Source organism: Strongylocentrotus purpuratus, unplaced genomic scaffold, assembly GCF_000002235.5.
Source record: "Strongylocentrotus purpuratus isolate Spur 01 unplaced genomic scaffold, Spur_5.0 spur5_scaffold_20, whole genome shotgun sequence".
NCBI classification, from domain to species: Eukaryota; Metazoa; Echinodermata; class Echinoidea; order Camarodonta; family Strongylocentrotidae; genus Strongylocentrotus; species Strongylocentrotus purpuratus.
The window spans coordinates 38,121,613-38,193,701 of record NW_022145606.1 but is presented as its reverse complement, the minus strand read 5'-3'; the positions used below and the strand labels follow the sequence as shown (position 1 = coordinate 38,193,701).

The 72,089-nt window shown below is 38.0% G+C and overlaps 1 protein-coding gene across 1 annotated transcript; it reads right to left on the bottom strand.

The window, feature by feature from the left end:
- Positions 1 to 16,835: 16,835 nt before the first annotated feature.
- Positions 16,836 to 28,030, bottom strand: LOC587405. Its single transcript, XM_030993922.1, has 7 exons — positions 27,490 to 28,030; positions 23,134 to 26,958; positions 21,560 to 22,998; positions 18,720 to 18,932; positions 17,416 to 17,570; positions 16,969 to 17,004; positions 16,836 to 16,860 (listed from the first exon to the last, which is right to left on the bottom strand). Exons 1-7 carry the CDS (start codon positions 28,028 to 28,030, stop codon positions 16,836 to 16,838), a joined length of 6,234 nt encoding a protein of 2,077 aa, XP_030849782.1.
- Between the last annotated feature and the right edge of the window lie 44,059 nt (positions 28,031 to 72,089).

The window sequence follows — 72,089 nt, the reverse complement described above, 5'->3', positions numbered from 1 at the left end:
AATTCGAGGAACATTTGGAGCACTTGGTAAAGTTGCACTTCATTTGTCACTTAATAATTTTAAATGTCCGCCCAGCAAGGTAGCGCATTCAGATCGGACTGGATGATTTGGGTGTCATTTCTCGACTTGGTCGCCCGGTAGAGGATGCAATCATATTCAATTCAATTCAATTCAATTCAATTCAATTTTATTTCGCAATATAAAAATCAAAATATACAAAGTAACAGTAAATTTTAACTATGTTTACAAAGGTTATATGCGGGGCTTTCCATGAAGGTTGCGAAAACCTGTGAAGTTGGATCGCCCATTAAAGAATGAAAAACAAATACAAAAAGAAATATAACATATTATAAGCACACAACAATAAATTAAGTAAAATAAACAAAGTACAAACACTTCAACTATCTATAAGACAAGATAAATTAAAATAGAGAGAAGAAAAACAATATATAAAGGGGGAAAAGAAAGGAAAGGAAAACAAGATAACAATGAAAGAGGGTTCAGATATACAATTTAGAAGAAAGAAAAACTCAACAACTGAGCTGATTAGTAATTATTTAGTAGTAAGATTTTATATTGTTTTCTAAAGGAAGATATGAATTGTGATTTCGTTATTACTTGGGGAATCATATTCCACTGTTTAGGACCTAGATAACTCATTGATTTAGCTTCATAACTAGACTTAACAGACCATAAATGAAATTTGTTGGAAAGCCGTGTATTATAATTATGAATTTGACTATTATATTGAAAGAGGTCTGAAAAGGTGGCAGGTAACAACTTGTTTTTATATTTGTACATGAACGTTGCGATTTCTTGCTTATTTATATCATATATATTTAATAACGAAAGCTTCTTAAACAAAGGTGCTGATGGTGCTAGATAATGAGAATTGGTAGCTATTCTTAAACATTTCTTTTGAACTTTAAATAGTGAGTCTAATTCAGTTTGTGTTGCATTAGTGGCCCATACAATATTACAATATTTCAAGTAAGGGAAAATAATGGAATGATATAAAGTTATCAAATTTTCGGGTAACAAACTATATTTTAGCTTATTTATCAAGCCAGCATTTCTGCTGATCTTATGTAAAACATTTGTGATATGGTCCTTAAATCCCAAGCAATTATCTAATACGACACCCAAGAAGTTAACGGAATTACTTAATTGAATAAGTTTATTATTAATGTAAATGGGAATATTATCGTTATTAATTAAAGGACCGTTATTGCTAGCTATATCGGAAATTTTGGAAATTTTAGATCCTATATTATATTTAGTTTTTCGAAAATAAACACATTTAGTTTTGTCAACATTCAGGGACAATTTATTTGCTTTTAACCAGTCAGATATATTCTTAAGCTCATTATTTAGAACGCGGACAGTATTATTCAAATCTTTAGATGAAAAAAATATACTAGTGTCATCAGCAAATTGATAGAAGGTTAATAAGTTAGATGATTTACAAAGATCATTTATGTATAAAAGAAATAGCAGGGGACCCAGTATTGATCCCTGAGGTACCCCAATAAAGACATTTAACGAAGAAGACAAAACACCGTGGACAAAAGTATGTTGAACTCTGTTTAAAAGATAGTCCCTAAACCAGTCTAATGCAATCCCTCGTATTCCACATTGTTGTAGTTTAAATAAAAGTATCGAGTGATCCATAGAATCGAATGCCTTAGATAAGTCTAAGAAAATCCCTATTATATGTTCGTTAGCTTGAAATGAATCTAATATTTTTTGTTGCACTTTTAAAAGAACATGTTCACAGGAATAGCTGGGTCTAAATCCATATTGAGTGTCACTTAAAATATCGTTGATATTTAAAAATTTATATAACCGATTATAGATTAGTCGTTCAAGTAATTTAGAAAAACATGGTAAGAGGGATATGGGTCTATAGTTTACAAATTTGCCGGGATCGTCTTTCTTAAAAACAGGGATTACTTTAGATTCTTTAAGTTTTAAGGGTACTTTACCAGATACAATGGAAAGATTAAATACATGAACTAACGGCAATACAATGGCATGGATAACCCGCTTAACAACTTTACAGCTTACATTATCGATTCCACAACTTGCATTACTTCTAAGGTATTTACTGACATCAATTAATTCACTCGTATGTACAGGTGATAAAAAGATTGAATCAACAACACTTGTTCGACAATAAAAATGAGAAGAATGAATAGATTGTGGTACCGCGTCACTAACAGTTTTTCCAATGTTAATAAAATAATTATTGAATTGATTTGTTATTTCAATAGGCTCAGTAAATAATTTTCCGTTACATTGAAATGTTTTTGGAATTTGACTTTTCTTTTTGCCCAATAATTCATTAATTGTTTTCCAGGTCTTTTTAATACTATTTCGATTCAATTGTAACAAGTTCTTATAATATTCTTGACGAGCTCTACGAAGGGCATTAATAACTTTATTTCTAATTTTTTTAAATTTTCTCTCATCACTTGTACGTCTTGTTTGACAAAATGTTTTAAAACTTTTATTTTTTTTCTTAATCAATTTCAATATTTTATTGGTAACCCACGGTTTCCTATTTTTTCTTCTCTTTTTTGTTGATGAAAGAGGAAAATGTTTATCATACAATTTGAGGAATATATTCATAAATAAAGTATAAGCTTTATCAGCATCCATACACCTTAGTACGTCACCCCAATCAATGTAACTTAATTCAACAAAAAAACTATTAATCGTTAAATCATTGATTTTCCTGTAAGTATAGGACTGTTCTGAAACATTTTTATAAACACCTCTCTTGTAGCAGAAAATTGGCATATGATCAGTAATTGAGGAATAAAAAATACCTGGAGTAACATCATTGTCATTCGTTAATATGTTATCAATAATAGAAAGGGATGAGTTGGTTACACGGGTTGGAAGGTTAATTTGAATGTAAAAGCCGTGTGACGCAATTATGTTCATTAGAGTAATAATACTATTTGAAGTAATTTTCAATAAATCAATATTATAGTCTCCAAGGAGATAGATTTGTTTATTTTCCTTGGAGAGTTCTTGCAATAGTTTATCAAAATATGTCATATATTTATATAAATTGGACTTCGGGGGTCTGTAGATTACACCAATTACTATACTTTTTAATCGAGGTATATTAATTTCAACAAATACAGTTTCACATGAAGAACACGTGGGATTCAAGTCATCCCGTAATCGATAACACAACTTTTCATCTAAAAATATTCCAACGCCTCCTCCTCTACCAACTTTTCTGTTATTATTAATAAAGTTATATCCATCCAACGTGTAACAATTTTCGTTTTCTGAATTCAGCCACGTCTCTGTAATACCAATAGCCGTAAAATTTAAAGAAAGGTTGCTAAGGTAGGCAGAAATTTGATCAAAGTTTTTGGCCATACTCCTCGAGTTAAAGTGTATAACACTAAATTGTACTAAATTTGGATCTATAGACTCTTTGAATTCATCTTCCAAATAATATTTGCAATCACTTACATATTGTTGATCAAAGTCAGAATCAAGAATTGGAATAGAATCGTTTAATCTTACATCTTCACTCATGTCATTTAAATCATCGTAAGTTATACGTATTTTGTTTACTTGTGCAACACAGTTAAGGTATTCATCATTGTTGACAGAAAAGAATGGAAAGACAGAACACAAATTCATAGACATGCAAAATACGGGAACAAAATATTCATACAAAAACTACGTAAACTACAAAATTAAACAGGTCTATTGAGTAGTCCAAATTAATATATGTATATCTATATATATATATATATATAATATATCGGGCAAAAACAAAACAGAAAATATAAAATTGAATGCATATGGAAATGCATCAGTGAAAATGATTGTATACTAGTATTTGTTCATTAATTTGTCTCTTCCCCAGTGTCAAAATTGTTCATTAACTATTTTCATTGTCCATAACATTCGCTGTCCATTTTATTTTCATCAGTTTCTCTCATTCGGTCATTCATTGTCTTTCTTTATAACCACTTTAATTCTTCTTTGCTACGAATCACTCGCTTGATGGTGTTTCCTCTGGTTGCCGGCAGTAACACGATTACGCGCCCATCTGAGGTCCATGCCTCTTTCACCTTCTCATGCTGCTTAGCGGCATAGAGAAGGTCCTGATTGGTCTTTGTCAATGCCTCGTCGATTCCGATACCACTTCCCTTTAGCTTCCTGCGCACTTTCAGGATTTCAGTTCTCATGCGATAATATACAAATAGCATCGTACGAGATGTCTACATTGATTATGTTGATATGAGGAGCAAGAGTAGTATGCCTAAAGTAGACCCCTCCGGGATGCCTGACAATATTATGGCCGAGTGTGAAGCATTCTACATTAACTAAGTTTTGTGATCTTGAAGTCGGCATGTTCTCGATCCACTGCAAAAGTTGTATAGCCAGATTTTCATATCTTTTGGATTTGTCTCTACGAGTTCTATCGATAATACAGTATTGTATTATGAATTTATCTCGTGTAATGACGTTCATTTTGTCCGACACAATCGACACGATATTGTTTCCATCTTTTTTCCATAATTCATTAAATACAATAATAACTAGACTTGATTTCGTCACTTTGTTTTACATAATGAAGAATTCATTTTTCACGATTTCATATTAATTCATGAAATATTCCCATTATGGTCTTTCTATGTTGAATTCGATGTAGGGGCGGGGTGAAAGCTGCCTAATTCCCCTGTAGTTTTGCCACTGAGTAAAGAAAATAAAATTCATTTCTTAGAAATTTAACAATATATTGCGCGCAGATGAGTACGCGTAACAGCCTCACTCACCAACAACGCCACAACAATGAAATTAGGATGTAAAATTTCATTTATTTATGCATCCTCTGTAACTTTTTTAATCAGCTGATCATGTATTTGTTTTTCTATGTATAATGGGCCCTCATCCATGATCCAAAATTGAGGTTTTCTTCACGTTATCTATATATTTCTGTTGTCATTCTGAAGTATAATATGTTTTCTTGTACGGTAAATTATTTTGAAATAGAAATTGCCTTCAAGTTATATGTACAATACCATGTTAATAGAAAAAAAGATCCGCTCTCTGGTAGGGTAATTCATTTCATTTGATTTTGTAACTCCAGCGCAGCGTTTTTCAACCGGGGTGCCGCAAAAAAAATGTTAGTTAAATATGGTAAACGTTGATTTTGTGAAAAACAAATATCAGAACGTTTAGAGTATCGTTCGTTCGTTCATACATAGAATATCAGGGGGTACATCATCTAGATAAGGAGATCCTTATTAAGCCAACTGATTGTCTCATCATCGAGCTCACGAAGTCCAGTTAGAGTATGTAATTTCATGAGAAAATTAAATTAAAACAAAAAATAAAGTGTCTTTCTTTCTCACTCGCTGACAATATTTTGACAGCAAGGCGCCCGAATATATATTAAATCTTTTATTTCGAGATTACATTGTAATGCTACGTTTACACTATGTACCCGGCGGCCACGGAAGCGCCGTTTGCCCGGAACGTAGTGCGCCGTGTGATTTTGGCCATTTTTTCTTCGTATTCAAGTTTTGTTAGGTCTTGCCAAGTTTTCTCACGGTCTACCACGATATCCTTGATTGGGGGGGGGGGGGGGGGGGGGGGGGGGGGGCAGTGGCGGATCCTGGGGGGATAAAAAAATCATGTAAAATCACGTGATTTTTACCTTTTTAGGGGGTTGCCCCCCCCCCTGGCGCTCAGGGGAGGGGGGGTGCAAATAAAAAAAAAAGAACTGAGGACCAAAAAAAAAATAATGTGCTCACTACCCCCCCCCCCCCCCCCCCCCCCCCCCCCCCCCCCCACTGAGCGACTTTTCGGCCGGCTCGATTTTCGACATTTTCGGGAGCAAAAAAAAAAAAAAAAATAGTGCTCACCACCACCACCCCCCCCCCCCCCCTTTCGGCCGGCGCGATTTTTAAATTTTCAGGAGCAAAAAAAAAAAAATTGGGCCCCCTCCCCTAAGAAATCCTGGATCCGCGCCTGAGGGGGGGGGGTGGGGATGCTGAGTCCCGGAGGCTTCAAGGCGCACTACGGTTCGTCCCGTGGTCTACTTAGGATGCCAGTATGTTCCCTCTCGGCCCGTCACGTTTTGACGAGGTCCCTCGCGTTTATCACGTTATAATCGATCAAGGTCTGACACGTTTTTCATGTTCTTTCAAGGCTTTCTACGGATAAAACATGAATGTAGCACGTCGGGCCGTAAATCGTCTCACGCCAAGACGCGGCGTGATTAAACGCGACAAAATGGATCCCATACACCCTTGACTTTGAAAACCCTGGAAAAACCCTGGAAAAACGTGGCAAAACGGGACAAAACGCGCATCAGCCGACTACGGACCGCCTCCAAGTTTTGTTACGGCCTATTACATACTGTCACATTTTGTTGCGTTCACCCCGTTTAATTACGGCCTATTAGGTTTCTCATTGTACCGTGACTTCCGTGGCAAATTTGTTGACAGTTTAAAAATCTGGCCCAGCATCCACGGCAATCACGGCCTGTTACGTTTGCCCGACCCGTCCCTCCTAATGTCTCACGTCCATCCCGTTTCGTCCACGGTGGCTGAGGCGTGGTTGCCGTGGCCGCCGGGAACATAGTGTAAACGTAGCCTTACCAGTTTGAAAATATCTTCTCCTTTTTCATTCTTAAATGTGCCCATACTTGTGTACATAGCCCTTAACGAGTGCCAGAGTCATGCAAAATAAATAGTATGTGAAGTCTTTTTGGATTCGGGAGAAACTTTTTATCTCTTAAGAGGGTACCGTGACTAACAAAAAATTGAAATAACGCTGCTCCAGATAAATGTATTTATATGCATTTTGAGAAGCGCTGGACAATTATCCTAAGACTTACATCCTTCGTGAAAGTCAGCAACCGCACTGGCGTACTTGCATCAATTAAAATCAAAGGGAAATGTGTAGAAATGAGGAAGATAACGTGCTATAGTATTTAAACGAATATGGGTTCATATGGGCACGTAGCCATCTCTCAATGTGTCAGATCGTCTTTTGCTAATGAATCCTGATTGTCAACGGGGGGTAGCTGTCCTAGGGGGTAGTTGTCCTCGGATGGGTAATTGTCCTCGGGGGGGGGGGGGTAATTCTCCGGGGAGTAATTTTCCCGGGGGTAATTGTCCTTGGGGTAGTTGTCCGGGGGTGATTGCCCAGGGGGTAATTGTCCTACAACCGTTTAAATATTTTTTTTCTAAGAAAGATTTTACCTGATGTCAACATTTGATCCAGGGACCATCTCATCCAGGGTCGAGTTTATTTCGGCGGAGAATCCTTGGTGGAAAATAAAATGTTTTTTTAATAAACCCACTTTCTCATTGGAACAACAGTAGTTTCGATTGATAATGACTGGGGAAGACAATTGCGTTGAAAGAAAAAGAAATTACATAGTTTTCACGAATCTCTTTAATTCTTTGTTCTTAAAGGGATCAGAAAAATCAGAACTGATTTTATTATTTACTATATAAATCTATGTATCTACCTATTATTTGCTAGTTTATCCAAACTACGCCACCCTCGAAAACACTCTAAAAAGTCACAATCGCGCATGCGCCCACCCCCATACATCGCCTTCACGTGCGCATCGCACGCTCGCCATTCATCCTCTTTCACGAGCCTCCAAAGACATAGCTTCGGACATGTTGCCCGCAAGGAGAGGGGACGAGGGAGGGACATAGGTAGATACATAGATTTATATAGTAAATAATAAAATCAGTTCTGATTTTTCTGATTTACCACAATAAATCAATGTATCTACCTATTATTTGCTAGACCAGCACACAAATGGACCGGGAGGCATGTCCCGAACAAGAAGGAGATTACTGGGGAACAAAGGGAACAAAGACAGCCAAAACCGCACGCAGGGACGCAGTTGCAAACAACACCACGACACCTCCCCAGAGGTGACGTCCCCGAAGATAACAAGATGTAAAGGAATTGGGAGACCGCCAAAACACGGCCTTCAAAAAGTCAACCAAACCCACTCCCAGGAACAATGCCCAGGAATTACCACTACATCTAGAATTATGGGCACTGGCCCTGCCCCCTGCGAACAGGGCTTCAGGATCCGCGGCCTGAATAGTGTCCACTATCCATCTGGAGATGGATTCACGAGACGCAGAAGAAAGGAGCTCCTGCGAAATGAGGAACAACTGGACATCCTTTCGATGAACCTTAGTCCTATTTAAGAACCTTAGTCCTAACTAAAAACCACATGAGTGCCCTAATGGGGCACAGTCGGAGACTTGACATTAGAAGGCCACAATAAACATCATAACAATCCAACCACAACTTTGTGCCCCTTGCCAAAGCGTCGAGTGACGAAGCTTGTTCTAGGGCCTTGCTAAACTGGAAGGGTCAGCGAAATAGGCCCAGCATGGCCACCACGCCTCACGGCATCAGAGGCCGCAAGAGCATGGTGCGAAAGGCTTACGTGTGGTTGACAACCTCCTGTCGTGTGGCCGACAACCTTATGTCGAGTGGCGAACTCAACTGAAACCCCGCTGCAGATGCCGAAGACAACCGCTAGGGCAGGAACTACAGGCCTAACTCCCACCAACCAGCCGACGGCCCATGGTGGAAGGCCAACAGCACCAGGCAACCCGGACCTAAAAGTGTCTCGGATGCTGGAGTAACAACACCCGCGACGGCAGCTGGACGTTAGAACGCTTGCGCTTCTTACCCGCAGGTACGGGAGAAGAAGCGAGTATAGCGGCCATACTAGACTTCGTAAACCCCAAAATAATTTCAGTGTGACCGGGACCAACCCGCTCCACTGCGCCATAGGCTCATCAATCAAGACCCGAGAGCCTCCGTGAGACCGGGATCTTTGCGTTTCACGACTGGATGAAACCATGACGTGGGTGAATCCGGGGCCACACCAACGAAACATTGGCGAGTCGTTGCATCGCAACAAAGCCCTAAGACACAAAGCTTGACCCAAAGGAGGAGCTAAGTGCGATTACTTCTACATAACTGACCCACCCTAGGGCCGCGCCCTGTTGAAACTAGAACGGGAGGAGATCACCGGGGAAGGGAAACCCTCTTTACGCACAAGATACCTGTCACCGGACTGGCAAACCCCCAGGAGCGGTATTCCCGCGGCAGGAAATGGGAAGCCTTGGCCGCACCTGGCACAGCCAGAGTGAAGGCCTCCGGTAATGACGACTCAAAGAGAGTCTGTACGTCGGCTGCCAAACCACGAGAGCTTGTGAGCCTCGCTGACTAGTGAATGAGAGTCACCCATCTGACCTTCAAACTCAACGACATCTAGAACCTGGCCCCGAGGGGGCGGGCGCAACCACAAACATTAATCTCCTCACCGGGCGGCGACTGAGATGGAGGGGCAGCTCCGGGAACCAAACCCGTACGAGAACAGGATCCTGAGAAACAAAAACATGTAAACAAGTTTGGGTACCAGAAGGGGCTATCCAAAATATCTGACACTATCCAGGCAACTGGTACCAGATCAAGCCACCGAGGTAAAACCGGACCTAGGCCCTGGACGCCCGTGTCCAAAGACATGACAGAGCCGACCACGAAAAAGGAAGGCCTGTACCACTAGAGGTCGGCCGAGAGGGCTGGGTTACTACCCCGCTAACTTCTCTCAGCAAAGAGCTCCAAAAAATCGAGAAGGCTCAGCCTGATCGATGGCAACGGATAAGGGTAGGCGTCTAAACGAGGCCGAACCTCTCCTCCCAGCCGTAGCCTAATGTGTGCCCAAGGCAGACATCGACTCAGAAGAGACATGACCGAGACATGGCCGGGACATGGCTATACTCCATGCCTAAAGACTGGAGCAAAAGAGCTAGCAAGAGCATATATTTGCGTAATTTACCGAACCGGTAAACTGATACAGCTATATCGGGCGACGGATATAAATATATTTAGCTCGTCTCATAGCACCCGACTGTGACGGGAGCGAGAGAGCTAGCAAGAGTGTACTACTATTGAGTGATCAAGGCGGCACGGGGTGCTGCGGAATCATTCAAGTAAACACTCGAGACTGACGGACAGTACCATAGTGGGCCGGTCGGAAAGTCTCTTACGACTTGCACCCGACGGGGGGAAGCCGGCCTCTGAGGATTCAAGCAAGTCCCGAGGACGCGGAATCGCTCAAGTTGTTGCACGTGTACTCCTGAGTTATCATGGCGACACGGGGTGCGGCGGATTCACTCGAGTAGACACTCGAGACCGACAGACAGTACCGTAGCGGGCCGGTCGTAAAGTCTCTAACGACTTCCACCCGACGGGAGGAAGCCGGCCCCTGAGGATTCAAGCTAGTCTCGAGGACTGCGGAATCGCTCAAGTTGTTGCACGTGTCACTAGCGGGAGCAAAGCCAGTGATCGGGTTCCGAGCGTCAGTGGCCGCAATGGCGACACTCATCCCCAGAGCATGAACGTCAGAGGCCGGCTGACCAATGACGCCCTTCTCTATCGTGCGTTGGGGGCTAACGATCGGTAAACCGATCGCCCCCTTGCTGGGACCCCGGGTCCCAACAATGGCTGTCTTACCGAGCCCGACAGAGTCGAGCTGGTAATTATAAACGAGCCTGTCCGAGAGAGGCTAGCAGCGCTCTCTAACTTACCTGCCGCCACATTGAATAAACGCGTGCTCGGCTTGACAAACACCCCTCCCGTAGCTGCACCAACTGGAGGAGAAACAAGAGTACCAGGCTCCGACACATCCATCACGAACCTGAATACACAAAAAGTAATCAAAGAGAAACACCAGACAAAAGGAGCGAGCGAGATTAACAAACTCCCCGCTCACCAAATTATCCAGCCAACAGTTTCAAATAAAATGCAAGTAACAAAGAGAAACGCCAGACAAAAGGAGCGAGCGAGCATAACAAACTCCCCGCTCACCAAATTATCCAGCCAACAGTTTCAAATAAAATGTTTTTATATCAAACTAAACCCAACGCATGCACGAAAAATAAATCCAACAATCACGAACACAACAAAAGGCCGCACCGCTGAAGCAGTGAACCACGAAGCGAAACGAACCAAGTTGGAACAAAGGGCGATGAATAAATTACTCGCCAACCCAACCAACGTCCGTATAACGCCAAGACCCAACGCCTTAACCAGCGGCGTAACGAAGTCAGAATTTACGATCACGAAAAGGGAAATATGCGGTGCAGAAATGAAACTCAAGTTTCCGCAAAAATAAAAATGTGACTAGGGAAGCCGCCCCATAATATAACAGCATTTATTATGAGAACGGAATTCAATACGTAAAAAGAGCTAAGCCCAACGAAAAAAGGACAAAATCCTTGATTTTAATGTGACTCAGCTGTATACGATGTCTGTCTTGGTACTTGGTTGGGTAATCCCTTTGGCAGCTCACTCAGGAAGCTATACTGGGATGGTAGGTGAGGCAAGTGACTACAAGGAGTGTCATGAATTGCTGGAATGGTGTGTGGACAAAGCACTTGTCAATTTACAGTAAAATATGCTAAGTCCAGTGCAAGTAAAAACCAAGCTAGTAAGCTTATATGATGTGAGAACCAACGGGGGGCTGCATCATTCTGATGGAGGGTAGAGCAGCCTCCTTGAAGTTGGTTATTCCTGTTGCATTGACTGCTGAGCCTGGCAGATGGTTCCAGATCCTTATTGCTCTTGGGTAGTATGAGAACTTGAAGGAGTCGATAGTTGCAACAGGAATTACATACTTCAGGTTGTGGTCATGTCTTCCGAAGTATGTAGCAGGGATAACAATAGTTGGTGCAGGTATGGAGACAAGTCGGTGATGGATCTTGTAGAGAAGGGTGCATTGGTCGAGGATTCGACGTGTGTGAAGCGTGTCCCACCCTAGAGCTGCCACAAGAGCTGATGGTGATGTGGTGGGCGAGAATCGAAAGAGGATGAATGGCGGGCGTGCGATGCGCACGTGAAGGCGATGTATGGGGGTGGGCGCATGCGCGATTGTGACTTTTTAGAGTGTTCTCGAAGGTGGCGTAGTTTGGATAAACTAGCAAATAATAGGTAGATACATTGATTTATTGTGGTAAATCCGGTAACTTTGTCTCAGATTCTAAAACAAATTCCTTCATGTAGCTCATGTTGCAATGGTAATAATAAACCTTTAGGCCAGTCAGGAACCCCATGAATTTTACAAGCCGATCGCCTGGCTGATATGTTTAGGGCTTCAATATTACACTGATAACACATAAGGCCGTGGATCTCAGATTTAACATTGTTGAACGATGCCTTTAAAGAAACCATCCAATATTTGTTTGTACTACTTATATCATCACCTCCGGATACATTTTCTTCTGATTACAAAAAAAGAGATATCTTAAAATCTAAGCATAATGGCAAACATGCAGTGAGCTTAGATTCAAAACCTGAATGCTGTTGTTTATTATACCTTTTGAAAAGGAGGAGGAAAAGAGGAGAAGAATTAAGATAAGAAGAAGTATAGGAGAAATAGTAAATGAAGAAGAGGAAAAAGACCAAGAAGGGGAACGTGGAAAAAGAAGAGAAGAAGAAGAAGATTGACAAACCAGTCTGTATAATAGCCATGAACGCCATGCCCGTCTTGGGTTGGTTGGTAATTGTTGCTGAAATTGAAATCTTCATCATCTGCATTCTGGCATTGGTTTCCGTCGTAATGGGCATCAAAACTAGTGTCTTCTGCCGGTCGAATAATTCTGTTGCAGAGATGATCTGATAAAATATCACATTTACAATATTTAGTCTTTATTTATCCCAAACAGAATTGGGTCAATGTTGAAGACGCTGTGGATGGATTTACGACACATGCTCCTGCGCCAAATGCTCCACGATAATTTCGAACACTAATCGAATTCAGCCACGTGCCAAACACAAAATGCAGACCTAATCATAACACTACCTTAGACCTAACCTAAAACAAACAAAAAAACATCTGGCACTTACCATATACTTTTTACGAAATGGAACCACTAGCGAGTGCAACGCGAAATTAACACTTTAATTGTGACACACACGCATATGTATATATGTGTGTATCTTTACATAACTCAATTATCAATACTTCTTATAAAACAAAAAAATCTTCATAACTTAGGAATGAAAGGGGGACCGGTTGAATTAATTAGGGCCTTAGTTGAATAATTTGGGATGTCAACCTTAATATTTCACATTTTCACGATATATATAACTAAAATAAATCGGGAAGTTCCAGTTGCTCACACTTAAAAAATTACAAAATGTAGTTGTTAACTATATATAAATATACGTGTATATACACACTATTACAAATCCCAGATTAGAGGCATATTCTATATAAACTGTAATATCATACGATCATTAGCAGGCCGTTTATAGTTTGAACAAGAAAAATCGCTTTGCATCTTATGACTTGTATCAAGCACATCTTTTAAAAAAATAGAGAATGCACAGACAATCAAACCTAACAAGAAAAGGAATAATTATTACCCTTCTTTCCCCATTGCATTCCAGCTCTAGATCACTTGACTCAGGTTCGAGACTAAAACATCTCCCAGGATGTACCTGATGGTATAGCAGATTTTCCTCTTCTTCCTGAATTTCCTATTTTATATTAAGAACATTCACAAAACAGTGACAGCAGATCTTATAAATGTAGTGATTGGAATTATAGTAATAATGATGATCACTTTACTTGTATTGATCTGCCAAAGTTGGTTAAAGAGAAGGTCGAGTTCTGGGGAGAGGTGAAAACTAATTTGTGAGCGTTATTATTGTTATTATGCAGTTTTGAAAGAACCAAAAAAAATGTTCCCTGAAAAGCATGGCTCTTCAAATGCCTTCATATTCTAAATATGACGAGTAGCAGCTTTAAAATGAGGCCCGGTTTTTATGCCACATGTTTGTGTAGTCCCATATACATCTTTCTGTGTACAGTGCTTGTTACTTTTACCAAGACTGGGCCAAATTTTGTATGATTTTGATAACTCCACAACCTTGCCGTACACACCAATACTTATATACTACATGATCAACTTTTTCTGATTTATTCCACACGGTTCTTTCATAATTCAATCGCAAGACCAGAACTCAAATTTATCTTTAACAGGTCATTGCATTCAATACAAATCTGTTCGATATTTCTATGGTATATCAAGCATTTTTTTCCCCCATTCACCACCACAATATTGCATGAATCGGGAAAAACTATTTACATGTCAAAAAATGTCTTTCTTTAGCTTTGTATTTTTCTTTTACAATGTATCATGAATGTAATCAAAAGAATAACAGAGATGGTCACTTCAGTTTCTATGATCTGCCGGATTAGATTAATAGTGTGTTGCATTTTAATGCAAATCTGTTTAACAGTTGTAAAGTAATTTCCTCTAAAGATTTTACATGTTTAATTTGATGAAAAAATCTTCCTTGAAATAACTATCTACATCAATAATTGTTTAAAGAATGTTTTTCGTGATGTATCATGCATGTGGTCAAAGGGATTTTGAAAGGATATGGAATATGTCTTTTTAACACCATGAACAAGGTGATGTCATTCATCATTATTAGGAAAGGCTACTCATGAATCAGGAGATGAAATAGAAAGAGAGTATGTATTAACATTTCTAATTATACACTGATAATAATTTAAGGGATAAAACTTTGTGAGAGAGAAGATTGTACAATAAAAGTCAAACATTAGACTTTTTCAGATACTGACTTTAAAAAAACAAAAATCGAAAGATATATGTAACCATTTGCAGCTAAGCCATGCCCTTTCTTCAGAAGTATACAAGGTGATAATTTCTTATTAAGTCATTATATTATCAATCAAAAGCATTTAAAGCATCGAACACATCTGGCTATAGACCCGTCTCAAAAATTTGAATATCTTTATGAAGTAATTTACAAAGTGAAAAAAGTCTTCGATTTAATGATAGACTTGGTACTTTGCGATAGGTAAAACATACTGTTCTGATAACCGTGAAAACAATGTAGCGCAATAAGCGGTTTCATTGGAATAGTAAAGGTGTTTGAAAAGGGTGCATTCAATTTTGTTCCATTTTGGGCTGTTACGATTTAGATATAATGAATAAATGTATGTGAAAGTCTAGAGTTCTGTTTTAAATTCGAGCAAATACACAAAAGTACAATAAATAATGACGAACTGTTCACAAAGAAATTAAATGGGGATAGGATGCGCAAATTGTTTCCGCACAGCAATAATATTTTTCAGAGCTAAATACAATCATTACTGGACAAAGCGCAAAGTGCCAAATTTCTAAATTGCTCTCCATTATTTCCTGGAATTTATATACATATATACATAAATAAATTACCTGAACTATGTAAGGTAAGTCTTCGTGTATGAACATCCGGAGTGTGATGTCTTCCCCACGTGCCATGTCAATGGGAAGGAAAGGGGTACACACCATTCGTTTACCACGACTATGACAATGAAGCTTTATCGGTATCCAGAGCTGTACATTGTCCTGAATGAGAGATGTGGCTTCTACGACGAGCTTGATGTCCCTTTTCTTAAGGATACATTGTGTATAACCATCAAGGGACCGTTCACGATGAACTGTAAACAGATGTTTATTGACAGGGAAAGAGTTAGAACACAAACATGTTTTTAAATATGTTTGCTTTCTTTTGTATACCCCTATTTGCTGTGATGACTTTGATTTTTATACAAACATGTTGTTAAACATGTTTGCTTTCTTTTGTATAATCCTATTTGCTCTGATGACTTAGATTTTTTTTTTCTTCAATTTTTTGCTAAGTACTTCGTTTACAACATTTGCGTTAGGTAAGCTAATTTTAGTTTGAAGAACTGAAAAGAAACCGTCATTATTTTGATGGGAAAAAAGGTGAGTGAGGAATGTATGAAAAATAATCTTTCAAAGTACAGCGCATTTTTACTTGAAATAAAAACATTAAAGGTAATACAAAGTTTTGGGAAATTTTAATAATTGGCTGGATTGTGATTCTTTACAATGTTGATATATTTGGATGCCCCTATGGATAAGCACCGGAGAAGTTAGCCCTAAAACCCTTCTGCTTTCGAGATAAATTGAATATAAACACTTACTAGTACTCCCGGTAAATCTTGATGAATTTCAAGTAGCGTCTATACGGCCATACAATGGTAGCTGCGGCCTTGAAAATCTCACAATATGTAGTTGTGATATATAATTTCCAAACGGGAAATTGGTCGAGTTTAGTCAAGAAACATTGTTTATAGCTAAATTAATATATTGACCTTGAAAGGCAGCTATACAACATAAACAGTTTATTATTCCCATTTCATCACTTTAGACTCGATTTCAACCGCGACATCGATCACTGAATATTGTATGATCGCATAATTATGCTTCCAAGATGTTAATTTGAACCGAATTCATGACCCCGTACCAAAACTTTGTAATACTTTTAACACTTTCACTGCGCCAAGTAAGATAGCCATTTGAATTAAACGTGGCAAATCCTGAAAATATTCTGTTGTCTTTACAACTCCCTTGCATCCTCCTGTTGACAACTAACCTGAATTAGATTCAGTGTGCTTCCAGATAATGTCAGCATGAACATCGTTTGACTTCAGCAATGTTGCGGCATGAGGGAGACTTAACGTTATAGGCTGGTTGTTAGAATAGTACCACTGTGCAGGCAATGTGATAGCAATGCCATGGCCTGTAAGAAACTCCCCCTCTAGATTAGGTGGGGGATCATCAGTAACTAGAGCTAAAGATACATCGTGGCTAGAGCCAGCCTGCACTCTCCTTGGTGGAATCGACATTGTCACGTCACAGCTATCCAAATGTAGAATTCCTCCTTCACAGCCAATAATGCGATGACTCTCAGTAGATCTTGCAATTGGTAGATCTAAAATTTGTTCATACAAAAAAGGGACAAGGTAACCAGACAGGGGAGACCAGTGGATTTAATGAAATATTAGTGAGAAGTAAAGCTACTGAAAATAGTATATTATACATACCGCGGAATTCATGAACATCATCTTCGGATAAGCTGCAAAAAGAACAACACAAAAAAAAGTTGTACGAGTATATCTATAATTAGGATGTATTACTTATCATACATCCATGTTTTACGTCATAGAATATCCTGTTTTATATTACAGTGATGTCTCCACTTTGTGTTGACTTTTAGGCATTTAGTACCATCAATTGATAAACAATAAGAATTGCTTTCTTCGAGGAGTGACGTTTGCAGAAAAATAAAATAGGCAATCGACAAATCACTTGAAAAATCCATCAATCTATCAGCAGGGCTATACAATAACTGTAGGAACTTTGTACCTAAATGATGTGGTCATATTTCTTAGATTTTATTTCCTTGAGTTGATGTATCTTTTTGTGATGAATGTTAAGCAAAATGTTTTAAGGAGGCTGGTTAACGAATTCTTTATAATTTTCTCACCTCCGTAATACCATTTGCCTAATGCGCTCATCTCTGGCATACTGTACCGGTGTAAAGCCTTCGTTGTCCTTGATGTCAACCTTGGATCCTTGATTTATAAGGAATTGTATCAGAGCCTCCGCGGAGGATATGTCATCATCACTCTCTTGTTGTATCTGTTTGGGGGTTAAAGAATGAAAAGGTAAAGGTCTTATGATTTCGTAATTGCGGGAAGTAGATTATGGTGAAACACACCAATATATACAGAATGTCTACATTTAGTGTTTTTATTACATTCCTACAGGTTTTCTTGATGACTGCCTTGTATTAAGTTCATACTTGCAGCAATTCATTCACATGCCATTATGTACTTATACCATGAAATGATGATGACAATGACAATGATGATGAAAACAGTAGCAAATATAATAGGAATATTACTACGACTAATGCCACTATTATAATTAATAGTAATAATAAATCTACATGTCCATATAAATAAGCACGTATTCTCTCCATCGTCATTCGAAGGCTTCGCCCCAACATCTACGAACACGCACGACACGCACGACACACACCTTGTGAGTCAGTGGAACGATTGTAAAAAACAACAACATAACATCAAACAAACGGAGAAATTAAGCATGTTTAATACTAAGCCCTTTTAAAGAGTTATGGTTTAACAATGGGAAACTAACACGCACACACGCAATCACACACAAACATGCCAACGAGTATATATATATATAATGTACATAATCAAGTTTTTCCATTTCCTTCCTATTTCCTGAACGGTCAGGTATTTAGAGAATCAGTTTCATTAAAAGGTCTTTGTAAAGATAAAACTAAAATAGAAGAAACTATCAACAACAAAAATACAAAAACCTTGCGAGTCTTCTCATTCTATAATATATCCCAAGTTGGCCACCCAATATTCAAATGTGCATCTTCTTTGTTTTATCTTTATATATCAAATTGAAATCCAACTACTACATACATCTGTAAAATTTTATTTACACCCCCTGTTTCTGTTTTCTTCTTTTCTTCTCTTTCTCTCTCTCTCTCTTTTCCCCCTTTACCAATATTTTTTCCCTCCATATTTGTATTATTATTGTTCATGCTTTCAAGCTATGCTTATTTTGTGAACCGTCTTGTTTGATATTTTCGACTAGTTACAGCCTGTCTTACTTAATTTTACATATTTATTCTTTTGTCATGATTGTGTAAAATTTGCAATGTTTTGTTTGTTAAATATTTGTAAAACTGCAAGAGAAAAAGAAAATCAAACAGAAATAAATAAATCAAATCAAATCAAATCAAATAACCTGCTGCAAAGCTGTCGTCACTTCAACCTGTCTTTTCTTACAGTGGCATAGTCTGATGGCAACATGCAAGGGTGTCTGGCCATCGTGTGACTGAGAATTCACACCAGCACCTAGTGATACCAACTCCTCAACTATTGATGACAACCCGCTTACAGTAGCAAGGTGAATGGGTGTTAGACCAGCACTGTCGCTGTGATGTATAGATGTTGCATCCTGTGACAAAAAAACCCCCCAAAAAACAAACAATAAATGATGGAATTGAAATATTGTCATACAATGATGGTGATACCTTTCATAAATTTTGATTTCGGTAATATATATAGGCCTACAAATAAAACACACTATCCATAATATAGAGTAGAAGTCATACAAAATTATGACACTTGGAGGTAGATAAGGCATTATTGTCTATCATTACTATTATTATCATAATTATAATAATGAAATATATACATATACTATTAGCTTAACACCATCAAAACAAAGGAAGATACTATTCCCGAGTACTATCAGGATGCAGGAGGCATAGCAGCAAAACTAAGGGGGATGGTAGCTGTAGATGAGTTGTAAATAGTAGATGTAGTGGGAGAGAATGTATAGTATGAGTAATGGTGGTACTGATGGTATTTAATCAGATGTCATACTAATTAACATAATAAACTGAATAAGTTACAGCTACGTGTACCTCATGAAGAAGAATCCGTGCAGCATCAGCTTTGCCAGAGCTTAGTGCAATACTTATTGGTAACTGGCCTCTTCTAGAAAGTCTCGTGCTCATACATGCTTTCCGATCCAGCAGATTCTTCATTATTGTTTCATTCCCACTTTATTTAAAGCAATGTAGCATAACATGCATTTATGTATATATTTTACTAACTTTATGTTAAAACTATTTATGAACACTGTCAATGTTTTTCACTTTAATACTATGGGTAATAGCATTACTAAAGATTAAATAATGGAGATTCTGTTTCTTTGAGATTTACTTAAAATTATTATTAATTGGGCCTCATCCCCCCCAAAAAAAAACAATAATAATAATAATAATAATCATGCTACAGGTGTACACACAGAGAAATAAAAGGTGTTCTTGGGGAGTAAAACGAAAATGGAGAAACTATTACACCTTTTATGGAGTACAACACGGAAATACGCAAGGGTGTATATTTGAGGGATGTAATTTTACACCCTATTTTAGTCAGACGAGCTCTGATTGGTCAGTGCATATGCGCATGCGCTACAGCAATGGCGCATCGTGTCAATATAGGTACTGCCAAATGAAGAAAAATTAGCATAATTCACATATTTTAGTCATGTTAGGGGAATTATCATGTTTTATTTGGGCATATTATTTGTGTGAAAGTTATTCGATTAAGAATAAGGGGTTGTACCGAAGGTTATATTTGATAATTTAATGAAATTAGCAGAAGTGTTGTTTTACTAACTAGTACATAATTGTCTTCTTATAGGTGTAAGTAAAGGGAAGATATTCGGTAAGGCAGGATTGTGTATTAAGGTAATACTCCCTATAGGGAGTCAATTTACACCTACTTTTCTCTGTGTGTACATACATTTTCTTAAATAACAGGCGACATGTAATTGTAGCGGAACTTTTAGTTGTTTCTCATTCATTTTGAAATCTAATCGTCCTATGTAAAAAAAAAAAAAAGAGATATGTTATTTTGCTTCGATGATAAAAATAATGAATGTTTTTGTTAAATGCATCAACTATACAGTTGAATCATATTTTTGTATACAGTCATAGAGAAAATTAATAAAAATATTTAAGTTTAAAAAATGTTGTCTAAACAGTTCACCTTGCTGCAGCATAATGAAGGGCTGTCCATCCTTCTCCATCTGTCTCAATATCTACATTGTTTTCCAGCAACAGACGTACGCAGTCCGAATGTCCCCCCCTTGCGGCAGCCATAAGTGGCGTGACACCTTTGAAGGTCTGTAAGATAAATCATATCTGTAAACTGCCTACCTTTTTTAATTAGGCATAACAAAACATACAGGTAGCCCTACTTTATATTCTCATCGATGAATACAGTTTGCCCTACATAAAAGACAATCAGGGAGAATAAATAATGCTTACTCACTTGAATGGTTATTGTGTTGACATAATAATGTCTTTTACTTTTTCGAATTTATTTATATGACAATTAAGATTTAAATGTTATCATAAGTATTCAATTAAGGTATTTTTGTTTGCGCATATCTTTAGCACTGCTAGAAATCAATCTTATTTCAGGAACATTAGATTTCAAAAGCACTGTGCTGAATAAGGTGATACCTCACTTGTGGGATCCTATCAGCCAGCTCAAATCCCAATTTCTTTGCTAAATACGCACAACTTAGAACATTGTATAATGCGTGTCCTCTCCGGTATAGGATTTAGTGTTTCCTTATTTTGTATTTTGCTTTCGTCCAGAGCAGGGATTTACAACTGCTTGCAGTCAGTCGGAGTGGCGCGCGGCTGTTGCAAATAAAATTAATTTTAAAAATGAAAAAAATCTGCAAAATCAAGTAGTTGCAGTCGAAGTTGAGCCCAATTAAAGTGTCTGCTTAACAAACGGGAAGAAAGGGGAATTTAACGGGTTTTTTAAACAATTTCATAGGACTCTAAAGTGTAATTGTAAAAAGGAATTGTACTTCACATCAATTTTAAATCATGATTGATATACCTTTAACAAAAAAGGTGTTAACATGCAACATCTTGGCCTTTAAAAAGCCACTTTTTCCCTCTGAGACACCATACAACAATTAAATTGATAGTTAATTTTCGGCCAGCGCGCTGCCGACTGTTAGGTAAAACCAGTTTGATTTTAGCACAATACCTGAAGTCCCACTTGAAGAGCGGTGTAACTCTTTCCCGATGTACCGCTAGTGTCGTTTCTCATGAAATATTCCAAAGATTCCAAATGACCATTATCTGCTGCAAAATGAAAAACTGTCCAACCAGAATTATTACGTGCCTCGATATCTGCTCCTTTCGTAATGAGATATTTTATAATGTCCAGGTAGCCACCCCGAAAGGCAGCATGAAGTGGTAGATCACCATCAACTGCTGGTTTGTTTACATCTCCTCCTGCACTCACTAGACATTTAACGACATCGCCATGACCCAATTGTGAAGCAACATGTAGAGGTGAAAAGCCGTCGTTATCTACCGAATTCGGGTTCGCGCCTTGAGAAATTAAGTATTCTACAATGTTTCCATGACCTTCACATGACGCGGCACTAAGAGGTGTCGCACCATTCTCTGCTGCTTTCTTCACATCAGCTCCTGCATTCACTAGAAATTTAATAACATGAAGATGACCATCTTGTGAGGCACTGTACAGTGGTGTATAACCATCGTTATCAACCGAATTCGGATTCGCGCCTTGAGAAATTAAATATTCTACAATGTCTCCATGTCCATCATGTGACGCCGTGTCGAGCGATGTCACGCCATTATTTGATGATTTATTCACATCAGCTCCTCCATTCACTATACATTCAACAACACCAAGGTGACCCTTTCTTGAGGCAATGCACAGGGGAGTATAACCATTGTTATCAACCGAATTCGAGTTCGCTCCTTGAGAAATAATATATTTCACAATTGCTACATGACCTCTCTCTGATGCCGCATGAAGAGGTGTGAGGCCATTGTTTGCTGCCTTCTTCACATCTGCTCCTGCATTCAGTAGACATTCAACAACATCAAGATGACCCTCTTGTGAGGCACTGTACAGGGGTGTATAACCATCGTTATCAACCGAATTCGGGTTCGCGCCTTGAGAAATGAGATATTCTAGAATGTCTACATGACCATCACGTGACGCCGTATAAAGAGATGTCCATCCTTTCTCCATGGCTTTCTCCAAATCAGCTCCTGCATTCACTAGACATTCAACAACATCAAGTTGACCCTCTTGTGAGGCACTGTACAGGGGTGTATAACCATCGTGATCAAACGTATTAGGGTTAGCTCCTTGAGAAATTAGATATTTCACGATTGCTACATGACCTTTCTCTGATGCCGCATGAAGAGGTGTCAGGCCATTCTTTGCTGCTTTCCTCACATCAGCACCTGCATTCACTAGACATTCAACAACATCAAGTTGACCCTCTTGTGAGGCGTTGTACAGGGGTGTATAACCATCGTGATCAACCGTATGAGTTTTAGCTCCTTGGTAAATTAGGTATTTCGCGATTGCTACATGACCTTTCTCTGATGCCACATGAAGAGGTGTCAGGCCATTCTTTGCTGCTTTCCTCACACCAGCACCTGCATTCACTAGACATTCAACAACATCAAGATGACCCTCTTGTGAGGCGTTGTACAGGGGTTTATAACCATCGTGATCAACCGAATTCGGGTTCGCGCCTTGAGAAATGAGATATTTTACGATTGCTACATGACCTTTCTCTGATGCCGCATGAAGAGGTTTCAGGCCATTCTTTGCTGCTTTCTTCACACCAGCACCTGCATTCAGTAGACATTCAACAACATCAAGATGACCCTCTTGTGAGGCACTGTACAGGGGTGTATAACCATCGTGATCAACCGTATGAGTTTTAGCTCCGTGGTAAATTAGATATTTCACGATTGCTACATGACCTTTCTCTGATGCCACATGAAGAGGTGTCAGGCCATTCTTTGCTGCTTTCCTCACACCAGCACCTGCAATCACTAGACATTCAACAACATCAAGATGACCCTCTTGTGAGGCGTTGTACAGGGGTGTATAACCATCGTGATCAACCGAATTCGGGTTCGCGCCTTGAGAAATGAGATATTTTACGATTGCTACATGACCTTTCTCTGATGCCGCATGAAGAGGTGTCAGGCCATTCTTTGCTGCTTTCCTCACACCAGTACCTGCATTCAGTAGACATTCAACAACATCAAGATGACCCTCTTGTGAGGCACTGTACAGTGGTGTAAAACCATCGTTATCAACCGAATTCGGGTTCGCGCCTTGAGAAATGAGATATTTTACAATGTCTACATGACCATCACGTGACGCCGTGTCGAGAGATGTCACGCCATTGTTTGCTGCTTTCTTCACATCAGCTCCTGCATTCACTAGACATTCAACAACCTCGAAATGACCCTCATGTGAGGCAATGCGTAGTGGTGTAGAACCATCATTTGAACCTTTGTTTATATCTGCTCCAGAATTCACTAGACATTCAACAACACCAAGATGTCCCTTTCTTGAGGCAATAAACAAGGGAGTATAACCATTGTTACCAACCGAATTTGAGTTCGCTCCTTCAGAAATAAGATATTTCACAATTGCTACATGACCTCTAACTGACGCAGCATGAAGAGGTGTCGGGTCATTCTTTGCTGCTTTTTTCACATCTGCCCCTGCATTCACTAGACATTCAACAACATCAAGATGACCCTCTTGTGAGGCACTGCACAGTGGTGTAGAAACATCATATGAACCTTTCTTCACATCGGCACCTGTATTCACTAGACATTTAACAACGTCAAGTTGACCCTCTTGTGAGGCACTGAACAGGGGTGCATAACCATCGTGATCAACCGTATGAGGGTTAGCTCCTTGAGAAATTAGATATTTCACGATTGCTACATGACCTCTCGCTGATGCCGCATGAAGAGGTGTCAGGCCATTCTTTGCTGCTTTCTTCACATCTGCTCCTACATTCACTAGACATTCAACAACATCAAGATGACCCTCTTGTGAGGCACTGGACAGTGGTGTAAAACCATAGTTATTAACCGAATTCAGGTTCGCGCCTTGAGAAATGAGATATTCTACAATGTCTACATGACCATTACGTGACGCCGTGTCGAGAGATGTCACGCCATTATTTGCTGCTTTATTCAAATCCGTTCCTTCATTGACTAGATAATTAACAACATCAAGATAACCCTTTTGTGAGGCACTGTATAGGGATGTATAACCATCGTTATCAACCGAATTCAGGTTCGCTCCTTGAGAAATAAGATATTTCACAATTGCTACATGACCTCTCTCTGACGCCGCATGAAGAGGTGTGAGGCCATTGTTTGCTGCCTTCTTCACATCTGCTCCTGCATTCACTAGACATTCAACAACATCAAGATGACCCTCTTGTGAGGCACTGTACAGGGGTGTATAACCATCGTTATCAACCGAATTCGGGTTCGCGCCTTGAGAAATGAGATATTCTAGAATGTCTACATGACCATCACGTGACGCCGTATAAAGAGATGTCCATCCTTTCTCCATGGCTTTCTCCAAATCAGCTCCTGCATTGACTAGACATTCAACAACATCAAGTTGACCCTCTTGTGAGGCACTGTACAGGGGTGTATAACCATCGTGATCAAACGTATTAGGGTTAGCTCCTTGAGAAATTAGATATTTCACGATTGCTACATGACCTTTCTCTGATGCCGCATGAAGAGGTGTCAGGCCATTCTTTGCTGCTTTCCTCACATCAGCACCTGCATTCACTAGACATTCAACAACATCAAGTTGACCCTCTTGTGAGGCGTTGTACAGGAATGTATAACCATCGTGATCAAACGTATTAGGGTTAGCTCCTTGAGAAATTAGATATTTCACGATTTCTACATGACCTTTCTCTGATGCCGCATGAAGAGGTGTCAGGCCATTCTTTGCTGCTTTCCTCATATCAGCACCTGCATTCACTAGACATTCAACAACATCAAGTTGACCCTCTTGTGAGGCGTTGTACAGGGGTGTATAACCATCGTGATCAACCGTATGAGTTTTAGCTCCTTGGTAAATGAGATATTCTACAATGTCTACATGACCATTACGTGACGCCGTGTCGAGAGATGTCACGCCATTATTTGCTGCTTTATTCAAATCCGTTCCTTCATTGACTAGATATTTAACAACATCAAGATAACCCTTTTGTGAGGCACTGTATAGGGATGTATAACCATCGTTATCAACCGAATTCAGGTTCGCTCCTTGAGAAATAAGATATTTCACAATTGCTACATGACCTCTCTCTGACGCCGCATGAAGAGGTGTGAGGCCATTCTTTGCTGCTTTCCTCACACCAGCACCTGCATTCAGTAGACATTCAACAACATCAAGATGACCCTCTTGTGAGGCACTGTACAGTGGTGTAAAACCATCGTTATCAACCGAATTCGGGTTCGCGCCTTGAGAAATGAGATATTTTACAATGTCTACATGACCATCACGTGACGCCGTGTCGAGAGATGTCACGCCATTATTTGCTGCTTTATTCAAATCCGTTCCTTCATTGACTAGATATTTAACAACATCAAGATAACCCTCTTGTGAGGCACTGTATAGGGATGTATAACCATCGTTATCAACCGAATTCAGGTTCGCTCCTTGAGAAATTAGATATTCCACAATTGCTACATGACCTCTCTCTGACGCCGCATGAAGAGGTGTGAGGCCATTGTTTGCTGCCTTCTTCACATCTGCTCCTGCATTCACTAGACATTCAACAACATCAAGATGACCCTCTTGTGAGGCACTGTACAGGGGTGTATAACCATCGTTATCAACCGAATTCGGGTTCGCGCCTTGAGAAATGAGATATTCTAGAATGTCTACATGACCATCACGTGACGCCGTATAAAGAGATGTCCATCCTTTCTCCATGGCTTTCTCCAAATCAGCTCCTGCATTCACTAGACATTCAACAACATCAAGTTGACCCTCTTGTGAGGCACTGTACAGGGGTGTATAACCATCGTGATCAAACGTATTAGGGTTAGCTCCTTGAGAAATTAGATATTTCACGATTGCTACATGACCTTTCTCTGATGCCGCATGAAGAGGTGTCAGGCCATTCTTTGCTGCTTTCCTCACATCAGCACCTGCATTCACTAGACATTCAACAACATCAAGTTGACCCTCTTGTGAGGCGTTGTACAGGAATGTATAACCATCGTGATCAAACGTATTAGGGTTAGCTCCTTGAGAAATTAGATATTTCACGATTTCTACATGACCTTTCTCTGATGCCGCATGAAGAGGTGTCAGGCCATTCTTTGCTGCTTTCCTCACATCAGCACCTGCATTCACTAGACATTCAACAACATCAAGTTGACCCTCTTGTGAGGCGTTGTACAGGGGTGTATAACCATCGTGATCAACCGTATGAGTTTTAGCTCCTTGGTAAATTAGATATTTCACGTTTGCTACATGACCTTTCTCTGATGCCACATGAAGAGGTGTCAGGCCATTCTTTGCTGCTTTCCTCACACCAGCACCTGCATTCACTAGACATTCAACAACATCAAGATGACCCTCTTGTGAGGCGTTGTACAGGGGTTTATAACCATCGTGATCAACCGAATTCGGGTTCGCGCCTTGAGAAATGAGATATTTTACGATTGCTACATGACCTTTCTCTGATGCCGCATGAAGAGGTGTCAGGCCATTCTTTGCTGCTTTCCTCACACCAGCACCTGCATTCACTAGACATTCAACAACATCAAGATGACCCTCTTGTGAGGCACTGTATAGGGATGTAAAACCATCGTTATCAACCGAATTCAGGTTCGCTCCTTGAGAAATTAGATATTTCACAATTGCTACATGACCTCTCTCTGACGTCGCATGAAGAGGTGTGAGGCCATTCTTTGCTGCTTTCTTCACATCAGCACCTGTATTCACTAGATATTTAACAACATCAAAATAACCCTCTCGTGAGGCACTGTATAGGGATGTATAACCATCGTTATCATCCGAATTCAGGTTCGCTCCTTGAGAAATTAGATATTTCACAATTGCTACATGACCTTTCTCTGACGCCGCATGAAGAGGTGTTAGGCCATTCTTTGCTGCTTTCTTCACATCAGCTCCTGCATTCACTAGACATTCAACAACATCGAGATCACCCTCATGTGAGGCAATGCGTAGTGGTGTAGAACCATCATATGAACCTTTGTTTACATCTGCGCCAGAATTCACTAAACATTCAACAACACCAAGATGACCCTCCTCTGAAGCAAGATAGAGAGCGGTATAGCCATTGCTATCACCAATATTGGTATCTGCTCCTTCACCAATTAGATATTGAGCAATATTCTGGCGACCACTCCGAGACGCATAGTGAAGAGGGGTGTCGCCGCTTCTACTTCGTTTTCCTTGATCCGCCCCCAAATCAGTCATATATTTTACTAGGTCGACATGCCCTTCTTCTGAAGCGATATGGAGAGGTGTCTTTCCATCAGGATCCACACTGCGTAGCATGACCAGCTTGGCATCACCTGTCTCATTTTCTAGAATAGACCTTGTCTTTACAAGATCGCCTTCCTTTACCGCTGTAGAAAGCGACATGTTCCTTCTGTCTTCTCTGTCGGTATGTGTTTTTCTCCGGCTATGTATTTAATAAATAAGAACAAAAAAAGGGCAAAAAAGTTGGCATTAGAATTTAACGCTCTAAATTTATTCAGTATTTTATTTTGAATGAACCCAGTCAATACAGGTTTAGAAAGATGTATAAAACATATTACTGCAGATTGATGAAATGATTGGTACATGAGGTACAACGTCACAGATTAGCATTGGATACAGATGTAATAAAGATTTTTGTTTTGCGCTTTCCTATTGCTAATTGACGTGATTAACCCATTTTTAAATCGCTGAAGACATGAAAAAGATTAAGATGGTAGATCTGAATGTTATTATTTTCAATATTCTTCTGATGAAATTTGTAGATTTTATGAAGACAATATGAGCAATTTATGTGACGGTTATGATATCCCTAATGTTAATTGTAATTATCATACAGAAGATCAATTTTTTGAAACGGCATCTAAATATAATCATGCGAACAGTGGCTTAACTCTTCTTCATATAAATATGCGTAGTGTTTGTAAGAATTTTGACAAAATGTTAAGATTCATTGATAATATCAATCTAGGACGTGTAATACTTGGTGTCACTGAGACATGGTTTACGAATGAAGCCGATAGGAGCCTTTTTTCTATTTCTGGTTTTAATCTTGTGAACAACAATAGACAAAGTAGACGTAGAGGAGGTGTTGCTTTGTATATTCCTTCCCAATTAGAATACCAGATACATCACGATCTTGATATAATGTCAGATCATATAGAAACTATCTTTGTTGAGATTGATAACCCTGGTCAAAAGAATCATTTTATAGGAGTTGTATATAGGCCCCTAAATGGTAACTTTAATGATTTTGTAAATGAAATTCAGTCAATTTTAGACAATCCACTTTTAGTTGGAATGTCACTCTTATGGGAGACTTTAATTTGAATTTATTACTTTGTAATAACGATAATCGAATTGATGTTTTTCTAAACATGTTAATGTCTTTCTCATTATTGCCCCTAATCACTAAGCCAACAAGAATAACAGAAGTTTCCAGTACTTTAATTGACAATAATTGTTGTAATGTACAACCATATCCACCCTCTGGAATTATAGTATCTGACATGTCTGATCATTTTCCTGTATACTGTATGTTGTCTTCGGTGAAATTGAATTGTGAGCCTAGAGGCCGCACGTCTGTCCGTAAAGGAACTCCTGAAAATATTGCCAAATTGAGAGAGGCATTAATTGCAACTGATTGGAATGATGTTCTTTCAGACCAAAATGTTGAAAGTGCTTTTGATAATTTCTTTATTAAATTCATGTTGTTGTATGGTGAGAATGTTCCTCTGGTTGAATATAAAAAGAAGAATTATAATAAAGTTCCTCGTATGCCATGGATAACTAAATCAATATTAAGGTCAACTAGACTTTAATTCGTCACTTTGACGAATTAGGTGATACGTAAGCTATTTTTGTATCATGAAAGTGTGCCGATGATGATCTAATGATAATATTCATAAATACGATAATGACGATATTGATGATCATTTTTTGGTAAACTGAAAATGGAATTCTCAAATCCCACTTTGCCAGTGAAATATGAGTATGATCCAGGCATATGATCGAAAAATAAAGGGCACACTTGTGATAGCTCATTGTCTCAGCTACAACATATCCGAAGCTCAGCGAAAACGAAGCTAAAACAACGGAGATTTTGCTCGCGAAAGACAGGAGTGTAGAATCCAGTTTTGAGAAAAAGTCATGTCCCATAAAGAATACACGCAAAATGCGAAAAATTGACATGCCTCCTTTAATCGCAAAAATACACCATGATACTTTTGTCAAAAATAAAAATTGTGAACATTACATTTGTAGAAAATTGTCTCAGCTAGAACATATCAAAATTAAAAAGAAAATTGATCCATATTTACAGAGATACAATCAATTTTCCAAAAATATGCTGACGTCATAATATGCAAATTAAAATTAAGAGTGATGATCATGATGATGATCTTGATAGTAATGGTGATGACGATGATGATGATCATGGTGATGTTGATGATCATCAACAGACCATGATGACATCTGATCAAAAAATGAGGGGACGTTGAGAAAGCGTATAGTCTCAGCTACAACATACTCAAAAATCAACAAAAATCAAGCCGAAATAATGGCGATATTGCTCGTAAAAGACAAGAATGTAGAATCAAGATTTGAGAAAAAGTCATTTCCCATAAGGATTACATGCAAAAAGTAATGGATCAAGTGATAATAGGGTAATAATAAAGTAAATATGGTTGTCTATTACATTATTTGCGATTGTACGTGTTTTAATATTTAAAGGAGATGGTAAATTAAAAGGTCAAAAAGAAAAAAAAGTGGAAAAAAATTGTTGGAGACGCCCGGACTCGAACCAGGGACCTCGAGGATGGAAGTCAAGTGAGTTACCGATATACCAAAACATTTCCCATAGAGATTACACGTAAACGGAAAATGGTATGATCAAATCCCACTTTGCAAGTGAGATATGAGCATGATCCCGGCATCTGATCGAAAAATAAAGGTCACACTTGTGATAGCTTATTGTCTCAGCTACAACATACTCGAAGCTCAGCGAAAACAAAGCTAAAACGACGGAGATATTGCTCGCAAAAGACAGGATGTAGAATCCAGTTTTGAGGAAAAGTCATGTCCCTTAGAGAATACACGCAAAATGTGAAAAATTGACATGCCACCTTTAATCGCAAAAATACGCCATGATACCTTTGTCAAAATGAAAAATTGTGGTGACTGCATTTGTAGAGAATTGTCTCAGCTAGATCATATCAAAATTTGAAAGAAAATCGATCAATATTGACAGAGATACAATCAATTTTCCAGAAATCTGCTGACGTCATAATATGCAAATTGAAATTTTGAGTTGGGAGGCCATTAGGATGACGTCATGAGTTAATCGAGGGTCAAATGAGACATGAAATCATATCTCCAACTCATGTTTTTTCTAACCATGATATAAAAGTTGGGGTCATTAGACTATCTGAAGAGCTATTTTGATTTTTAAAATGGCATGTTTTTGATCAAATTTGCATTATATTGCCCATAGCAGCACGCGCGGATTTTGAACTTTGACGCGCGCTCACGGCCTTATGAAAGGTCAAGAGTGACTGAAATTAATGTAAATTGTCATTTACGGTAAGAGGAATCTAAATCATGTAAACATTTTGAATTTGACCTTTTTGCGCGCGCTGTGAGCGCGCGCAACGCGCGCGGGGACACGTACGGACGGAAAATTTTGAAATGCTTAAAATGACCTGGTTCGTACTCTCGTTTAATAGTAAGATGATTTTGAGCATTTTGAAATTTTGACGCACGCGTACGCGCGCGTCATGACCTTTATGTGACCTTTGATGACATGACCTGTTGACCCTTGACCTGAAGTATATGTGACATGAATATGAATGACCTTTGCTTATGCATCATGAAGATATGATGGATAACGTGATTTCACAAAATGGCGCCTGGATGACGTCACGATAACCTAATGACCTTGAAAATGTTCCTGTCACGTCTCATGACAATGACCTATGACTGTGCCAAAATTAAAAGAAATTGATTAAACTGATCTTCAGTTATCGTCTGAACAAAAAAGGGGGAGAAATAAAAATAAAGAATAAATAAATAATAAAGAAGAAAGAAAATTCTGACGAAAACAATAGGTGATCTGTTTTCAACAGACCACCTAATAATAATAATAAAAATCTTGACGAAATAAAAAGGTGATACGTCTACGTACGTATCACCTAATTACTAAGAAAAATAAGTTGTATTATCAATATAAAAGGAGAAGCTCTGATTTTTTGTGGAGAAAGTATTCTAATTATAGAAATACTCTTACTTCTGTATTGCGTGTTGCTAAGAAAAAATATTACTCTGCTCAATTTCAAATGACATTTAATAATATTAAGAATACATGGAAAGTAATTAGAAGTTTTTTTAAGCCATCAGTAAAAACTACAAATATCAAATGTATAAATGTGAATGGTTGTTCCGTAGAAGATAGACAAATTATTGTGGACAATTTTAATGATTATTTTTGTAATGTCGGGCTGAAACTTCAGGACTCTATTCCTAGATGTCAGAAAAGTTTTATTGAGTTTATGCAAGAACCCAATATAGATAGCCTATTTTTAATGCCCACAAATGAAATAGAATTGTTTAAACTGGTGAGTTCGCTTAAAAGTAATAAGATTCCTGGCTTTGATGGCATGAAAAAATGAATTAATTAAGGATATTATACATGGAATTGTGATACCACTTGTTCATATTTATAATTTGTCTTTCTTATCTGGTATTGTACCAGGACAAATGAAAATTGCTAAGGTAGTGCCAATATTTAAAAAGGGTGATCCTCAAACATTAAGTAATTATAGACCCATTTCATTATTGACATCCTTTTCAAAGCTTTTAGAAAAACTTATATATGATAGAACAGTGATATTTTAAAAAAAGACTGAAATATTTTCAAAATTCCAATTTGGCTTTCGTGAAAAGCACACCACTATACATGCAATTTTACACTTTGTTGATAAAATTGCTCAAGCACTAGATGATCACCTTCATACAATTGGTATATTTTTGGATTTCTCTAAGGCGTTTGATACGGTTGATCATGAAATTTTAATAAGTAAATTGTCATATTATGGAGTGAGGGGCATCGCTCTTAGCTGGTTCAGGAGCTATTTAACAGGCAGAAAACAATATGTATCATTAAATGGAACTGACTCAAGTCATCAAACTATATCTTGTGGGGTCCCTCAGGGGTCCCTTCTTGGCCCCCTTCTTTTTATATTATATATTAATGATTTTTATCTTTTATCTGATGTACTATCTTTCATATTTTTTGCAGATGATTCAAGTGTATTTTTTTCTCATAAAAACCCTGAAGTTTTATTAGATAGAGTTAATATTGAATTAAAGAAAGTTATTTTGTGGATTCATGCAAATAAGTTGTCCTTGAATCTTCAAAAGACAAACTATATGTTTTTTAGTAACTCCCTAAAGGATGTACCTGGAAATGTATTTTTTGATGATGTTAATGTTGTGAGAGTAACTTCCACCAAGTTTCTTGGGCTACATATTGATGAGAAGCTGTCTTGGGCATCTCATTGTACTAATATTTGTTAAGTCGTGTCTAGAAATACTGGTGTAATTTATAAATTAAGTTCTTTTGTCCCACAAGAAATTTTGCTTATTTTGTATTCTACTTTAATTTTGCCTTATCTCAATTATGGAGTGCAGGCATGGGGGAAGTCATTGAAAACACAATTAGATAAGATTTGTGTTGCCCAAAAGAGGGTGGTTAGAGTTGTTTTTAATGCGAGCTATCGTGCTCATACTAATGTTTTGTTCTACAGTAATAAGCTATTGAAGGTTGGAGACATTTACTTTATACAGTTAGGCGCAATTATGTATGGTTTTGAAAATGGTACTCTCCCAAATGTGTTAATACAAATATTTCGAAAGAACAATCAAATTCATAGCTATAATACAAGGCAGGCAACTGCACTTCATATTCCACGTGTAAGAACTGCTTTTGCTCTGAAGACGCTGGCTTGTACTGGTCCCAAGTTTTGGAACTCACTTCCTATCAATGTAACTAGATCTGTCAGTGTCTTTGGTTTTAAACGCAAATTGAAATTACATTTATTGAGTAACTATGTCGACAATTAACGTAAAAATTATATCACCAGAAATGATATTAGGAAATAATTAGGTGATACGTAACGAAGTCTACGTATCACCTTTTGATTTCGTCAAGATTTTTATTATTATTTATTTATTAGGTGATACGTATGAAATATACGTATCACCTTTTGATTTCGTCAAGATTTTTCTTTATTATTATTAGGTGATACGTAACGAAGTCAACGTATCACCTTTTGATTTCGTCAAGATTTTTCTTTATTATTATTATTATTATTATTATTTATTTTTATTATTCTTCCTCGAATTTGTTCGCAGGATATCTCAAGACTGAATAAAGCCATTATCATGAAACTTTCAATGATGATAGATCTTAGTCTAACTTAGAACTGTGTGACTTTTCAGACAGTCAAGGTCATCGTGACGTCATCCAGGCGCCATTTTGTGAAAATCAACTTATGATCATATCTTCATAAAGGAAAGCCATTTTTCATTCATATTTATCATGATTAAACTCAATATCCGTCCGGTCAATTTCAAGTCAATAAATGCGCGCAAAAATGCGCGTACGCTTATGTCCGCGCGTTTACGCGCGCGAAAAAAATTAAAATGCTCCAAATCATCCCAATTTTTTTTTACATCCGTTTCAGGCCATATGGAGCATTTGATAAAAAATTACGCACACGCGCATGCGCGCGCGTTTTCGCGCGTACTGGCATTTTGCAATATAGAATCGCCGATTTTTTTCTGTCATTATATTTGGTACATTTTTCCAAGCATTTTGATAACTTGTTCACCTTTTATTAACGCAATGAGCGTCCGTCAAAGTTGACAGCACGCGTGGATTTGCGTTATCTTTATCTACAATACATGGGCAAAAACATGCCTATATAAAAGTCATTGTAACTCTTTAGAATAGATAGAAACTCCTAATATTTTTTCATATTTGGATAGATTATGAGTCGGAGATATGATTTCATGTCTCATTTGATCCTCAATTAACTCATGACGTCATCATAATGGCCTCCAAACTCAAATTTTTAATTTGCATATTATGACGTCAGCATATTTTTGGAAAATTGATTGTATCTCTGTAAATATGGATTAATTTTCTTTTTTTAATTTTGATAAGTTCTAGCTGAGACAATTTTCTACAAATGTAATATTCACAATTTTTATTTTTGACAAAAGTATCATGGTGTATTTTTGCAATTAAAGGAGGCATGTCAATTGTTCGCATTTTGCGTGTATTCTCTATGGGACATGACTTTTTCTCAAAACTGGATTCTACACTCCTGTCTTTCGCGATCAAAATCTCCGTTGTTTTAGCTTCGTCTTCGCTGAGCTTCGGATATGTTGTAGCTGAGACAATGAGCTATCAAAAGTGTGCCCTTTATTTTTCGATTAGATGCCGGGATCATGCTCATATTTCACTTGCAAAGTGGGATTTCTGAATTCCATTTTCCGTTTACGTGTAATCGCTATGGGAGATGTTTTGGTATATCGGTAACGCACTTGACTTCCAACCTCGAGATCCCTGGTTCGAGTCCGGGTGTCTCCAACACTTTTTTTTCACTTTTTTTTCCTTTTGACCTTCACTGTACCATCTCCTTTGATTATTTAAACACGTAGATTCGCAGATAATGTCATAAATAACCCTTTTTACTTTATTATTACCCTATTTTCACTTAATCCATTACTTTTTGCGTGTAATCCCTATGGGAAATGACTTTTTCTCAAATCTGGAGTCTACATTCCTGTCTTTGGCGAGCAATATCGCCGTTATTTCGGCTTGGATTTTGTTGATTTTTGAGTATGTTGTAGCTGAGACTATATGCTATCTAAATCAACCCTCATTTGTTCAATAAGATGTCATGATCGTGCTCATGATCATGATCATGATCATCACGATCATCATTATCATAATGATGCTAATCATTTATCAATTACATTTTCATTTCTTTGAATAAGATAAAATCGTCAAAAGGTGTTCTTCATGATGTAAATTAGAGTCAAATGTGTAACTGGTTACTGCACAGGGTCAAAGGTCATATATTGTTTCAATCTATCTTCCCTAGATCCATGATGATCAAGGAGACACAATTTAATCTTGACATATGAATAGATCATAATGGGAGAAGCATATGAATGGGAGAAGCAAAATAATATATCGTGTAATGCATTATTCGTTATGTAAACCATTATCATACGTATCACCTAATTCGTCTAAGTGACGAATTAAAGTCTAGTATTTATTTTGTGTCTGTATAGAAGAAAATATTATTATTCTTCCTCAATTTTGTTCGCAGGATATCTCAAGAATGGCAAAAGCCATTGTCATGAAACTTTCAATGATGATAGATCTTAGTCTAACTTAGAACTGCGTGACTTTTCAAAGACTCAAAGTCATCGTGACGTCATCCAGGCGCCATTTTGTGAAAATCAACTAATGATCATATCTTCATAACGGATAGTAATTTTTCATTCATATTTATCATGATTAAGATCAATATCCGTCCGGTCAATTTTAGGTCAATAAACGTGCGTAAATGCTCGCGTGCGCGCCCGTCCGCGCGTTTACGCGCTCGCAAAAATTTAAAATGCTCTAAATCATCCCAAATTTTTTTTGCATACGTTTCAGGCCATAACGAGCATTTGACAAAAAATTATGCTCACGCGCATGCGCGCGCGTTTTTTGCGCGTATTAGCATTTTGCAACATAGAATCGCCGATTTTTCTCTGTCATCATATTTGGCACATTTTTCCAAGCATTTTGATAACTTGTTAACCTTTTATTAACGCAATGAGCGTCCGTCAAAGTTGACAGCGCGCGCGGATTTGCGTTATCTTTATCCACAATACATGGGCAAAAACATGCCTATATAAAATTCATTGTAACTCTTTAGAATAGATAGAAACTCCTAATATTTTTTCATATTTGGATAGATTATGAGTCGGAGATATGATTTCATGTCTCATGTTATCCTCAATTAACTCATGACGTCATCATAATGGCCTCCAAACTCAAAATTTTAATTTTCATATTTTGACGTCAGCATATTTTGGAAAAATTGATTGTATCTCTGTAAATATGGATCAATTTTCTTTTTAATTTTAATATGTTCTAGCTGAGACAATTTTCTACAAATGTAGTATTCACAATTTTTATTTTTGACAAAAGTATCATGGTGTATTTTTGCTATTAAAGGAGGCATGTCAATTTTTCGCATTTTGCGTGTATTCTCTATGGGACATGACTTTTTCTCAAAACTGGATTCTACACTCCTGTCTTTCGCGAGCAAAATCTCCGTTGTTTTAGCTTCGTTTTCGCTGAGCTTTGGATATGTTGTAGCTGAGACAATGACCTATCAAAAGTGTGCCCTTTATTTTTCGATTAGATGCCGGGATCATGCTCATATTTCACTTGCAAAATAGGATTTCTGAATTCCATTTCCTGTTTACGTGTAAATAAATAACCCTTTTAACTTTATTATTACCCTATTTTCACTTAATCCATTACTTTTTGCGTGTAATCCCTATGGGAAATGACTTTTTCTCAAATCTGGAGTCTACATTCCTGTCTTTTGCGAGCAATATCGCCGTTATTTCGGCTTGGATTTTGTTGATTTTTGAGTATGTTGTAGCTGAGCCTATATGCTATCTAAATCAACCCTCATTTTTTCAATAAGATGTCATGATCGCGCTCATGATCATGATCATGATCATCATGATCATCATTATCATAATGATGATAATCATTTATCAATTACATTTTCATTTCTTAGAATAAGATAAAAATCGTCAAAAGGTGTTCTTCATGATGTAAATTAGAGTCAAATGTGTAACTGGTTACTGCACAGGTTCAAAGGTCATATATTGTTTCAATCTATCTTCCCTAGATCCCTGATGATCAAGCAGACACAATTTAATCTTGACATATGAATAGATCATAATGGGAGAAGCATATGAATGGGAGAAGCATTTTACAAAATAATATATCGTGTAATGCATTATTTGTTATGTAAACCATTATCATACGTATCACCTAATTCGTCTAAGTGACGAATTAAAGTCTAGTATTTATTTTGTGTCTGTATAGAAGAAATTATTATTATTCTTCCTCAATTTTGTTCGCAGGATATCTCAAGAATGGCTAAAGCCATTATCATGAAACTTGCCATGATGATAGATCTTAGCCTAACTTAGAACTGCGTGACTTTTCAAAAACTCAAAATCATCGTGACGTCATCCAGGCGCCATTTTGTGAAAATCAACTTATGATCATATCTTCATAACGGAAAGGAAATTCTCATTTCTAATTATCAGGATTAAGATCAGTATCCGTCCGGTTAATTTCAGGTTAATAAATGCACGCAAAAATGCGCGTACGCGTTTGTGCGCGCGTTAACGCGCGCGTAAAATTTTAAATTGCTCAAAATCGTCTTAAATTTTTTTTGCATACGTTTCAGGTAATATGGAGCATTTGATAAAAAAATTACGCACACGCGCATGCGCGCGCGTTTTCGCGCGTACTGGTATTTCGCAACATAGAATCGCCGATTTTTTTCTGTCATCATATTCGGTACATTTTTCCAAGCATTTTGATAATTTTTTCACCTTTTATTAACGCAATGAGCATCCGTCAAAGTTGACAGCACGCGCGGATTTGCGTTATCTTTATCCACAATACATGGGCAAAAACATGCCTATATAAAATTCATTGTAACTCTTTAGAATAGATCGAAACTCCTAATATTTTTTCATATTTGGATAGATTATGAGTCGGAGATATGTTTTCATGTCTCATTTTATCCTCGATTAACTCATGACGTCATCATAATGGCCTCCAAACTCAAAATTTCAATTTGCATATTATGACGTCAGCATATTTTTGGAAAATTGATTGTATCTCTGTAAATATGGATCAATTTTCTTTTTAATTTTGATATGTTCTAGCTGAGACAATTTTCTACAAATGTAGTATTCACAATTTTTATTTTTGACAAAAGTACCATGGTGTATTTTTGCGATTAAAGGAGGCATGTCAATGTTTCGCATTTTGCATGTATTCTCTATAGGACATGACTTTTTCTCAAAACTGGATTCTACACTCCTGTCTTTCGCGAGCAAGATCTCCGTTGTTTTAGCTTTGTTTTCGCTGAGCTTTGGATATGTTGTAGCTGAGACAATGAGCTATCAAAAGTGTGCCTTTTATTTTTCGATTAGATGCCGGGATCATGCTCATATTTCACTTGCAAAGTATGATTTCTGAATTCCATTTCCCGTTTACGTGTAATCGTTATGGGAGATGTTTTGGTATATCGGTAACGCACTCGACTTCCAACCTCGAGATCCCTGGTTCGAGTCCGGGTGTCTCCAACACTTTTTTTTTCACTTTTTTTTCCTTTTGACCTTCACTGTACCATCTCCTTTGATTATTTAAACACGTAGATTCGCAAATAATGTCATAAATAACCCTTTTTACTTTATTATTACCCTATTTTCACTTAATCCATTATTTTTTGCGTGTAATCCGTATGGGAGATGACTTTTTCTAAAATCTGGAGTCTACATTCCTGTCTTTTGCGAGCAATATCGCCATTATTTCTGCTTGGATTTTGTTGATTTTTGAGTATGTTGTAGCTGAGACTATATGCTATCTAAATCAACCCTCATTTTTTCAATAAGATGTCATGATCGCGCTAATAATCATGATCATGATCATCATGATCATCATTATCATAATGATGATAATCATTTATCAATTACATTTTCATTTCTTTGAATAAGATAAAAATCGTCAGAAGGTGTTCTTCATGATGTAAATTAGAGTCAAATGTGTAACTGGTTACTGCACAAGGTGAAAGGTCATATATTGTTTCAATCTATCTTCCCTAGATCCACGATGATCAAGGAGACACAATTTAATCTTGACATATGAATAGATCACAATGGGAGAAGTATATGAAAGGGAGAAGCATTTTACAAAATAATATATCGTGTAATGCATTATTCGTTATGTAAACCATTATCATACGTATCACCTAATTCGTCTAAGTGACGAATTAAAGTCTAGTATTTATTTTGTGTCTGTATAGAAGAAATTATTATTATTATTCCTCAATTTTGTTCGCAGGATATCTCAAGAATGGCAAAAGCCATTATCATGAAACTTGCCATGATGATAGATTTTAGCCTAACTTAGAACTGCGTGACTTTTCAAAAACTCAAAGTCATCGTGACGTCATCCAGGCGCCATTTTGTGAAAATCAACTTATGATCATATCTTCATAACGGAAAAGTATTTCTCATTCATAATTATTACGATTAAGATCAATATCCGTCCGGTCAATTTCAGGTCAATAAACGTGCGCAAATGCGCGCGTGCGCGTTCGTTCAGGCGTTTACGCGGGCGCAAAAAATTAAAATGCTCTAAATCATCCCAAAATTTTTTGGCATACGTTTTAGGCCATATGGAGCATTTGACAAAAAATTATGCTCACGCGCATGTGCGCGCGTTTTTTGCGCGTACTAGCATTTTGCAACATAAAATCGCCGAATTTTGTCTATCATCATATTTGGCACATTTTTCCAAGCATTTTGATAACTTGTTAACCTTTTAATAACGCAATGAGCGTCCGTCAAAGTTGACAGCGCGCGCGTACCTGCGTTATCTTTATCCACAATACATGAGCAAAAACATGCCTATACAAAATTCTTTGTAACTCTTCAGAATAGACAGGAACTCCCAATATTTTTTCATATTTAGATAGATTATGAGTCTAAGATATGATTTTATGTCTCATTTGACCCTCAATTAACTCATGACGTCATCATAATGGCCTCCAAACTCAAAATGTCAATTTGCATATTATGACGTCAGCATATTCATGGAAAATTTAGTGTATTTCTCGTTATATTTATTGATTTTCTTCCAAATTTGGCTATGTTCTAGCTGTGACAATTTTCTACAAACATAGTTATCACGATTTCCATTTTGACAAAGGCATCATGGCGTATTTTTGCGATTAAAGGAGGCATGTCTATTTTTCACATTTTGCGTGTATTCTCTATGGGACATGACTTTTTCTCAAAACTGGATTCTACACTCCTGTCTTTCGCGAGCGAAATCTCCGTTGTTTTAGCTTAGTTTTCGCTGAGCTTCGAATATGTTGTAGCTGAGACCATAAGCTATCACAATTTTGCTTTTTATTTTTCGATTAGATATCGGGATCATGCTCAAATTTCACTTGCAAAGTAGGATGTGAGAATTCCATTTCCCGTTTACGTGTAATCGCTATGGGAGATGTTTTGGTGTATCGGTAACGCACTTGACTTCCAACCTCGAGATCCCTGGTTCGAGTCCGGGTGTCTCCTACAATATTTTTTACACTTTTTTTTCCTTTTGACCTTTCACTGTACCATCTCCTTTGATTATTAAAACACGTAGATTCGCAAATAATGTAATAAACAACCCTTTTTACTTTATTATTACCCTATTTTCACTTGATCCATTACTTTTTGCGTGTAATCCCTATGGGAGATGACTTTTTCTCAAATTTGGATTCTACATTCCTGTCTTTTGCAAGCAATATCGCCGTTATTTCTGCTTGGACTTTGTTGACTTTTGAGTATGTTGTAGCTGAGACTATATGCTATCTAAATCAACCCTCATTTTTTAAATTAGATATCAGGATCACGCTCATGATCATGCTCATTATCATCATGATCATCATTATCATAATGATGATAATCATTTATCAATTACATTTTCATTTCTTTGAATAAGATAAAATCGTCAAAATGTGTTCTTCATGATGTAAATTAGAGTCAAAGGTGTAACTGGTTACTGCACAAGGTGAAAGGTCATATATTGTTTCAATCTATCTTCCCTAGATCCACGATGATCAAGGAGACACAATTTAATCTTGACATATGAATAGATCACAATGGGAGAAGTATATGAAAGGGAGAAGCATTTTACAAAATAATATATCGTGTAATGCATTATTCGTTATGTAAACCATTATCATACGTATCACCTAATTCGTCTAAGTGACGAATTAAAGTCTAGTATTTATTTTGTGTCTGTATAGAAGAAATTATTATTATTCTTCCTCAATTTTGTTCGCAGGATATCTCAAGAATGGCAAAAGCCATTATCATGAAACTTGCCATGATGATAGATTTTAGCCTAACTTAGAACTGCGTGACTTTTCAAAAACTCAAAGTCATCGTGACGTCATCCAGGCGCCATTTTGTGAAAATCAACTTATGATCATATCTTCATAACGGAAAAGTATTTCTCATTCATAATTATTACGATTAAGATCAATATCCGTCCGGTCAATTTCAGGTCAATAAACGTGCGCAAATGCGCGCGTGCGCGTTCGTTCAGGCGTTTACGCGGGCGCAAAAAATTAAAATGCTCTAAATCATCCCAAAATTTTTTGGCATACGTTTTAGGCCATATGGAGCATTTGACAAAAAATTATGCTCACGCGCATGTGCGCGCGTTTTTTGCGCGTACTAGCATTTTGCAACATAAAATCGCCGAATTTTGTCTATCATCATATTTGGCACATTTTTCCAAGCATTTTGATAACTTGTTAACCTTTTAATAACGCAATGAGCGTCCGTCAAAGTTGACAGCGCGCGCGTACCTGCGTTATCTTTATCCACAATACATGAGCAAAAACATGCCTATACAAAATTCTTTGTAACTCTTCAGAATAGACAGGAACTCCCAATATTTTTTCATATTTAGATAGATTATGAGTCTAAGATATGATTTTATGTCTCATTTGACCCTCAATTAACTCATGACGTCATCATAATGGCCTCCAAACTCAAAATGTCAATTTGCATATTATGACGTCAGCATATTCATGGAAAATTTAGTGTATTTCTCGTTATATTTATTGATTTTCTTCCAAATTTGGCTATGTTCTAGCTGTGACAATTTTCTACAAACATAGTTATCACGATTTCCATTTTGACAAAGGCATCATGGCGTATTTTTGCGATTAAAGGAGGCATGTCTATTTTTCACATTTTGCGTGTATTCTCTATGGGACATGACTTTTTCTCAAAACTGGATTCTACACTCCTGTCTTTCGCGAGCGAAATCTCCGTTGTTTTAGCTTAGTTTTCGCTGAGCTTCGAATATGTTGTAGCTGAGACAATAAGCTATCACAAGTGTGCCCTTTATTTTTCGATTAGATATCGGGATCATGCTCAAATTTCACTTGCAAAGTAGGATGTGAGAATTCCATTTCCCGTTTACGTGTAATCGCTATGGGAGATGTTTTGGTGTATCGGTAACGCACTTGACTTCCAACCTCGAGATCCCTGGTTCGAGTCCGGGTGTCTCCTACAATATTTTTTACACTTTTTTTTCCTTTTGACCTTTCACTGTACCATCTCCTTTGATTATTAAAACACGTAGATTCGCAAATAATGTAATAAACAACCCTTTTTACTTTATTATTACCCTATTTTCACTTGATCCATTACTTTTTGCGTGTAATCCCTATGGGAGATGACTTTTTCTCAAATTTGGATTCTACATTCCTGTCTTTTGCAAGCAATATCGCCGTTATTTCTGCTTGGACTTTGTTGACTTTTGAGTATGTTGTAGCTGAGACTATATGCTATCTAAATCAACCCTCATTTTTTAAATTAGATATCAGGATCACGCTCATGATCATGCTCATTATCATCATGATCATCATTATCATAATGATGATAATCATTTATCAATTACATTTTCATTTCTTTGAATAAGATAAAATCGTCAAAATGTGTTCTTCATGATGTAAATTAGAGTCAAAGGTGTAACTGGTTACTGCACAGGGTCAACGGTCATATATTGTTTCAATCTATCTTCCCGAGATCCATGATGATCAAGGGGACACAATTTAATCTTGACATATGAATAGATCATAATGGGAGAAGCATATAAATGGGAGAAGCATTTTATAAAATAATATATATCGTGTAATGCATTATTCGTTATGTAAACCATTATCATACGTATCACCTAATTCGTCTAAGTGACGAATTAAAGTCTAGTATTTATTTTGTGTCTGTATAGAAGAAATTATTATTATTCTTCCTCAATTTTGTTCGCAGGATATCTCAAGAATGGCTAAAGCCATTATCATGAAACTTGCCATGATGATAGATCTTAGCCTAACTTAGAACTGCGTGACTTTTCAAAAACTCAAAATTATCGTGACGTCATCCAGGCGCCATTTTGTGAAAATAAACTTATGATCATATCTTCATAACGGAAAAGTATTTCTCATTCATAATTATCATGATTAAGATCAATATCCTTCCGGTCAGTTTGAGGTCAATAAACGTGCGCTAATGCGCGCGTGCTTGCTCGTCTGCGCGTTTACGCGCGCGCAAAAAATTAAAATGCCCTAAATTATCCCTAATTTTTTTTGCATACGTTTCAGGCCATATGGAGCATTTGTTAAAAAAATTACGCACACGCGCATGCGCGCGCGTTTTCGCGCGTACTGGCATTTTGCAACATAGAATCGTCGAATTTTTTCTGTCATCATATTTGGTACATTTTTCCAAGCATTTTGATAATTTGTTCACCTTTTATTAACGCAATGAGCGTCCGTCAAAGTTGACAGCACGCGCAGATTTGCGTTATCTTTATCCACAATACATGGGCAAAAACATGCCTATATAAAATTAATTGTAACTCTTTCGAATAGATAGAAACTCCTAATATTTTTTCATTTTTGGATAGATTATGAGTCGGAGATATGATTTCATGTCTCATTTTATCCTCAATTAACTCATGACGTCATCATAATGGCCTCCAAACTCAAAATTTTAATTTGCATATTATGACGTCAGCATATTTTTGGAAAATTGATTGTATCTCTGTAAATATAGATTGTTTTTCTTCCAAATTTTGATATGTTCTAGCTGAGATAATTTTCTACAAATGCAGTGCCTATAATTTTCCAGTTTGACAAAGGTATCATGGCGTATTTTTGCGATTAAAGGAGGCATGTCAATTTTTCACATTTTGCGTGTATTGTCTATGGGACATAACTATTTCTCAAAACTGCATTCTACATTTCCGTCTTTCGCGAGCAACATCGCCGTTGTTTTAACTTTGTTTTCAGTGAGCTTCGAGTATGATGTAGCTGAGACAATGAGCTATCTCCAAAGTGTATTTCATTTTTCGATCATATGCCGGGATCATGCTCATATTTTACTTGCAAAGTGGGATTTTAGAATTCCACTTCGTTTACGTGTAATTTCTATGGGAAATGTTTTGGTATATCGGTAACGCACTGGACTTCCAACCTCGAGATGCCTGGTTCGAGTCCGGGTGTCTCCAACAATATTTTTCTTCACTTTTTTTCCTTTTTGACCTTTCACTGTTCCATCTCCTTCGATTATTAAAACACGTAGAATCGCAAGTAATGTAATAAACAACCCTATCTACTTCACTTTATTACCCTATTTTCACTTAATCCATTACTTTTTGCATGTAATCCTTATGGGAGATGACTTTTTCTCAAATCTGGATTCTACATTCCTGTGTTTTGAGCAATATCGCAGATATTTCTGCTTGGATTTTTTTTTTTTTGAGTACGTTTTAGCTGAGACAAGTTTCCACAAGATTTATGCAGACTATCTAACATTATCATGACGTTATCATAGTTAAAAATTCAATCATAGGTGACTTGTCAATTATCATATATAACACTCCTCAATCGGATACCTGAAGGGGGCGCTATACCACTTTCAATCATGGTCATCTGGAAGGCATTGTTCTCAATTGCATCTCTCTCTCTCCTCTCTCTTGCTCTTTTACTTCTCCTCTCATGTTCTGCCCCTCTCCTTTTTTGGTCTGTCTCTGCATCTATCTATCTCACTTCTCTTTCACCCTCTCCCTCTCTCTTGCCTCTCCTCCCTCTTATTCTCTTGGTCTGTCTCCCTCTGCCCTACAGTTGAAACTTGACTCATGGATAGACCATAATGGGAGTAGAAAATGAAACATGAAATCGTGAAAATGCGTTCTTCATTATGTTACACATGAGCATACGTATCACCTAATTCGTCAAAGTGACGAATTAAAGTCTAGTTAGGTGATACGTAACGAAGTCTACGTATCACCTATTGATTTCGTCAAGATTGTTATTTATTATTATTAGGTGATACGTAACGAAGTCTACGTATCACCTATTGATTTCGTCAAGATTTTTATTTATTTTTTTTTTTATTTATTATTCTTCCTCAAATTTGTTCGCAGGATATCTCAAGACTGAATGAAGCCATTGTTATGAATCTTTCAATGATGATAGATCTTAGTCTAACTTAGAACTGCGTGACTTTTCAAAGACTCAAAGTCATCATGACGTCATCCAGGCGCCATTTTGTGAAAATCAACTAATGATCATATCTTCATAACGGATAGTAATTTTTCATTCATATTTATCATGAATAAGATCAATATCCGTCCGGTCAATTTTAGGTCAATAAACGTGCGTAAACGCGCGCGTACGCGTTCGTGCGCGCGTTAATGCGCGCGCAAAAATTAAAAATGCTCTAAATCGTCTTAAAAATTTTTTGCATACGTTTCAGGCCATTTAAAGCATTTCGCAAAAAAATCGCGCACACGCGCATGCGTGCGCGTTTCCGCGCGTACTGGCATTTTGCAACATAGAATCGCCAAATTTTCTCTGTCATCATATTTGGCACATTTTTTCAAGCATTTTGATAATTTGTTCACCTTTTATTAACGCAATGAGCGTCCGTCAAAGTTGACAGCACGCGCGGATTTGCGTTATCTTTATCCACAATACATGGGCAAAAACATGCCTATATAAAATTCATTGTAACTCTTTAGAATAGGTAGAAACTCGTAATATTTTTTTCATATTTGGATAGATTATGAAATGGAAATATGATTTCATGTCTCATTTGACCCTCAATTAAGTCATAATGTCATCATAATGGCCTCCAAACTCAAAATTTCAATTTGCATATTATGACGTTTGCATATTTTTGGAAAATTGATTGTATCTCTGTAAATATGGATCAATTTTCTTTTTAATTTTGATATGTTCTAGCTGAGACAATTTTCTACAAATGTAGTATTCACAATTTTTATTTTTGACAAAAGTATTATGGTGTATTTTTGCGATTAAAGGAGGCATGTCAATTTTTCGCATTTTGCGTGTATTCTCTATGGGACATGACTTTTTCTCAAAACTGGATTCTACACTCCTGTCTTTCGCGAGCAAAATCTCCGTTGTTTTAGCTTCGTTTTCGCTGAGCTTCGGATATGTTGTAGCTGAGACAATAAGCTATCACAAGTGTGCCCTTTATTTTTTCGATTAGATGCCGGGATCATGCTGATATTTCACTTGCAAAGTAGGATTTCTGAATTCCATTTCCCGTTTACGTGTAATCGCTATGGGAGATGTTTTGGTATATCGGTAACGCACTTGACTTCCAACCTCGAGATCCCTGGTTCGAGTCCGGGTGTCTCAAACAATTTTTTGCTCCACTTTTTTTTCCTTTTGACCTTCACTGTACCATCTCCTTTGATTGTTTAAACACGTAGATTCGCAAATAATGTCATAAATAACCCTTTTTACTTTATTATTACCCTATTTTCACTTAATCCATTAATTTCTGGGTGTAATCCCTATGGGAAATGACTTTTTCTCAAATCTGGAGTCTACATTCCTGTCTTTTGCGAGCAATATCGCCGTTATTTCTGCTTGGATTTTGTTGATTTTTGAATATGTTGTAGCTGAGACTATATGCTATCTAAATCAACCCTCATTTTTTTCAATAAGATGTCATGATCGCGCTCATGATCATGATCATGATCATCATTATCATAATGATGATAATCATTTATCAATTACATTTTCATTTCTTTGAATAAGATAAAATCGTCAAAAGGTGTTCTTCATGATGTATTTTAGAGTCAAATGTGTAACTGGTTACTGCACAGGGTCAAAGGTCATATATTGTTTCAATCTATCTTTCCTAGATCCATGATGATCAAGGAGACACAATCTAATCTTGACATTTGAATAGATCATAATGGGAGAAGCATATAAATGGGAGAAGCATTTTACAAAATAATATATCGTGTAATGCATTATTCGTTATGTAAACCATTATCATACGTATCACCTAATTCGTCTAAGTGACGAATTAAAGTCTAGTTTATTATTATTATTATTTATTTTTATTATTATTCTTCCTCGAATTTGTTCGCAAGATATCTCAAGAATGAATGAAGCTATTATCATGAAACTTGTAATGATGATAGATATTAGTCTAACTTAGAACTGCGTGACTTTTCAAAGACTCAAGATCACCGTGACGTCATCTAGGCGCCATTTTGTGAAAATCTACTCATGATCATATCTTCATAACAGAAAGTCTTTCCTCATTCATATTTGTTATGTTGAAGGTCAATATCCGTCCAATCAATATCAGTTAAACAAAAACGCGCATGCGCGTATGTCCGCGCGCAAAATTTTGAATTGCTCCAAATCATCTCAAATTCATTTTGCTTACGTTTCATGCCATTATATGCATTTTATTAAAAAAAATCGCGCAAACGCGCATTTTCGCGCGTTTTCGTCTGTCACAGTCGAACTCAAAATAATTACCAGTCAATTTTTTTGGACAGGATATTTCTCATATTTGTCCGAACAAATTGATACCATGTTTATCTCTTTATCACTATAAATAACGGAATGAGCGTCTGTTCAAGGCGTATGCGCTAGTTTTGTAATACATAGCATATACTGGCAAAAACATATGCCTATAAAAAGTCCATTATAGCTCTTTGGGATGCCTAGAGACTCCCCATTCCTTTTTCATATTTGGATAGAGTATGAGTAGGGGATATGATTTCATGTCTCATTTGGCCATTAAGTACATCGTGACGTCATTATAATAGCCTTGGAAGCCGAAATACGAATACTCACATTATGACGTCAGCATATTTATGGGAAATCGAATGTATCTCTGTAAATATTGATCGATTTACTTCTAAATTTTGATATGTTGTAGCTGAGACAATCCACAAGATCATTTCTAATATTTATTCATTTTGATGACGTCATTATGGTGAAAATTGCGATTAAAGGCGACATATGTCAAATTTTTGCTAAATATGCGTGTTATGCCTGTGGGAGGTGATTGATACTACATTCCAGTCTAGACTTGTTCATTATGTTGCGTATGTAGTGCGTCGAAATATCAGTTCAATGATTGGTAGGCTCTGCAATCAGACGAAAATTTGAGCTTGTTTAGTAAATTAATAGTTTAATCATATAACAATTCTCTATCAAATACCTGAAGGGGCGCTATACCACTTTTAATCATGGTCATCGTCATTTAAAACCAAAAAATCTTCATCATCAATATCGTCATTATCGTATTTATGAATATTATCATTAGATCATCATCGGTACACATTCATAATGCAAAAATAGCTTCGTATCACCTAATTCGTCGAAGTGACGAATTAAAGTCTAGTTTATTTATTATTATTCTTCCTCGAATTTGTTCGCAGGATATCTCAAGACTGAATGAAGCCATTATCATGAAACTTGCCATGATGATAGATCTTAGTCTAACTTAGAACTGCGTGACTTTTCAAAGACTCAAAGTCATTATGACGTCATCTAGGCGCCATTTTGTGAAAATCAACTTATGATCATATCTTCATAAGGGAAAGTAATTTTTCATTCATATTTATCATGAATAAGATCAATATTCGTCCGGTCAATTTCAGGTCAATAAACGCGCGCATTTGGGCGCGTTCGTCCGCGCGTTTACGCGCGCGCAAAAATTAAAAATGCTCTAAATCATCTCAAAATTTTTTTGCATACGTTTCAGGCCATATGGAGCATTTGACAAAAAAATCATGCACACGCGCATGCGCGCGCGTTTTTTGTGCGCACTAGCATTTTGTAACATAGAATTGCCAAATTTTCTATTTCAGCGTATTTGGCACATTTTTCCAAGCATTTTGATAATTTGTTCACCTTTTAATAACGCAATGAGCGTCCGTCAAAGTTGACAGCGCGCGCGGATCTGCGTTTTCCTGTTTGACAAAGGTATCATGGCGTACTTTGGCAATTAAAGGAGGCATGTCAATTTTTCACATTTTGCGTGTATTGTCTATGGGACATGACTATTTCTCAAAACTGCATTCTACATTTCCGTCTTTCGCGAGCAACATCTCCGTTGTTTTGACTGTTTTTTCGGTGAGCTTCGAGTATGTTGTAGCTGAGACAATGAGCTATCTCCAATGTGTACTTCATTTTTCGATCATATGCCGGGATCATGCTCATATTTTACTTGCAAAGTGGGATTTTAGAATTCCATTTTCGTTTACGTGTAATCGCTATGGGAAATGTTTTGGTATATCGGTAACGCACTTGACTTCCGACCTTGAGATCCCGGGTTCGAGTCCGGGTGTCTCCCAAAACAAAATTCTGAACTTTTTTTTTCTTGTTGACCTTTCACTGTACCATCTCCTTTAATTATTCGAACACGTAGAATCGCAAATAATGTAATAAACAACCCTATTTACTTTATTGTTTCCCTATTTTCACTTAATCCATTACTTTTTGCGTGTAATCCCTGTGGGAGATAATTTTTCTCAAATCTGGATTTTACATTCCTGTCTTTTGCGAGCAATATCGCCGTTATTTCTGCTTGGATTTTGTTGATTTTTGAGTATGCTGTAGCTAAGACTATGTGCTATCTAAATCACCCCTCATTTTGTCAATGAGATGTCAGGATCCCGCTCATGATTATGATCTTCATCATGATCATCATGATCATCATTATCATAATGATGATAATCATTTATCAATTACATTTTCATTTCTTTGAATAAGATAAAATCGTCAAAATGTTATCTTCATGATGTAAATTAGAGTCAAAGGTGTAACTGGTTACTGCGCAGGGTCAATGGTCATATTTTTTCAATCTATCTTCCCTAGATCCATAATGATCAAGGGGACACAATTTAAACTTGACATATGGATAGATCTTAATGGATGAAGCATTTCATGAAATAATATGATATCGTGTAATGCATTCTTTATTATGTAAACCATTAGCATACGTATCACCTAATTCGTCAAAGTGACGAATTAAAGTCTAGTTTATCAATTGTTATTGATAACGTGCATTATCTTGTTGTTTTTGTTATGTTTGATTATTCAATATAAATGTCAGCATTTCACATTCTCTCACCCCCCCCCCTCCTCTCTTCTATTTTTCTTTTTCTTTACACCAAATACCATTTTCCCCTATATACATATAACTTTCTTCTTTCTCTGTTTTTCTCTGTTTTGTTGTTTTTCTCGTTCCAGTTTGCTTTTTTCCTCTTGATCCCTTTGTATATATTTTCATCCTCTCCTTTTCACATTTCAAGCTATCCCTTTTGTAAATATTTCCCCCATATTTAATCATGTGTAGTTTTTGATAACTTTGAAACATTTTTAAAAGTGAAACATTGATGGATTATGTTATATGGGGACCTTGCTCTTACAAGCCCAGCTTTTCTAAGGTCTCCACTTTCTTTCATTTGGATTATATATTGACTTAAAATTGCACTTAAATTGTTTTTTCTTATGCTGTTTTTTGTTCTATTATTATATGTAAAAATGTTGTGAAAGAAAGAAATAAAATGAACCTTGAACCTTCTTGCTTTTGTTTTATTTAATGAAGTTTAATAAAAGGCGTTTATCCTATCGGCTAAATTGATGGATTTCTTTATTCGAATTTATTCCATTTCATATATCTATTGGTTTGACAACGTAACTTCAAAATTATGAAATGAAACAGGAATCTACTGGAAAGCATAGCTTGTTTTTGTAGGTTTCCAAGATAAATATAATATGAACATTATTTTCATAAATCATTTTAAAGTGTCTGAACAATACCAGTAAAATAGATATAATATAATAACATATTTTTATAAACCCTTTTAAAGTGTCTAAATAATCTAAATATATAAAAAGAACAGAATTGCAAAACGGGACACAAAGGACATGAAACTGACATAATAAGATAAAACTGGACATGACAAAACAATTCATAACATGACAAGATATACAAGACATGACAGGACAAAACAAGACAAAAACAAAGCTGCACACTGCGGAAATTAGAAGAATAGAGAGAGTGTGTGTGCGTGTGTGTGTGTGTGCGTGCGCGTATGTGTGTGTGTGTGTGTTTGTGTGTGAAGCAGGGGAGATGTGAGAGGTCTACCCATATCCTAGAAGTTTAAACTGAGGGAGACATGTATTTTTGTATAAAACTCTCTTTGAAGCCTCTACTAAAAATATAATATATGGGTTTATCTCTAACTGGATCTGAAGGAGAGTTCCAAAGTATTGAGCCTAAAAATACAAATGATTTATTTGAGAGCAAAGTTCTTGTTTTTGGTAGATGAAATAGCCCGGCAGACCGAGTAGGATAATGATGAATATTGACATTCAGTTTGTAAACATTGAATACAAAATATTCGGCAGTTCATTTCTATTTAAATTATACATAAATATTCCCAGATTATAACTGTTTAAATCTGTCTTTAAAATATAATGTGTGTGAAAAAGTGCATCCGTGTGCGCTCGAAAATCTGAACGACATATAACATGAAGCGCTTTTTTCTGCAAGTAATAAAATTCCATTTAAATGATAGTCAGCACAATTGCCCCACGCTATAATTCCGTAGTTTAAGTGTGGGAGGATCAACGTTGAATACAGGTTTAATAATATACGTGTTGGAAATTAAAATTTGACATTGTTTATAATGCCAATATTTCTGAAAATAACTTTACAAATATTATCTACGTGTTCCTTCAAAGAAAGCTTTTCATTTACAGTTATTCCCAGAAATTTAGTATTTAAAACTCTTTGAGTACAATCAAAAACAACATTGCTTGGGAGTTCATTTAGTATACTGAAGAGCATGTGTGATGGGTGTATAGACTAATGTATATTACACTGTACATACTCGTCCTGTGGACGAGTTGAGTTAGTTTTAGTTTTAGAAGAGAGCTCGAAACGGAGATTGAATAGTGCTGGTTCCTGAATCCTAACCACTCTGTGTGTTGTGTGATCTGTTCTTAGTTAGAAAAGGACCTGGGAAGACGGGTGGAGTAAGCAGTCCGTTACACATGTAGTTCGTCTTTTGCAGATTGAGAGATAATTTATTGGCTTTGATCCATTCTGAAACACGTTTTATTTCCTGGTTAATGGTGGCAAGCAAAAAATGTGGCTTCTTATATGGGGAAAAACAGATTTGAGTCGTCTGCAAAAAGAATAAAAGATAAAACCTCTGAAGACTTACATAAATCGTTGATATAATTTTTATTTTTAAAGCGGGCCCAAAATATAACCTAGTTATAAGTGGGACACCACAACTTACATCTTTCGTATTAGACAGGGCACTGGCAATAGAAACAACACTGCTGACTATTGTGAAGGTAGTTCCTAAACCAATCCAAAGCTATTCCTCTGATTCCACAATAACTGAGTTTGTTCAAAAGTAAATCATGATTACTGGTATATAAAGTCCACGCATAGGCGCCGGAAGTAGGGGACAGGGGGCACTTGCCCCTCCCCCAACCAAAAAAGTGAGGGGAAGAAAAGAAAAGGAGTAAAGGTGTAAAGATGGTTTGTATTTTTAACCCAAAAGAACATAACAATAATAAAAACCTGAATTAAATCACATATAAAATTCCATTCAAAGAAAAGGAAAGTTAACAGGAATTAATTTCCTAAACATTGCGCATGCCACCTATATTTATTAATTGAGGTTTTTATAATAGCGATACGCGCATATCGTGGAAAATTGTTAGAGAAAAGGAAAGCGTGTGTGTTTTTTTGTTATAAGGGTGAGAAGACACGAGCCCCTGAACGCTGGCGTACTGATGGGGGGAGGGGGGGGGGTTATTCGACAACAGTGATTTACAAATGTTGCTGAAATGGCATGATTTTCTGGTATTTTTTCTCAATTTATTTTGTAAGTCATACCTTTTTATGCATTTGTTGGAAAATTCCCAAATTTACAATCGGGCGAAAAATATGCTTATTTAGAAGCCTGCAGGGCCTGCAGAACGGCTGGGCTCGGGGGCTCGAGCCCCATCACTTTTTGAAAAAGTATGTTACAGAGAAAAAGAAAGAAAGAGAGAGGGAGAAAATAAGTGACCTGCCAATGACACAAATGAGGTATCAAAATATGCTCATCTAACCGTAATTGAATGCCTAAAATCCCAGAGCTTACGAGGACTCCGCCCCAGGACCCCACCAAGAGCCCAAAGCCGGTCCCCTGGATGATCATCTGACCGTAATTAAATATTTAAAACCTCTGAGTTTCCGGGGGCTCTGCCCCCTGGACCCCACCAAGGGCCCTAAGGCGGGCCCCTGGATGCTCATCTAACCGTAATGAAATTCCTAAAACCCATGAGCTTCCGGGGGCTGTGCCCCCTGGACTTCCCGCAAATTAGTGACCAGCCAGTGTCACAAATAAGGTATCTAAATATGCTTATTTGACCGTATTTTAATGCCGAAGAACCGTGAGCTTCCGGTGGCTCAGCCCCTTGACCCCCTGCCGGGGCTCAGGCCCTGGACCCCACGCTAATTTACGCTCTACCTGATCGTTAATGCTCCACTTTGAAAAACGTTCCGCGGGGCCTGCATGTAAAGTGGTGATGCAGATTATTCTTCTGTCATCCCCCTTCCAAACGTTTTGCTCATTACGCCAGTACTGCCCCTGGAAGGTGAGCCCCCTGGAATGTTTGCCTCCCCCCCCCCCCCATCCCAAACTGCTTCCGGTGCGTCTGAGTCCAGGAACACCCCAACAGTATGCTCACATATATCAAAGAGATTTATCGGGGGTATTTAAGTCATACCTTGATCATATGTTCGAATATATGTCTGTCTTAATCCATGAAGCGATTATATAAACAAGATCACCAAACTCGGTCAGGTCATGAGGTTATTAATTAGATATTGGGTTGATGGGAAAGGAATACTTTATGTAAATATCACATGACCGGCCATATGACTGTATTTCAAACATCACTCCTAAGACTTCAAAGAGCATGCTTATTCTGGCAATACGATTTTAGCTCTGGATCACTCATCCAATTCTTTTTCTCTCCTGCACCCCTCCCCTCCCCCCCCCCCCCCCACTCACTTATTCTCTCTCTCTCGCTGTATGGATAGATCGGAATCATTTTCTTTCTTTTTTTAACTATGGAAAAAAAATCAATTGAAAGACTCCACTTGCATCAACGAAACCTGTCACAAATACATAAATCTCTTTGATTCGTATCTATTTCGAACGATGATATAGGAAATAGTATTGTATAGCTTGATAGTGGTGTAAACATAATTTTTAAGATTTGTATTTGATAAATATCCAAAGTCTATACAATTCAAACAAGTTACGTCCTAAATCTATCTATCTAAGTATCATTTCCCGGTTCAGAGGTTGATTGCAACATCTCTCCATTTCACTCTATCTTCTGCCATTCTGATGCACTCCTTGTAGTTTTAGTCCACTCCAGTTCTTTACATTTTCTTCCCAGTTGACTATGGGTCTCCCTCTCGGTCTACTTCTTTCCACTCTTCCTTCCAATACACCCTTTAAGAGGCTTTGGTGCCTTTTAACATGACCAAAGTATTTGATTTTTCTCTCCTTAACTAATTCTACTAGTGCAATTTGTTTACGCCCTGACATGTGCAATATCTCTTTGTTGGTTTTCATTCTTTCCAGGATATTTTCATCATTCTTCTGTAAATCCACATTTCAAAAGATTTTTATCTATTTTCCATGGCCTTGCTTATTGTCCATGTTTCTGCTCCATACAATAGGAGAGACCATACATAACAGTTTATTAGTCTGAACCTAAGCGCATATTTTACCTTTCTATTTGTGAATAATCCTTCATTGCCAGAAATGTATTCCGAGCAATTTTTATTCCTCTTTTTATTTCTGTTTCGCATCTTGCATCATCTGTGATATTATATCCTAATTAGATTTAATTACTGACATGCTCAATGATATGTCCATCGAGTTTCAAACATATTCTAGGCTTATTCTCTGTTCTACTAAACATCATTGACTTAGTTTTCTTGACATTCATGCTTATAGACCAAACTCTTCACTTTTGACTTTTACAATATCCAATACATGTTGTAAATCTGCTTCATTCTCTGCGCAAAGTACAGTGTCATCAGCATAACGTAAATAATATTTACACCCCCAATACTAACACCTTTCATATCTGAAATTTCCCTGAATACCAACTCTGTGCACAAGTTTCTTTATTTACTGCAATATACCTTTCTGTCATCATTCTCATACAGAATATTGCTTCTCTAGTACCACTTTGAGGTCTAAAACCAAACTGTTCCTTACCTACTTCATTGTCAATTTGAATTTTATTTATGTTGAGAATGATCTTTAAGAGCAACTTGGTTACAATGCTCATAAGGAAAATTGTCCGGAAATCTTCACCCCGGCCCCCCCACTCAGGTTTCGAAATGACCGCATGCGTGTTGCCAAAATGTCCGGTAAAGGGGTACTTTTCGTGCGACAAAGTCCGGCCCGAGAAATGTAAAAAGAGGGGGTGTATTTGACTTTCACCCGGAGATTTCTTTAAAAAAGGGGTGTTTTTCTCTCATCTCTTTGTAATTAAAAAAGGGGGTTATAAAATATCTTGAAGTTGAACAGGCCGAACAATTTAGATGAAATCCCGCGATCAGATTTCAGAAATTCCTGCTAGTTTTGAGAGCTCATTCAGGATTATTTCATTAAATGCACTCCCGTCCCAGTACAGTACGGCAGCAGTTTGGACTTCTCAAAATCTGTGAGAGAGAGAGAGAGAGAGAGATAACAACAGAACGTATAGTCTGTACGGCGCATCCGCTAGCTGCACGCTCAGCATATCAGGCTAGGCTCGGCATCAAGCCGGGGCATCAAGATGGGGTATGAGGCGTGGGACCTGCCAAAATTGTCATGATTGCGACGTCTTTGAGCAGGACCCACAGTCTCCTAGTTGTGGATATTGTGGCTGTCTACCTGTGGTTCACAGGGTGGCACATTCATGTGAGTAGTTTGCCCTATAGTTTGATCGCAACTTTCAAACTCATTTTCCTACACCCATGAAAATGAATATGTGGGACTTGCATCTAGACCTATGTACTTTTGTACTGTAGTGTAGGCTACCCTAGTTCACACACAGCTGCATTACTAATACTATCCTGGCTGTGTATGAAAGGGATCGTTTAACAATGTTAAATCTGAGATGCAAGGGCCTACATGTTATCAGTGTCTGTGATATGGTGTAATATTAAAGCCCTAAAATAAATAGTGCTTCAAAATGATCAAGAAGAAGAACTTGAAGAAGTGCCAACCAGTATAATGACAGCTTATCTGAGATGAGAGGGGGGGGGGGGGGGGTGGTATCTGCATGTCCTGAGATAGGGGGGTACATTGAGCAGTATTCCGTATTTAGGGGGGTCTCCAAGGCAGGAAAAGCCCGTGAAAAGCCCGCGAAAGGGGGGTTCGGAAATGTTGGCAGTACTCAGATAGGGGGTCTTTTCAAAAAGAGGGTACAAGCATACGCGTACCCTAAATAACACTGAGTGGGGGGGGGGGGGCCGGGATCTTCACATACACTTGCCTTAGGCTTCCTTGGAATTGGCACAAATATCGACTTTTTCAGATCTTCAGGAATATATGACCTGTATTGTATACCATTTGGCAAATACTATTCAAATGTTCAATCCCAAATTCTTTTAAGGCTACAAGTACTTCCCGTGTTATCCCATCTGGGCCTTCAGATTTAGAAGTTCCCAGTGACTGCAGAGCTTGTTTAACTTCTGATTCATGTATACTTAGACCCTCGTTGTCAGTGATTGGAAGTTCTGGACCTCTATCATCGTCAAATAGGTCTTGGATATATTCTTCCCATCTTTGTTTAATATCATCCTTTTCAAAAAGGGAAGATGTTCCATCTTTGTTCTTGATACATCCGCTTGCTGCCTTGTTTTTCTTCTTCTTAAAATGCTTAATTTCTCTGTGTATTTCATTTGTTTGGTTTGTTTTGGAGAAATGCTCAATTCTAATACATTTTTTGAGTTAGCCATTCTTCTTTTGCTCTTTTGCATTCATTATCAATTTCATCATTGATGTCTCTGTAAGATTTGGTATTTCTGACTTGCTTTTGCCTCTCTTGCATCAAGTTCAGAATCTTTTCTGTCATCCATGGTTGTTTTGCTGGTTTCCTTTTAGTTGGTAGTGTCTTATTTCAATGCTGAATGCTTTCCATTCCACTTCTAGTTTCTCAATGTCATTTATTTCATTATTTTCATTTGTTTGTTCTATTTCTTCTGTGACTAGACAATTATACCTATTTCTAACTTCCATAAGGTATTTTTTCTGCTATGTCTGTTTTATTTAGAGCTGTGACATCCGGAAGAGGGTTTCTTTTTGTTCTGGGGAGTGTATTTTTTAGCTTTATTTCGACTTCTGCAATCACCGAGTTGTGATCAGAATCTTTGTCAGCCCCTGGGCATGTTTTCACCTGCTTGATACAATTCTTGAACCTGTTCTTTATTAAAATGTAGTCGATCTGATTTCTCTTTACATCTCATGGGCTTTTCCAGGTGAAGGTTCTTCTTTTATGTTGTTGGTAAAAGGTGTTGGTTATCACTAGATCACATACCTTACAGAACTGAACAAGTCGACTACCCCGTTCATTACGATGGCCTAGTCCATATTGTCCAACAATCTTTCCATCCTTACCTTCTCCGACTTTAGCATTCCAATCACCTATCACAATAACAACTTCTGTTGATTTACAATGCTTTAGCATTTCATCTATTTGATCGTAATATTTTTCTACTTGTTCATCACTGTAATCACTGGTTGAGGCATACAATTTAATTACTGCTAGGTTGAACGGTTTAGCTTTCAGCTTCATTAACATCATTCTCTCATTTAACGTGCAGTAACCTAGAATGTGTTTCTCGAGATTTTTATTGATTAACATTCCAACACCATGTTGGTGTTTTTCTCCTCCAGAGTATATGAAGGTGTAATCATCTCTATTCACGCATCCATTATCAGCCCCCCCCCCCCCTAGTTTCCGCAATACCTATACTATCTAGTTTCATCCTATTAGCTTTCTGAATGAGGTTTGATTTCCCTGCCTTATACAACGTCCTAATATTCCATGTCATGCGCAGTCGCTTTCCTCTTGTTTTCAGGGACAGAGCATCACAACCTAATATTCCCGAAGGCTTATTTGCAAAAGGCACCAACTCTTCCCGAAGGCTATTTACAGCAGGACTAATTGTTCGGGGACCAGTCAGGCTTGCATCTCGTTTTTCTTTCTGTTTGTACTTATTCATGATGTTACAGACAATGGTAATATTCATGGTGAGGTAGCAAAACTCTTCCATGGTAGCTGGCCGTTGGCTCCGTCCTAAATAAACATGCTATATTGATTTTAGCACGCAAAATCATAATCACTTTTAATGAAACCCAAAGGGAAATTGATTAAAGGGCCCAAAGCATGGAAGCAGTAAATGATTTACTTTTTACCAGCAAATGACTCTCATAGCCAGAGACTAACAACCTCGATCTCTACCAGGCCATATCAAAATTAGATGTACCTATGTATTAACCGCATGACAAGATTCTAGGCCTCTCAATGGTCAAAACTGCAGGCATGAAAAATTGTTAGTGACTGCTGGCCGTGCTGGGCAGTATTGCGAAAAATATTGCTTGGTCATAGTTCTAATTAATTGTGTGAACAATGCATTGAAGCATTTTTTGCACTTGGCGTTAACAATGTATACGCGCAGTGAGATAAATGATTATATTTCCCTACAATAAACGTATATTTGATGCAGGATGCGGCATATAAAATAGATATTCACTGACTATTTTTCGGGTGACGGTTCAAACTAATTATAGCTCCTTGGTGATCTCGAAACTGTAGGCCTATGTTCTTTGACTTCGGCTCGGCACAAAAAAAAGTAATACGAAGAGCAGGCACCAGACCGAATTAGAGGCAACAAACAAAACACAACTTCTCGTCTCTACTGACACTATACACAGTGCTTGCCCACTTTGCAGCATAGATGACAAATTCGGGTGCGGTGTTATACAGATTCAAACGCGAAAATAAAATTAAAAAGGTGACTGAGAGAAGGCTTTGTAACACCCCAAAACACATGGAGATAAGTTCATGCCGTGATTTATGTTGTAGTGGCCCTTCCTCACAGGCGCGGATCCAGGGGGCAGCGGTCCCTGCCCCCCCCCCCCCCCCCCCCCGCGCCGCAAAAAAGAGAGAGAGAGAGAGAGCAAGAAAGAGAGAAGGGAAAGAGGAGAGAAAGGGAAAGAAAGAAGAGGAAGAAGAAAAGAAAATGAGGGGATATCAGTTGTAATTTTCACGCCAACAAATTGCCCTTGCCCCCCCCCCCCCCCCCCCCCGCTCAAAGGGGGGGGGGGGGGAAGGGAAAGGAAAAGAGGAGAGCTTAAAGGGAACAAAACCAGGAAGCAGAAAAGAAGTGGAAACAATTGCTATTAATCCCGCCAAAAAAGTGTGGATCGGAGGGGGACCGAAAGGCCCTTGTCTCCCCCCCCCCACCCCCCCCCCCCATCAAACTTACAACAGAGAGAAGGAAGGGAAAGGAAAAAAGGAGAGAAAGGGAAAGAAACAAGGAGAGAGAAGAAAGGTTGGGGGATCAGTTGCAATTTTCCCCGCCAACAAGGTGTAGATCGGGGGTGGGGGGGGGGGGGCACTGGCGTACTGATGGGAGAGGGGGCTTGGGGAGACAGATGCCCCCAAATATAATATTCAAACATGGTTTATTTCTAATTCGATACCGGTGATTTACAAATGTTGCTGAAATGACATAATTTCCCGAAATTTTCCCTCAATCTTTAGTAAATTATACTTTTTTATGCGTTTGTTGGAAAATAGCAAATCCCTAAAGAAAGAAGTAGAAATAGAATGCCTTTCTCAAAAATAATGAGGTGTCAAAATTTGCTCACTGAACGTGAATAAATGCATAAAAACCCTGAGCTTCGGGGGACTCTACCCCCTGGATCTCACGCCAATTAGTGTCCTGCCAGTGTCACAAATAAGGTATCAAAATATGCTCATCTGACGGTAATTTAATGTATAAAACCCCTGAGCTTCTGTGGCATCCGCCCCTTGGACCCCACACCCATTTGTGTCCTGCCAGTGTTACAAATGAGGTAACAAAATATGCTCATCTGACCGTAAATTATTGCCCAAAACCCCTAAGCTTCCGGACGCTCCGCCCCTGAAACCCCACGCCAATTCGTGGCCTGCTAGTGTCACAAATAAGGTATCAACATATGCTCACCTGACCGTTAGTAAATGCCTATACCCCCTGAACTTCGCCCCTAGACCCCACGCCAATTTATGCTACGCTCTACCTGATCGTAAATACTACCCCACCCCACCCCACCCACTAAGAGAAACGATCAGCGGGGCCTGCATGTAAGAATGGGGTGATGCGGATTTTTGTTTTGTTTATCCCGCCCCCCCCAAAAAAAAAAAATACAAACAAAAACAACAACAACAACATTAACAACAAAACAAAACAAAAATACGTTTTTACTTATTTCACCACGGCCGGTGTCACCATTAGGAGGTGATCTGCTGTACTGTAGGGGGTAGTTGTTGTGCTGTGATATCTCAGGAGAAATCCATTCAATCCATTACTATAATTACTATAGGATTTTCCGGCCAAATTCGCGAGTTTGTCATTCAAATTAATTCAAATTCGACGGTTTTAGTGCAGTCAGGTATATCTCGGGTTTATATTCCTTTTTCTAGTTTTCAAATCTATGGAATTTTCGTTATAATCTCCGTATGTTTCATTCAAATTAATGAACAATATGCTTCTTTCGCTATTTGGTCATTCGATTTAGCGCAACACGATTTTCTGACAACGCGACGGTGTACTTTTAGCATTCTAATTCATTTGTAGCATTCAAATTAGCACTTTGTGCACTTAATTTGATGGTCAATATACATTTCTGGTTTATTACACACTTTTTATAGCTCTTTTTTTTTTTTCAAGATTTTTTTATCATGTGTACTTCATCATATTTCATTTTCTTGCATTTATACACTTATACTTATTAGATTTATCTGATATTCATCAGCATCTAAGTTTGATTGTTAACCCTAATAAGGCCGGGCTATTTGAAGTCTTACTACGGCCGGGGGGGGGGGGGGGCATTATGGCCCCCCCCCTAAGATCTCGGCCGTAAAACGGCCGATCTCCGCGAAAATTTGCACGCATGTCAAGTGAAGTGTATAGAAAAATATGATAATTTTAATTTTTTGAAAAAAAATCCCTCATTTGCATATTTATGGTAATTTATGCAAATAACGTCATAAAATCACATTTTTACCCATAAATCCTATATTCTTCATATTTAAGCATTCTTTTTCACTACATATATTCATTAGCCCATTTGGAACAATAATACCAAAAAAAAAATTTGGAAGAGCCAGCTTATTCTTTATGTTATCTCTTGTTTTGATAATTTCTTATGTATTTCATTGTTTTTTTAACTTATTTATGTTATCGTTTTTTGTTTTTTTTCATTTCTTCCTACAATTCAACTATTTTGACTCCCAAAACAACCACCTAAACTTTAAACAAGACCCAATAACCAATGTTTGATCTATTTTTAGGAAAAATGACATTTCCATATGTTTTGTACACAAATCACAAAAATGAGCGATTTTCGGGCTGACATGCAAAGACAAAAGGTCACGTGACCTTGTAACTATAGGTCCGATTTTTTTTTTTTTTTTTTTTTAAAGATGCGCAAGACTCTAAGGAAAAAAGTCAGCGAGTGGCGAGGCGCCATTCATATGCGTTCTCGAACAATCAGAAAAATCGTGGAGTGGGCCCCCCCCCCGGCCTTATTAGGGTTAAGAAGAAAAAAACGACTTGCATCTACGGACCTGATGGTCTCAATATATTTGTAAATGTTCATGTAAGGAAGTTGTTTGTCTTATGTTTCATCATAAATTTATCATAATTTCATCATAATTTCATTATGGAAGAAGGGTACAATATTGTGACTGGGGTAGGGACTAGAGTCAACAATTTGAACATGATTCATTATTTAGCCAAGTCTTTAGCCATCGATCTGCTGGCGGGCAAGTACACTATGAAACTCTTTAAGAAAAACAGAGGGGTGTACTGGATATTATGCTATGGTCACATTACCCAAAAGTAGGCTGCTCGGCGGCCGAGCGGCGAGTTTTTCACCAATTCCGCCCGGCGGCTGCCCAGGCACTGATCGTTTTTAGGGCATCGCTCGGTCGCCGCTGAAGTTTTAGCGCGGGGTTAAAATTTGGGCGGCGCCTGCTCACTTTTCACTCGCCGCCCAAAATACGCTCGGTGCCTGGGCACCGACCTAATCGCTGGGCGATGCCTACTTCCAGCAGCGACCGAGCAGGCTACTGATCGGTCGGTCGCTGCTCTGATTTGTGACCATAGCTTAAGAGACGATGTTGAATTTCCTAACTTGAATACAAATATTACGAATACGAATGACAGGTGTTAATTTGAATGATAAAAATTACGGTTCGACAAGTGAATATTAATTTGAATGCTAGTTGAGCAGTTTCTAAATTGAATGACAGATCTATGAAACCCTTCGACCAAAATCCTAAATTATATACAAGAACTGGAAAATTGAATGATAATTGGCATGGCAAAGCCGATCTGCGCTAACTTAAATGCAAAGTAAATGAATTCGAATGAAAAACACGCGAATTTGGCCGGGAAATCCTATATTTTAGAGGTTTTAGTCTGCTGAATCTTACTTCTGGAGGTGTCTCCTGATGACTTAAAGGAAAAATTTTGCATTTGGTAGTATTTTGGAACCGGTATTTTGGACTTGTTTTTTTTTAGGTCATCACACTTGACTGTTTTGTGCATTCACTTCAGTACAATGTGTATCAAATTTTGTGTGCAGAGTATATGAGTCCAGCCAAGTGGTCACCATTCTAGCTAAGCTTTGGAGATCGATAAGTACACTTTTTCATTGATGCCTGATTATATTGTATTATAGCTCGATTCTCTACTTTGGATCAAATTTTGCTACATTTTGGAGTGCGTTTGGTTCTGAGTTCACTTGTAATTTTTTTAACCAAAATTATCAGATCCAATTCATGCACTTACTGCCTGAGTGTGCATTATCTGTGTACTTGATTTGAATACTTTGATTGCTATAAGTTGTGACTAAGCTAATTGTTTATCATAATGGCATGTCGCAGAGGTAGTGGTGTAGAAAAGGGTACTTTTAACAAAAGACCTACCAGAGGAAGTGTTACTAGTGTAAATGAGGATTCTAAACATCGACATGGATCACCCAGGCAAGTAAGGAGTACTAGAGATCCAATTTCTTCAAGTGACTTTGCAAGTAGTTGCGGCTATTTGTCACGAATCTGTTCATGAGAATGATCCTGCCATTGAGTGTGAGTTGTGCCAGATCTGGTTCCATTGTTATTGCCAGCAAGTTTCAACTTAACTTTACGAATCACTGGGCGAGGAGCCTGACACTATTCACTGGTACTGTAATATTTGCAATGGCCATGCAAGGAGTATGCTCCAAACTATGACCCAACTTCAGAACCAACACGACAACCTCCGGCAGGAGTTTAACGAGTTGAAGATAGATGTCAATGGATATAGAGAGGAGTGTAGAGAAACCTACAAGACAGTGAACAGAAAGTTGGCGGATATTAACGATGTGGGAATAGTAGTTGCATCTGGGTTTGAACAAGACACAGTTGACAAAGTTGAAAAACTTATATCTGACAAGTTTGTGGAGATGGAAGAGAAGGAAAGAAGGAAACCTAACTTGATATTTTTTGGCATTCCAGAGCCAAAAAGTAGTAACCCTGAGGACAGGAAGGAAGATGACTTCCAAAAAGTCAAATCGCTAGTCGATAACTCTCTTGGATCATCGCGACCTGCAGAGCTTAGGGCATTATATCGTTTGGGGAAAAAGACTGATGCCTGTCGGCCGTTGTCTTGGGGTCGGAGTCATCAAGAAATGAAGTCCTTCGAAAGTTCAAATCTGAGGTGGGGGAAGGTGATAGACTGATAGTTGTGACTAAGGACCGTACAAGATCGGAACGTGATGCCTACAAGAAGCTTAGGAGTGATCTGAAGGCCAGAAGCGAGAAAGGGGAGCAGAACTTGGTTATTCATAATGGGCGGATAGTGCAGGTGAAAAGTACTACAATAGGCAATGGTGATGCAAATCTTGAAACCAAAAAAGTCAGAGCAGAGAAGGTAAACAAACATGTAATTCCTGGTGAGTCTTTGCAGCGGAGTTTTCGCCATGACGAAAGTTCCAGAGAGACGGAGTAATCCAGTAGCAGCTAATCATGTACATTGTAGCACCAGCACTGTTTCACGCACTAGCACAAAGATCATATCAACTTTTGAAAGTGATGCACCAAGTGAAGCACCAAGTGGAGCACCAAGTAAAGCACCAAGTGAAGCACCAAGTGAAGCACCAAGTGAAGCACCAAGTGAAGCACCAAGTGATGCACCAAGTGAAGCACCAAGTGAAGCACCAAGTGATGCACCAAGTGATGCACCAAGTGAAGCACCAAGTGAAGGACATCATTACGCTGAAAGATTTGATGATTCATTTCTTTCTGTATTGTATACAAACTGTGATTCATTTTTGATTAAAAGGGAGGAATTTAAGCTAAGACTTCTGAAGAACACACTGATAGCACTGACAGAAATATACCCCAAAAACGTTCAGTATGAAATACAATCAAGTGAATTGGAATTAGAAGGATATCAGCTTCTTTTACCTGGAGATTTTTCCCATGCTCAACGTGGTGTCGCAATTTTTGTGAGGAATGTTTACTCATGCTCTTTGGTGGATGTGGATGGTGGCAAATTCAAGGAATCATTGTGGGTACAGTTAGAGATCAAGAACAGGATTGTTTTAGTGGCTTGTATTTATAGATCCCCATCGAGCAGTACCGACAATAACCAGGAGCTTTGTAATCTGATGTCAAAAGTATGTGCTGGTAAACCTGATCACCTACTTATTGTTGGAGACTTTCATTACAAGAAAATCAATTGGGATCTTCACCGAGCCGATAGTGGGGCGGATCACTCATCTGAATTTCTTTCCTGTGTTGAGGACCTTTACCTCTACCAACATGTGCAGTCACCAACAACATATAGGACTGGTCATGTCCCTAGTCTACTTGACCTGGTGTTCACAAACGAGGAGGATCTTTTATCGCACATTAGCTATGATACACCCATTGGAAAGAGTGACCATATTACATTGAACATGCATTTACTGATTGGGACAGAGGAGAAGGAGGAAGAATCCTATGTCAGAAATTATTACCATGCCGACTATGACAAGATGAGAGAATCATTAAAAGACATTCATTGGGAAAAAGAACTTCATGAGCTTACAGGACTGGAGGCTTGGAATTTCTTTGAAAAGACAGTCCACAGCTGTATCGAGTCTTATGTTCCACTGAAGAAAAGACGATCAAAGAGACAACCTGAATGGTTAAACCAACGATGTAAACAAGTAGTAGACTTAAAACACAAATCTTGGAATAAATATCAGAAGACCATGCAGGTGCGATGCTGAATGGTCAACTTACGTCAGTCACAGGAATGTGGCAACTTCAGAAATCAAGAGAGCCAAATCTGACTTTGAAAACAAGGTTGCTGATGAAGTAAAAGTCAATGTTAAGAGTTTCTGGCACTATGTTAAAAGGCAAACTAAAACTAAAGGTGCCATTCCAGACCTACTGAAAGCTGATGAATCTTGGGCCAAATCAGACCAGGAAAAAGCATATGCTTTTAATCTGTTTTTTGGAAGTGTCTTTACACAAGAAGACGTGGAATCAATTCCCAACGCACCAAGTAGAACTCATGAATCACTTGAAGATGTAGAATTTTGTACAGAGGATATCACTGTTCTGCTTTCCAAGCTAGACATTAACAAATCGGCAGGCCCAGACGGGATACACTCTAGAGTGCTGAAAGAACTGCGCAACGAATTGGCTGAGCCTCTCCAGATTATCTTCACTAAGCTTATGAAGAAGGGAAACATACCAGATGTCTGGAAAGAGGCTATTGTGGTGCCACTCTTCAAGAAAGGGAGGAAAAATTATCCGACAAACTATCGACCAGTCAGTCTTACATCGATAGTGTGCAAGATCATGGAGAGGATTGTGAGAAAGGCACTGATTGAGCACCTAGAGATCAATAACCTATTGGACGATCATCAGCATGGATTTCGATTTGGCAGGTCCTGCGCTACCCAACTTCTTGAGGTTCTTGAAGAATGGACAGCAAAACTTGATAACGGCCATAGTATCGACTGCATCTATTTAGATTACAGGAAGGAATTCGACACTGTCCCTCACAAACGTCTCCTTGTTAAGCTACAAGTCAATGGTATTTCAGGACGCATCCATGACTGGATAAAAGGGTACTTGACAGGACGATCACAGAGAGTATCAGTTAACGGTAAACAATCACCATCGTGCCCAGTATCCAGCGGAATTCCGCAAGCAAGTATTCTCGGGACTGTCCTATTTCTTTGTTTCATTGACGATTTGCCTGAGAATGTAACATCTGGAATTAAACTATTTGCAGACGATACAAAAATCTATAGTGTTATGAAAAACAGAAGTGATGCTGAAAACCTTCAACAGGATATTCAAGCTGTTTCGAGATGGGCTGAGAAATGGCAATTACAATTCAATGTCTCGAAATGCAAGGTCATTCATTATGGGAGGCGTAATCCGAAATGTGACTACATCATAGCAAATGCTGGAGCAGTTAGCAATATACCTGTATCCGACTGTGAGAAGGACCTTGGAATAACTTTTGACTCTGCACTATCATTCTCAGATCATGTGGCAGATGTAGCAAGAAGAGCCAACATCAAGTTGGGTATCGAGATCCTTTTCAAGTCTGAATGAAAAAGGATGGCACATGCTCTACAAGACCATTATCCGGCCTACTCTTGAATATTGCAACTCGGTTTGGTGTCCCATGTTCAAGAGAGACGAAGACTTACTGGAAAAAGTGCAGCAAAGAGCTACCCGTCAACTCGCACATATTCGTCACCTAGAATACCATGAGAGATTGAAAGCCCTCAGGTTAGAGACACTCATTTACCGAAGACAGAGAGCTGAGCTGATTCAAATCTTTAAGATTATGAAGGAATTGACCGGGTGGATATCACTAAATTTTTGCAACTAGTCCATGAATCCAGAACCAGAGGCCACAGTATGAAAGTAGGGTAAGGAAGCCAAAGTGTAAATCTGTGCTTCGTCAAAATTCCTTCTCTGTGCGAAGTTGCAACAACTGGAATTCCTTACCAGACTCAGCAGTCAGAGCAACAACTGTAAATCAGTTCAAATCCATCCTTGGGAAATATTGGTACAGCCACCCCCTTAAGTACAGTCCATACCAGAGAGATAGCATTAACTGGAGGGGCAAATAAGTTTATCTTTACGCTTCAACATCAAAATAAACATCAAAGTAAAGTAAACATTACGTACCAATATTTTGCTCGCAAAATTTCAAATTTGGGCCCCCCTCCCTAAGAAATCCTGGATCCGCGCCTGCTGTTTCAAACGTGAGGAATCGGTACCAGAAGGATAATCCCTGTATAATCTTTATGCTCTCGTAAAGTGATGCTGCTTTAAAGTTCAGGGCAAATTATCATAGGCAAACAAATTCATTCCAATCCGTCTCTGGTATAGTTCTTGAGAGTAAAATCATGGATTGAAAGAAATCAAACTGATTCGCAGGTTTAGAGTAACAAAAATGTTGTCTCAAATTCTGGGGATGAAAACTACATTGAATATGAGGAACTACAACTATAGTCCGGCAGCCATATTGATGTACCTTGTTTAAGGGTCTATAGTTGTTGTTTTATGGGGATTATAGTTCCTTAGACCATCAATTTGAATAATTCGATTGCTGACACTCTGTCAGCATTGAGCAATTTGAGATATATGACGTCACACAAAACGGCCGCCAAAATCTACTTTTTAACCAAAAATATAATGATATAAAAAGCGTTTAAAGCAGTTTCCTACATTAAATGGCAGTCAAATATTTTTTTTCTTTCTAGGATCATCACTAAATAAAAATTGCGAAGTCGTATGACAACAAATGACATGTAAATTGCATACTTCGGAATGGCCCCCTCTATAGACACGTTAACTTGCTTAGTTAAAAATGATGGCCAAATGCCAATTTCTAACATGAAATTATCGGATGTCTTGAGTCAGATGCACTGGATACAGTCAGTAAAAATAATGCCGCACATTTAGTTTTTTATTTTGTTATTTAATACTCGAAGAGAACATGCTTGAATGTCATGCTCTCTGTCCCTTAGATATGAGGTGGCATATGGTGATAAATGCCCGTTTTCAGTGACGGCGTTAAGAGACCTGGGGGGTGTTTCACAAAGATCCTAAGTTGAACTTATCTCTAAGTTGGACTTAAAAATTATGGAAAGCCATTAGCATCTTTGAAAATATTTTGTAAAAGTTATTTTGAAAGGCATTAATTGTTTATTCAAATCATTCATATTGTCTATCATCAAGGAGATTTCATGTTCTGGATGTGGAATTCATAAAAAGTCTAAAATACTTGAATTTCTGCTTTGGAATATATTTCATTTTAAGACTCCAATGGCTGTCCATAATTTTTAAGTCCAACTTAGAGTTAAGTTCTACTTAGGATCTTTGTGAAACACCCCCATGATTTGTATTTTAAGGTAATAGATTCTTTATACGAACCTAAAGATTTCGAACTACCAATACGTATGTAGGACTATTTCCGTTTATTACTTTGCTTCAAAACTTGACATTCGTTTAAATGCCCTCTAAAACATTGGGAACCCTAAAATATTCCATGCGGAAGGGGGTGTCATTTAACACTGAATTCTCCATTTTTTTTCTCCAAAACGAATGTGTTCGAAGTGAGGTCTTGATTGTAAGGCGTGCTTCCGCACACATGTTTGCAGATAAGCTCTCCTAACATTGTCTACTAACATTGTATGGGGCATTTGTAGCTCCTAATCTTCGTACCCCGTCAACGCGTGTCCTTGATAGCCAAACAATAGGGACTTTTAGATTTGAACAACGGCAACGTGGATTGCTACGATCGACGTCCCTTTAATGCACTGCCTTGAATGGACGGCACACGTATCAGTCTACGCAAATACCCCGGTCATCGGATTCAGGCTTACCCGCACACAATGTATGCACATTCTCCACTCCCTGTGGAGCATTCTGCAAGGCGTCATTTTTACAAGCGCACACTTGCTAATCTAAGCCCATTAGCTTTCGCATCCTACCGGGTACCCATGGAAAGTGGCAAATGTAGACCAATGTCTTGCCAAAGGACATTAGTGAGACATATTAGCGAAACTTGAACCGCGGACCTTGTGATCCACAGTCCGGTGACATGTCCACTCGTCCACGACACTTGTAATTGTCTACAGTGGCAGGAATATTAATAACACTTTGCTCTTTGGTGGGCGACTCCATGGTCTTTGGCGTTGTATAAGTCCGTCATGTAGATAATAGGGGCTTTTAGATTTGCACAACGACAACGTGGATTGCTACGATCAACGTCCTTTTATTGCATTGCCTTGAATGGACGTCACATGTATCAGTCCACACAAATCTAAAAGTCCCTATTGATGCAAAAGCACGTACATGTCTGTGTCATCCACGAGGACCCTAACATCTCGTTAGCTGCGATTCGAATCGCTTGATTTACTATGTGTTGCCTGTTTCTTCACCTGTTGTGAACAGATCTTTTCTTGGCATGACATCACGTCTGTATCACTTCAACATGAACGTCATCTTGACCGGTAATGACCAGCTTGTGCTTTTGCCCATTTCTACACACCTCATCATTCTGCAGACTCGCGCATATATGGTGCCGATCGAATGTAGTATGTTGTCACTAACATTTAACAAGAGAGTGAAGTCGACAACAATAGAGACATGTTTAAAAACATCAAGTCACTGACCAAGAAACCTACACCCAAACTAAATGGATGAAAATGTGAACATTTAATCAGAGGATGAAGATATAAAGGCAAGGTGAAAAGAGTATTGTGAAAAACCTTATGCTGCAAAAAACTAAAGAAGTTAGAACTCATAAAGGAGTAAGCGACCGACAAGGACGAGCCCATGCTTGAACCTGACATCTTAAAAAATGCAGTGAAGGAAGCAATAAATAATCTGAAATCTGGGAAAGCACCTGGTATCGAAACATCCCTGCTAAACTTTTCAAAAAAATTGGGAGGAGGTTGTAAAGAAACCACCTAGAATAGTAATTACCACCAGAACTAGCAGGGCTTTGACGGAGAAAAGCAGAGAATTCCAACAACCTCTCTACTTAGCTTCATTGATTATTCCAAAGCTTTTGACTGTGTACAACATTTTGCATATGGAAGATTATGAGCCACATGGGCTTTCCAGCACATATTACTCAACTCATCCAGTCGCAAACCAAGAAGCAACAATAAAAACAAAGAATGTCGACAACTAATGGTTTACTATTATTCAAGTTGTCCGTCAATGCTGCATCCTATCACCTTTTCAACATCTATGCTGAATTCATCATGAGAAAGGCTTTTGATGGGTTAAGTCAAGTTTTTGTTGTTGAACGAACAATTACCAACCAAAGATACGCCGACGATACAACACTCGCTGGCGTAGTGGTGGGGGGGGGGGGGGGGGGGTAGGGGGCAGTTGACCCCCCCCCTAATGAAATTCAAACTTTTTTTTTCTTATTCGATACCAGTGATTTACAAATGTTGCTGCAATAACATGATTTTCAAGGATCTTTTCACATTTTTGTGTAAAATATCATTTTGTAGGCGTATGTTGGAAAATGATGAATCCCCAAATTTACAGTCAGGCAAATTTAGAAGCCCTCATATCAGGGTCCGCGGTCAATGACATTGACATCTCTTGAACTTGCCTGCAGTCATATTACTCTGGAGTAGATCAACTTTTCATAGACTTCCGTACCCATAACATTCATTGACTTCCACATGGCTGCCATGGTTTGAACTTTCTTGGAAATTGTGTCATAGAATCCACCAGGTAATATTTTTTTGTGAAACTCATGCATTTGTCTAGTACCGATGTCAACTGCTGTATCGACATTCACGGACGTT

Bases quoted from the DNA above. Each gene is read 5' to 3' on its own strand.
- LOC587405 (XM_030993922.1), bottom strand. From the start codon at position 28,030: ATGTCGCTTTCTACAGCGGTAAAGGAAGGCGATCTTGTAAAGACAAGG. The intron at 17,571-18,719 runs GTTATTTGATTT...ACCCCCAAACAG, and splicing joins TGACGACAGCTTTGCAGCAG to ATACAACAAGAGAGTGATGA. The intron at 17,005-17,415 runs GTGAGAAAATTA...TTCTTTTTGCAG, and splicing joins AGGCAAATGGTATTACGGAG to CTTATCCGAAGATGATGTTC.